The 60853-nt window shown below is 47.2% G+C and overlaps 3 protein-coding genes across 14 annotated transcripts; 1 reads left to right on the top strand and 2 right to left on the bottom strand.

Moving 5' to 3' along the window:
• Positions 1–5241: 5241 nt before the first annotated feature.
• CCDC30 (coiled-coil domain containing 30) lies at positions 5242–44350 on the bottom strand. 12 transcript variants are annotated; one of them, XM_030016539.2, is made up of 25 exons: positions 42472–44350; positions 41873–42040; positions 41289–41409; positions 35964–36154; positions 32194–32289; positions 31192–31345; positions 29416–29487; positions 28301–28416; positions 25526–25633; positions 24980–25086; positions 23935–24127; positions 19293–19391; positions 18514–18639; positions 15704–15861; positions 14411–14657; positions 12599–12772; positions 12075–12284; positions 11246–11403; positions 10556–10703; positions 9840–9958; positions 8594–8735; positions 7880–8016; positions 7468–7582; positions 6495–6562; positions 5242–5786 (listed from the first exon to the last, which is right to left on the bottom strand). In XM_030016539.2, exons 1-25 carry the CDS (start codon positions 42745–42747, stop codon positions 5573–5575), a joined length of 3717 nt encoding a protein of 1238 aa, XP_029872399.1. In that variant the 5' UTR covers positions 42748–44350; the 3' UTR covers positions 5242–5572. The 12 variants fall into 12 exon arrangements, with proteins under 12 accessions (XP_029872399.1, XP_040980399.1, XP_029872401.1 ...); XM_041124465.1 differs by having other exon boundaries at positions 9840–9961; positions 42586–44350; XM_030016541.1 differs by lacking the exon at positions 42472–44350 and adding an exon at positions 42129–42173 and having other exon boundaries at positions 9840–9961.
• A 210-nt stretch (positions 44351–44560) lies between these two features.
• On the bottom strand, positions 44561–47488 carry PPCS (phosphopantothenoylcysteine synthetase). The gene is made up of 3 exons (XM_030016550.2): positions 46981–47488; positions 46256–46359; positions 44561–45216 (listed from the first exon to the last, which is right to left on the bottom strand). Exons 1-3 carry the CDS (start codon positions 47471–47473, stop codon positions 44893–44895), a joined length of 921 nt encoding a protein of 306 aa, XP_029872410.1. The 5' UTR covers positions 47474–47488; the 3' UTR covers positions 44561–44892.
• Positions 47489–53549: 6061 nt separating this feature from the next.
• ZMYND12 (zinc finger MYND-type containing 12) lies at positions 53550–59949 on the top strand. The gene is made up of 5 exons (XM_041124469.1): positions 53550–53721; positions 56243–56365; positions 57235–57355; positions 58351–58496; positions 59658–59949. Exons 1-5 carry the CDS (start codon positions 53599–53601, stop codon positions 59775–59777), a joined length of 633 nt encoding a protein of 210 aa, XP_040980403.1. The 5' UTR covers positions 53550–53598; the 3' UTR covers positions 59778–59949.
• Positions 59950–60853: the final 904 nt, after the last annotated feature.

Genomic DNA, 60853 nt, shown 5'->3' with positions numbered 1-60853 from the left:
ATATTGCAAAAAAAGTGCTTCCAAGGTTGTCATGGACAACTTGGAAATGCTGTCAAATCAGGAGCACTAGGGACTTGCTTATATTCAAAGAAAAAGCCTTAAAATAAAAAGCCGTGTCAAGCCCCTGGAGGGAAGGTCCACCCCAACCCTTGGAGAACAAAAAGGAACAAGAGAACAGTTGGACCAGGACAAGAAGAAGAAGAAAAAGAACAGCAATTCAGGCTCCACCGTGCAAAAGAGACAAAAAAAACCTGATAAAGAGGACCCCTTATACTAGAAAAGGAAATATATTCTAAAAGGGATGGTTTTCATTCATGACTGCTCAGAAGAACGTACCAAATACGAGCTGGATTTGTTTGAAGTGTCCCCAACACAGACCAGCCTTGAAAAAGCCAGGTTACTGAGGTGCCTCCACTTTCCACTATTGCAGAGGCTGCACCTCTGGATTTTTCACAGCTGGGAATGGGGAAGGTTACATAGATCTGAACACCCTGCCATACCTTTACAAGACTGTAAAATCTGACGGGTCCAACCTCTGAGACGGTGAAGCCGTGGGTCTTGCGATTTATCCACTGATAAGCTTTTGTTGAATGGTGCAGAAATAAAAATCAAGCTAATGTGCACCAAAGACAGATTTGTGTGATGACCTTCCCGGCAGCAGGATCTTGCAAGCTGGTTATTACCTCTGTCTCACGTGTGTGTGAAGATGGCGGTGGTGCCTGGAGTGCATGTGGGGCACATCGAGGCATTACAGCCAATGCTAAATACCCCGTGGACCAGGTGTGCATAAAAGTATTCAGCACACTGCCTGGCAGTCCAAATTTGGCAGGAAAATTTGTTTCTGGGATAGCTACCCAAACTTGTTATTGTGTTTGTAGATAATGACACTTTTAGCATCACTTACACTAAGAACACTTCCAACTTTGAACATTATGATATAAAGTTTGTGTCCCTCAGTGTGCAAGATGATCATATGCTACTGAAACTGATGCAGCCTGATTTTGAGAATGGCTGCTGTGCGAGAGAACACATGCAGCTCATTCAGACAATGGACAGCCGTGTGAAGGACCATTCCCTGCTGCTTGAAGAGTTCACCTGTGGCTGTTAATTGTCTCCCTGTAATCTTTCTTCAGGCAGAGAATGTACTCATCACTGTTCTCCCATTAAAAGAGGAGACATAAGAGCAGAAGCATGCTTTGCAGGGACCGTGATCACCACCGTTAATATGATAGTGTAGGGTGCATTTAAAAAATGTGATAGAAATAAACTGGCTCTTCAACTATATGTGAGGATGGACACCGAACACCTCTCAGTTTCCTTCAGCAGACCCCCTACACCAAGGAAGCATTTATTTGCATTTACCTGAGCGGCTGGCTCCTTAGGGCCTGTGTTTCTCCAAGACTAGCAAAATGGCTTGTGATTATGCATTCACATAACCAGTCTGGAGAGCACTGGCTAGTTATTTTCCCCGCAGATCAGAACGGCACAGAGTTTTTTTGACAGGTGTGGTCAAAAAACTGTATGAGTGTGCTTTTTTGTGATCCCCAGACCCCTGGGTGTGCCTTTCAGTGCCCCCCAGTGCAATCTGCATGCACCCCACGAGTGCTCAGATGCTTCGCCTTCCCCTGCCAGCACTCAGAAAGCCTCGGCTGCCCTCCGAGGGCACTGCCGTGCCATTCATTCCCCTCTGGGAGCACTCAGAGCTCCTCTAATCCCCACAGCATCCATTCATGTCTCCTCTACGACCCTGGCTGCAAGCTTTGAGCCTCCTCTTTCCCCTTAGTCCATGGGCACATCCCCTTCAGTCCTATCCACAGCATTCAGGTGCCCTCCCTTCCCCTCCAGGCACGCTTAGATCTCCTCCTCAATTCCCATCCCCGGGTGCTCAGATGCCTTCCATCCACCTTGCTGGGCACTGCCCTCCCTTCCTCTCCCTTCCTGCACACCCACATCTCCTCACCTCCCCTCCAAGCTGCTCAGCTCCCACTTTGGGCAAGACTGGGCTGAGCTGCATATGCACGGTCACTCCGAGGGATGCTGGGGACAGACAGCACCGTGCATGCAGGTTGTTTTTGTGCAAGGATGAGCCAGCACACAGGATCGTTAACTGCCCGTCCTTCCCAAAGCCCTGCCAATGAATATCCTGCCAGGCATGTGTCGGTGATTCCAACTGGGAGCAGGCCCCCAGCATCTCTTAATTGGTATCTCCAAGAGGAATACAGCGCTGCCAGGATGTCCTTGTGCTTTTCTTTGAGGTCTCAGTGCTCCATCACACAAAGCTAAAGGAGAAACCAAAAGCTGTTCAGTTGGAGGTAGAGAGGGCAAGGCAGAGACCTCCTGCCCACCTCCTGCAGGGCCTGGTCCTGGAGGCTTTCTGTGGTCTCCAAGACACCCCATGCCCCACGGGGCCGAGACCTGGCAGCAGACAGGTAAGGCCCTCCAGGCAAGGTGTCTGGGTGTGGATGCCCTGGCAGAGGGCATGATAGGCTTTCAGCAGACTCACATCACCTTGCAGCACAACGACCCTTCAACCAACCCTCCTCCCCCACCACCAGCTCCCCATTCAGCAGCAAACAGCCTGCCCTTGGGGCACCCTGTCCCCACGCAAACTGCTGCCCCTGTCAAGGGGGAGATGGAGGCAAACCCCAGCTGTGACTCAAGGGGAAAGCACAAGTTTGAAGGTGTCTTCTTACCAGACTGTGACCTGGTCTCATAGCCAAGCTTGGTCCCCACCAGAACTGGCTTGTCCAGGTGGAACATGGGTCTCTGGAGCTTGAAACTCGCCTTGTTCCCATTACAGAAGTACTTGTCCCTGATGTACACAGTGACTGGCTGCAAATATGAGCGAGAAAAAAACCAGAAGTTGGAGTTTTTCCAATGAGAGAACAGTGTGAAGATTTGTCTGGGCGTGCTAAGGCTTAACTGTCGGCCTGTCCACCCCTGTGGTCCTCAGGGACTACATAGGGCATGTTGGAAAGCTTTGGAGAAGAGCCTTGCCCTCCAGATTGCTCCCTTCTCTCTCCTCTTCCCAGGGCATGCAAGGTGAAGGACAAGCAGGACACAGCACCTGGAACATGAGAAGGTCCAGGGAGGGACAACCCCTGGGAAAAGCCCTGAACACTGCCCCAGGGTCTCTGACTGGTCATTACACCCTGCCAGCAAGGCTAGGGAAGACTCCAAAGAAGAAAGCCCATGCTCTTCTTCATCTTCAGCTTTGCTTTTCCTCTCCATTCACGCAGAAGTTGCTCTCCAGCAAAGCTGTCCACTGCAGTATTCTGCTGGGGCGTTTTTTCTGCTTTCTAAGCTGGGGGAGGAATAAAGGGCAGGGAGAGGGGTCAGGACACATCAGAGTCTGAGGGAGGACAAGGAAAGCAGCCTCACCTTGTTCACCAGCAGCTCACGGTGACAGCACTCCAACACGCTATCCCAGATGTCTGTGATCTCTGGGGAAGAAGGACGGTCCATGCTCGCGGTCAGTAAGCTCCCCACCTCGCCAAGCCAGCAGATGCAGGCATCATCCTACACCACCACCTCCCCCCTGAAATCACCCGTGCAGGAATTGGCCTGCAGAGCTGAGTTTTAACCATGTCCCCATGAGAAGAATTCCCTGACGGGGACAGAGGTCTGCTTGAAATAGAGACGTGAGAAGGCTTTGCACAAGGATGTCCTCCTATCCACAACTGGAAGGCATCTCCGAATGCACAGTGGTCTGTCTTGAGCATGGGACCTTCTGGCAGCACTTACCCTTTGTGAAAGCCACCAGGTGTGGGGACAGCACATGGAGGAAGGCAGAGGAGAACCACTCCACGGTTGCAGCTTCTCCTGGCCGACCTCATTCACTCCTCCTCCATGCCTGGGCTCATCCCTGACTCACAGGGAAGTGCAGGTTGGGGTGCTGTGGGGACATAAGGTGTCCTGGTGAGGTGGGGTGTCCCACTGCAACCACAGCTCATGTCAGAGGGGCTGCAGGGACCACCTCCAGCCCCTCAGGCACCCTGCCAGGCTTCACCCTACAAGGGGAAGGGGGCATTTTGGGGGGCTTCCCCCATCCATCCACTGCCCTCTTCACAGGGAGACCCAAAGAGTCACGGACAACCACCATTGAACGTCACCTGAGCAGACACAAACGCGGTGCCAGAGAAACAAGATTAGAAGACTTGAAGGTTGAAAAAAGTCAAGTTGAAAATAAAAAAAAAAAAACTCTCGAAGATAATTTAAGTTTCAGGAGTCCTTGCTCAAAAGTTGCACAAGCAGAGAACCTCTAGATGAAGAGGACCACATGCCTTGGGAAAAGATTGCTCAAAATTGTTTTGAGATGGGTATGAAAAGTAGCCTGAGTGGAGAGCAAGAAGACAAATTCCAACCAAATATCTTTAACACTGGATCTCAGCACAGATACAAAACAGCATGGCAGATTGGAAAACAGTTTTTCTTGGAACTGCAGTTGGAGCCAAGTAGGCTTTGTATAAACCTTACCTGATGTGTGCTCAGATCCTCTTCATTCTCCTGAGAGATTCTCTGCTCCCTCACTTGCTCTCTTCCTGTTGGGGACCGCTCTTATCCCCACTGTGGCCCCCTGTGCCAGTTCAGATCCTCTCTGTCCCCCTCCAGGCACACTTGGATGGCCTCCAGGCTGATTCATTATTTTTCAGGACTTCTCCCATTCCTCCTCCAAGCACTCAGATTTCCTCAGTTCCCCCTCATGCAAACTGTGATTCCTCCCATGTCCTCCTGAGTATGCACAGATCTTCCATTCCCACTCACGTGCGTTCAGATCCCTTCTCTTCACCACAGCTCACACTCTGATCCTTTCTGATTCCCTCTTTGCATACACAGATTCCCCTCTACACCCCTGTTCTGCATGATCTGATGCCTTCCACTCCCATCCAAGCATCCTCCTAGACCCTCCATCACTGTCCATGAGCATTCACAAGATCTACCCTCTTTCCTTCTCTGGATGTTCAGATCCCCTCCTTTCTCCTGCTCCTATTCCATTTCCCTCGTCCCCTCCATCTCCATCTGCCTTCTGGTCCCTTTACCCATCATCCTCGCTCCCAGACCCCCTCCTTTTCTCCCCATCTTCCTTCTCTACATGTTCTCATCCCCTCCCCTCAGTACTCAGATACCCTCCGTTCCCCTCCACAGACTTGCATGAAGCAAAATGGAAGAACATGCAAAAAGGGGAACAACCGGCATCTGAGCACAGATCGAGAGGAATAGAGAAAAAGTGGGCACACGGTGGAAGGGAACACTTCTCCGAGTTTTATTTACAAAGCTTGTAGTTTTGGACTGGACAAGGAATTGGGGTTCAGGGGAAGATATGCTTCACCCCACCCCTCTTCCATTTTACTGAGTTCATCTACAAATTCCAGCCTCCAGGTGCATCTGGGATCACACACACACACACACATTTACAGTTGGGTAAGTTGAAAAAAAGCTGTTGAATAATTTAGTTTAGAAATGACCAGGTCAGTCCATTTGGCAATTCTCCCCCTGCAGTCCTTGTCATCCCACAGCAACAGGAGCCCAAACCCTGTAGTCCAGCTAATATTTTACAAACATCTCCCCCCATTTAGAAGTTCTCAGAGCTGATGCTCTGACTCTCCTCCTGCAACTGGGAGGCTGTGGTGTCTCCAGGTGAAGCTACATTTAAGTACCCGATCTCAGAAGGTTGAGAGGGGGATAAGCAAAAGGATGAGTCTTGGCTTTCAGCTTCTCCTTCAGGCTTCGTGTCTTGCGTGGCCTTCAGGGTGCTGAGAGAGTCTGGTGGTTCTCGTGATGGGAAGCTGAAAACAGATTTCCTCTCTTAAGTTATTCTGCAAACTCTATCTGACCCTCCACCACCTGCACAGCCCCAATGCTCCTCCCAACATCTCTGTGAGGCAGCGCAGGACAATGGTCAATGCCTTTTGCTGGGACTAAGGCTCCAATGCTCTTCCTCCAGCCAAGCAGCTGATGGCCCTCATCTACCCCAGAACCTACTCAGACTGTCACACTCCATAGCACCCAAAGCCTGTAACCAAGTCCGCTGTGCTGGGTCTCCAGCAAGCAGAGACCAGAGTTGCAGAGTCTCTCTGCCTTCCCCTTGCCTGTTTTGGCACAGATCGTGGTGCTCCTGGCTATACCAGTGGAGAAATAGCTCAAGCTCCCTCCTGCCCCATAGCCTGGGATGTGGGTCATACAGCTCTGGGCAGCAGTGGTCCTCTAAGCCTCATAACCTCTTTTGTAAAGACACTCCTCCAAAACCACTGGACACCAAGCCAATTTGTAAATCCCAGTGTTCCCTGACATATTTTGATAATTTTACTTCTCCACCCCATTAGTTTCAGAGTCTTTTTAATACCATTTTCCCTATAATTTGACCAAAAAAACCCCAACCCCCCAAAAAAGACCCTTGGAGGTGAAAGCACAGGGTGGAGCAGCCAAAACGCTCAACTTCTCCCTCACCACATGCACAGAGGCATTCCCTGCCTCCTCCTTTTACCCCACAGTACCTGGTACGGGGAGATGGCAACACCTTACTCTGTAGTTGGCGTTCAGAGAAGTTAACACTCTTCGAGTCCTGAAAGGAGGAACAGAGACTTTCAAAGGAGGAGGTGCATGTCAGACCCTGAATTTCAACATACAGTCTTGGTCTTCAAAGTGCCCCCAGCTCCACTGACAGTTCTCCCCATGAACTCCAGCCCCACAGAAGTACTAATCATAGATTTGTCCTTTGGGTCTGAATTTAAACTAAACAAAAAACAAACAACAACAACAAAAAAAAACCAACAAAAAAACCCCAAACCAAAAACCCTAACTAGCCCAGGTAAAACAAACAGAAAGAGATAAAACACAGTGGAACACACAAACAGCTCTTTCTGCCAGGCCCCAAACAGCACTTTCATCCTTAACAGCTCATTTCCAACCAAAATGGGTTCCCTCCAAATTTCAAAATGTACCAATAAACTTCCAAATCCACCTGTTTTCTTTGAAGAGTTGTTGAAACACAATCTTTTACTTTCCTGGATTTTTTTCCATTTCTCCCCACAAAGTTCATCCTTAACTTGGTCAATCCAAAACTGAATTTTTAGGTAAGGCATGTCTTCATTCAGTTCAATTTAGTCTGGGTTATTTCTTCTAATTTTAAAGCTAACTTTAAAACTAAGGTCTTTTAACAACTCTAAATCTGCAAAAGAGCCAAAGTGAAATTTCTGTCCTTGTGAAAAAGGCTCTCATCATGCAGCAGCTCGGCGGTGAAGTGATATGGCCAGTGCATTAAGCTTTCACCTGCCCACAAAGTCCCTCCTCACTGACAAAGCCATTGCAATCTACTTTGTGTTTGGTGTCCCCTTCCATCCCAACCAAAGGATCGATTCAGCTCTTCTCCAGCACCCTCAGCTGCAGGTACAAACACCAACCCGCACTCACAGAAGACATCAGCTCCTGCAACCCATCTGCTGATACCAAGCCCTCTCAGAGTCTCACCTCCATGTTGGGAGCATGGATGCTCCTCGGCGCGCGTTGTGAGGTGGGCACGTGACCGGAGAGCTGGAGTTTGCTCTCGTGCAGCCGCACATTCTCCTCATCCAGGATCTTCACTCTGAGCACGTCACACATACAAGGCACAAGTTATTTTCCTTCCAGCACGCTACATTTTCAAAGGGGCATTTTCTTTTTCAAACTCAGACCCTTTGGCCTCCACAGCCTTCAGCTGTATGCCAAGGGCTTTGCTGGGGAAAGGGGCTGATTACATCCCACAGCAATTAAAAGCCACAGCACTAGTGACTGGGGCGTAGTTCAGGCTTTCCTCTGGATTTCTTAAGAGAAACAGGCATAAAACCAGAGAAGCACTGGGAAGAGGCAGGGTCCCAGTGTATGACCATCATTATGTGCCCACCTGCTCTGCAGGGTGGCAATTGTAGACCGGTTGTTCCAAGGGGTCTCCTCTTGGTCAGTTATCTTCTGGAGGAGCCGTCTTCTTTCCTGGAGTAATTTCTCATTCTCAGCTGTGATCTGTGCAATCAGCACCTTCCCCTGAGCAGTGTTGCAGAAGGAAATAAGAACCAGCAATTACGCTTCACTCTTCTCTGTCCTCTGTAAACCTTAGAGAGCTTTACCAAAGCGGTCACCATCAAGCATTAACTCCTAGAAGTGATATGCTATTTCATGTAACATACCCCAAAAAGAGGCTTTTGAGTCACTTCCCAGCAGTAATATTTCTGAGGCAAACGAAGATGGAGCTTAGGTAGTTTCTGAAGGGGATTTGAGGACACGGGTTCGCCCGAGGGCAAACTTAAGCCAGGAATCTCCTTTTGGCTTTTTGTTCCTACAAGGACAGGCTGAAGCCCCTTGGCACTGCCAGCTGTTTCCCAGGGCAGTGTCAGTCCTGCGCACAGAGCAGGAGCAGCACATCAGGCAGAGCTCTCCGTGCTCTGACTGCCTGGCTGTTTAACAGTGCAATCCCACTGCATGCAAACCAGCTGTTCCTAAACCTCATTTCCTCTTTTCCGAAACTGCATTTCTATTTGGAAGAAGGAACACTCCTGCAGACACACTGTAGCCTACTCCCCTGCCTTCCCTTGCGGGAGAAACCCTTGGTGTCTTCTCTCACCTTTTCCACTTGGAGCTTTGACTCGCTGAGCTCATTTTCAAGCTGCTTAATTCTGCTGTCCCTTTGTTTCACCTCATGGATAAAGGTCTCCTTGGCTCTGCGGATCTTGTCTTTGTGGCGGAGCTGCATTTCGTTATATTTCCTTAGGAGGCAGAGAGACAAGCATCAGGCTATGAAATGCTTTTGTGTTCTGGGTCAAGAGCAAGGCAGAAGGTGTCCTGTATTTATTCAGGCTCTTCAAAGCCTGAACTGGGGGCCTCAGCCACCTACCCAACTCCTTTTGGCTGTGCAGCTAAAGGCAGAATGAGTACACTGACTTTCTGGACAATGTCTTTTCACTGATCAGTTTGGGTTTTTTTTTGTTGCAAAGGTTATATTGTTAAGTGTCAACCAAATGGAAATTGATTGAGGGAAAAGGACCCAAAGCATCCCCAAAACTGACTCCCATCTTTACAAATCCTTGTGCTCGTCCCTCTCAGCTCTTTATACCAAACAGGATTATAATATCACCAAAATTGGAAGTAACAGGGAGAGGGTAAGTTGTTTATTTGGGTGGGAATGTGGGTGGTTAAGGACAAGTACTTGTGTATGGGGGGGAAAAGGCTGAAAAAAAGAATTCTAAACAGCAAGGGTCAGGCAAACAGGTTGCAGAAAGAGCTACTTCAGTGGGAGCTTCTTAGAGCTTCGACACTGGGGTTAAATATTTGTCTCTACTGAGACATGTGATTGTTGCTCTTCCCTCAAACTTGTCCCATTTAGGCAGCGTTCTTGTTTATTTTTATCCAGTTGGGTGAGAAGGGAAAATAACGTCAAAAAAAAGAGAAATCTCTACTGTATAACAGATTATTTGCCTACGTTTGCTCAAAACTCATGACAAAAAGGCTACTATGCTTCAAAAATTAGATCAAAAGTGCTCTGGGGAGAAACGAGCAGCTCCATGGAGCATCTCTGCCAATGCCAGACCCTAAACAGCAGCACCTTCAGCCCTCTCTAGGCACCCCCTCATTTTCGGCGCTGCCTTCAGCTGCTGAAGAGAACATGACAGCAGACATGCAATACATAACATAATTGAATGCAGGGGTGTCAGGTTAAGGCAGATCTCTCAGTGCTAAATGCCTTGAACAGGAGAGACAAGAAAGGCTACAGAACAGTCAAATCCAGTGTCGCTGCCAAGCATGTAAAGGGCAATTCTTGGGTAGGTTTTTTTTGTGTCTGCACATCCCCTGCCTGCTGCTGCAGTCGTTACCTGACATACAGATCCTTCTGGTTCAGGAGACGGACTCCTTCCTCATACAGGGCTTTGTTTTCCTCCTTCAGCAATGAAAGCTGCTCTGAAAGCTTCTGGTTCTCCTTCTGACACTGGAGCTGCTGGAAAACATCTAATTTTTATTTGCGTGTGTGTCCTCAGCTGTAGGGGCCCCTCTGCCTCCTTTCAGTCTGGTCTCCAAAGCTTCTCTGTCATAAATCCTAGTGGTTCCCACTAGAGATAATATCCATCCATTCTGCCCCCCAAGGCCACTGCCTCCTCCCCTTAAAGAAGGGGGAGTGTGGATTTCTGTGCTGCTGGGGGGGGGCTGTAGGCTTCAACAGGGCAGAGAGGTAATGCTCCCAGGCAGCAGACTCTGCCAAAATTTTCCTGCAAAAATCTCCATGCTCTGCAAGAAAAGGGGAAGGGAAAGGGGAAGAAGCCATCAAGTCCTCCTTCTGTGCCCTCAGAGCTGCATCCCCAGGAAACCTACGTGAATAGGATGGTGATTTTCCTCCAGCTTCTGTTTAAATCAGTGGGATCTGCAAGGGCTCAGCACCTGGCTGGATTTGACACTATTTCAGCAGTTCCCAGGTACAGATTTCACACTGGGATGGTCCCATTTCCCTCTAGAGCTCAGTGGCCTGATCTGGAGTCAGCCACCAGCACAGCATCCCCTTGGGTGATGAGGAGGACCCATCCATGCTGCAGCTCACCTCGCTTGAATCAGTTTTCCTCTCATCTTCTAGGACATGCAGAGTCTTGGCCTGCAGCTCCACGTGCATCTTGGCCAGCGACGCCTCCGTCTCCCTCGAATGCCGGAGCTGCTGCCGCAGCTCCTCCACCTGCTGCTCCAGGAGCTTCCTAAAAGCATGTTGGTGTGACAGTGAGACACTCAGGTGGAGGCCAGCCCTTGATGTACCACCGTGAATTCAAGGCTGGCTGTGATCTAAAAAGAACATCACACTGCTCTGCACCTGCCCTGGGCAACACTGAGGGTAGAAAGAAATCAGTATATCCTGGCTGTCCCCATGTCCCAGTGGCACATGAAAGGGTATATGGCATATCTGGGATCATCAATCCCAGCTGCACAAGAAAGGGGACTGCTGGCATCTAGAGGGTAAACCAAATCACTGGGCTGGCAGGGGGGGCCACGCACCTTCTGAGGCAGCTGAAGTGTCCAAAAATCTTTTAAATCATAAAGAGGGGATCCTGTGAAGCTCTGCCAGGGACACTGGCAGGTCAAAAGGAGAGAGAAAATGTAAAACCAGTGGTGCAGTGACTCCTTGAGCCCACCTAGGGCCAGCCACTGAGCTGCAGGAGGTGGCTGCAGGCTGGCACAGCAGCATTTGCTGGCACACACCTCCCCTCTGCACACAGCACAGGCCTTATCCAGCTCTGGGTACCTTTTCAGCTGCTCCTCGTGAAGTTCTTGCTGCACACGAGCTTCATTTTCTCGGGCTTCCTTCAATTCCTCCTCCAGGAGTTTCTTGTCTGAAACACGGGCCTCTGCCAGCAAAAGCTGGTGTTGTGAATCTTTTAGCTTTTGCTGGAGTTTTGAAATCTTGGATTAAAATTGGACACAGATTAAACTTTCTGAATTTACAGGCCAGTATCCGAATCCAAGTGATTCAGATCCCTTTGATCGCTCAGTATCTGAATCATGGGAATGAAAGATTTGCTTGCTTCTACTCAAAAGTACTTCTGCATGTCTTTGTGTCAAAGTCCTTTAAAAGCAAAACCTTTCTAACAGCTACCAGATTTTGGATCAGACACTATCTCATAAATTAGCAACAATCCTTTTTGCACCTAATTTGATCCTGCACACTTCAAAACCAAATTCAATGATTAGTGCAGAAATAAGGCAGAATCAATGCCATGGAAAACACAAGCTTTTGCAATTTACCAGGTAGCAAACAGCAGCAAATCTCCTCAACAAGAACATGACCTGAGCTCCCTGCGCCTGCCAGCCCTACTACCAGTATTTTCAGAGATATTGAGCTTTAGAGACAGGAGTTGAACTGTCAGATTTGACTTCTATTATCTTGATTATGCTCCCACTAATAACAGACATTTTTCCTAAAATATTTAGCCAAGTGATCTCAAAATGGACTAGAAAAATGGACTTCAGGGAACCAATTCATGAGCTGCTAGTGGTTCTTTTTTCTGAACGACAGTTGCACAGAACTGCTAAAATCCTATGTCCTGTTAATTTAGCTCACGCTGATGAGTTACCTTTTTTTGTGCTTCGCATACTTTGGATTTCTCCTGTGCAAGTTTCTCTTGCAGACTGCTCTGCAGTTTATCAGCCGGGGAGCACTTCAAGAGCTCTTGTTCAAGTTCTTTGACCTTCTGCTGGCTTTTTTCCCACTGTGCTGAGAGAGAGGAGCATGTTTCAGTTGTGTCCGAGAGTTTTGCCCGGGCTTGCTTCAGCTCAGCTTTGACCTGAGTTTCAAAAGAAGAAATCAAGTTTGCATGTCAACATATATCACCTGAAATGTCTTGATTAGGAAAAGGGCAACAGGATTACCAGAGAGTGAACAAGAATAAAAGAGAAATGCAGGGAGCGAGTACAGTACGTTTTATTTGGAGGCAGTGCAATTTCCATGGAGCTGAGGAAGAGCACACTTGAGACCCCAGGAACTGTACAGTCAAACATAAATGAGGCTCAGTCTGTTGAAATCAGCACCTCAGACCTCCCATAGCTTGTAAAATGAAGTGATGCTCTCTTCAAGCAGTGCTCCCTGCTCTGTTCCTACCTTGGTGCATTCCTGTTGGAGCAAGAGATTTTGCTTTTGTAAGTCGACGTTCTTCTCCCTTTCGTATCTCAGCTCCCTCTCGGCTGAGCTGCACAAGTTCTGAACTCGACGCAAGTCCTGCCGTAGTTGCTGCATTTTTTCCTCCTGCTGCTGGAATCTCTCGTCAGGCAGACTCTGTAGGAACAGCAAAATGACAAAGGTTACATGGAAATTAACTTCAAGGAAAGATAAAGACTAGTAATTAAGAAGGGTAGAAGTATGCCACTAGGATTTAAGGGCATTTAAGTAGCAAGATGGGTGGTAAAGCCAGGCAGCATTTCTTCTGCCCCCACACTACATCCTGCTCCCTACCCTGTCCATCCCCTCAGAGAAGCCAATACAACTCTTGAGGTTGAGGGAGAAGATGCAATAACTTGGATGAGGGAACAAATCCCTCTTAAAATTAACCTGTCAAACAAAAGCAAAGCCATCCAGGTTTTTCTTAACTGTTGTGCCAGAGTCTCACTAAGGCAACTAAGCAGGAGCGGCACATCCAGCTGCAACTCCCAGAGGCAGCAGAAACAAGGGAAGTCCTGGCAGCAGTAAAGGAATGGACACACTGGCACAATGCAACAGCAGCCTGGACACCATGAGGTGATCACCAACGGTCTATGATGGCTTTCAGAAGATAATTGAGCTCTTTGGTTCACCCACTTTCTTGCAAGTGCCCTGTACACAGACTAAAAGCTCTTCCCATGTTTGGTGTACCAAAACGCTTCTTCCCAGCATCACTTTCAGCCACCTGCATTCCTGCTTTTCATCTTCATCCTCTGTTCTTGGGACCAGATGAAATCCACTGAACATCAAGCTTCCCTTCTCAGATAAATTCCCAAGCTGGGAAGTCTTGATCCAGCACTGTAGGCAATGTCATTTGTCCTCAAGATCAGTTAGGTTTCATGGGTTTTTTTCCCCCCACCTGCTTCAACTGGGATCCTTTTCAGCATCCCCTCTACACCTTGTATCTTGCTTTGGTCTGCTCTAACTGTACAGATTTGCTGCTTCTTGGTATCAGCATGACTCTGATCCTCTCCTTTCCACGCCCCCTCCTGCCTACAGGTCACCCTGTCCTCTCTTCTCTTCTAAACTCTTGCATATAATCCTTGCTCCCCATCCTTTCTTCCCCTTTTGGCAGGGCTAGCTGCTCTTCCCTTTCTTTTTTTTTAGATCACACAGTACAAAAGGTGAACAAATTGCATTTAAAACACAGCTAAACATAGTGACAAATAGGGGTCTTGCCTGCCAGCTGGTAAAACAATTAGAGAGAGTAACTGAGCCATGGGCACAGGGCTGCAGCAAAACCCAGCTGCTTGTGAACTGCCACTGCAGGGCAGCAGTTATGGGATGAGTTCAAGCACTGGAGCATAAAAGCAGAAAATCCCAAGGAGGAGCAGGGAAGATGAACAGCTTCTGCCTACACCAAGAGCAAGACCGCTGTGGGAATAGCAAGCCAGCTCTGTCACTCACACTCCAAAAAGGTGTTGAGAAAGAGCTCCAAAAAGGTTTAAAACATCATTTAAGGACTGTATGACTTATTTCTTTCACGTGTACTAAGGGGGCCATTCAGTTTATCCAAGTTCCCGCTACGTCCAAAAACACAACAGAAGGAAGTGATGACATTCCTAATTTCCAAATATTTTCCACAAGGAAATCAGTCAGCCTCATCTCCCTGCTGTGTGCTAACACTACAGGACTGGCTTCCAGTCCACTTTAATTAGGTTTTGCCACTAAATTAGTGAAAAGAAAGCACGGTGCAGATGGCAAAGCTGCCCATACCTGTTTAACGCTCCCATCTAAACTGCCTGCAGAGCTCTGCAACACGAGAAACCTGTTATCTCTATGCGCCATGCCTTGATTCATCCTCAAAGCCTCTTCAAGCGTGTTGTCACCCTGCTGCCGGGTAGTCAGGGTATCTTGTTTTAACTGGGCAATTTCTTCCAGTAACAACCGTTTCTCTTCATTGCTCTCTTTTAGCTGCTTTTCTAGCTCCTCCCTCTTCTTGTTGCTTTCTAGTAATTCAGAACTTGAAGGAGAAATAGTAAAGGAGAGAGATAACTATACACATCCAAGGAAAACTACCCTCTGAAGGGGAAAAACTTGGAATACAAGAGTCCAATGAAACACTCAAGGCAACGCCCAAGTGTCTCGGAAGGCTCCAAAGGGGATTTAATCCTGGGTCTAGCAGTTCCGGGCAAGGGTCACTCTCCCCTGGACACTGACCCACAAAAAAAACATGTGTCCAAAGGGTCAACTCTCAGTCATTCATGAGTAGGTTAACTGCTGGCTAAGGAAATATTCGTATGGGGCCACATGAGCAGGTCTGCACTCACAAGCAGCACGGAAGCACTCGCATAACACCTCGCTGTACAGAAGTATGGGCTCAGGTCTCCCAATCAAGCTGTCTCACTTATCTCAATCCAAACTGTATGTCCTCATAAGCCAACCTACCTGTCTTATCCTGGTTTTACTTTATCTCAGTACCTAGTTATCCAGGTAATCAAACTGACTGTAACTATACTGGATTTAATCCAAGCTTTTAGTTACTAATGAGAGCCTGAGCATGGATGCTCCAACTCCAAATTTGTATTGCTCTACTGAAGAAGGGGAGTCAGGGGACCTGTAAGAGCTTTATTTACAACCCTGATGCCTACTGACACCTGCCCTCCAAGGACAACTGAAATCCACAGCAGGATGTATATCAGCTGCTGGCAGCAGTTAGCCCCAAGGAGCCCAAGACCATGATGGGATCTTTTTGGGACCATGTTAGTCCAAATACTACCTCACCCCAAGAGAAAAAGCCTCATCCTAAGGACAGCTCTCATTTATGCCATTCAGAAACTAGAGTAGCTGCAGGAAAAAAGAGGTTTACTCCTGACTGATCATGATGCCACTAAGGGAAATGCTTATTCACCAAAATCTCTACAGAGAGATGATTACTCAAAAAGGAAGACACAAAGCTGCTGTGCCCATTTTTGCCAGAAGCAGCACTACGGGCATCTTTAAAAGACTAAAAAAATTAGTCAGCAGAGGTAAGGGGCAGAAAGTAGCACAGGCCTCGTTAAGGTTTACCAGAGCAGTTCTTGTTCATCCCTCAAGTTTTTGATCTGTTCTTCCAAAAATACTACTTTAGCCATCTGTTCTTCACACATCTTTTCATCAGTACATAGATCTTCATGTTTCTGCTCGAGTTTGTTAATCTGTTCTCTTTCTTGTAGGAGTTCAGAGACCTGTAAGGTCAGAAAACACCACGACTTTGATTTTCTTTGGTCTCATGGAAACCTTTTGAGCAGTATAAGGCAATCTGGGGAATTCAAGACATGGCTTGTGATTCTGTAGCTAAATTATTGTAGTTCTTCACCCTTGAAGATACAGATGCAAGTTCTTTTTTCTGCATGGGAAGTAGCTGCATGTGAACTATCATCAAATCACATTTCTTTATTTGATTTCATCCTTCTGTTGCCCATCTATAGTTCTCAGGGCTTTATATCATGTGCCATATCTCTTTACAAAACTAGCAACTCGTGGGAAAACAGGATGAGCACAAGGTGCACATTCAGCTGTCTCACGCAGAGAGCATCCTCCATCCAAGTCAACCCAAAATAACTTTCTACGGATAGCTGCTCTCCATGTCCAATGTTACCTCATGCCTCAACACCAGGCAATGGCAGACCCAAAACCTGAGACACGGAGAGAAGATGCCAAGAAAATAAAAGGGGCAAGAAAGGAAGGCACAAGGAGTGCATAAGGACACAGGAACTCCCAGACTGGATTAGAACCAGAATCTACCGAGACTAATATCTCCTGCTAAGCAGTGGTAAATCCAAATCCTTCAAAGAAAAATGCTTATCTACACCAAGATAAATTTACTTACATTTGAGCAACATACACAGCTTCTGTCTGCATCAGACACCAGAACGGGGATTTCTTTACATTTCTCACTCCTGTATCTAACAAAGCATTATCTTTTTGTAGCTTCTCATGGGATACATTAATAAGAGCCCTGCTTGCTGATGTTCTTTGGAGACTCGGGAAGTATTACAATGGCTCGTAAACTCCAATTTTGAGTCAGGCAACCCCAGTGTGAAAACCACAGCAGTTAGCAGACATAATATACTCCTAACTACAAGCTCAGAAAAAGCTTTCTCCTCTCAAATGTCCAAAAACCTCTTAAAAAACAAGAAGAGAGTTCCAAACAAATGCGAAGAGCTCTTTGCATAGCATCAGTTCATAGCACATCATTAAAATTTACAAGAACAAAAATACTATCCAATTTACTCGCCCATTCTATGCGTTGGACATCCTGACAACATTGAACAACCTCAAATCTTGACCTCTGGGTGTGTATCACCCATGAGAACCCAATGATTTCATGCCAAGCTAATTTCCAGCACTGTGTTGGTAAACAATTTGTCTCAACACAGCTGCTCTATCAAAAGGGAATGAACACATTTGTGAAGGCAGGAATCCCACCAAACACATGCAAAGTCCTCTATTTTAGAGACTGTTACAGTCTAATGCAGGCCACTGGATTTCATCTCGTGGTCCCTTTTATGGAAATATAGTCCTCTCCTTAGGCAAAACCACCAGGCAACTGGTAGCTGAATTACAACCAAACTTACAGGAATGTATGATTTTGATTAAAAGGTCCCCGGATTGTGAGTAGATTGAATTATTGGGGTGCAAAGGTTAAAGAGTGACTCTTCTTGTTTTCCCCATCATCCCCCAAATCAGATAATTCCTTTTCATGTGCGTATTCATAGACTGACCTATCCCCTTGCTAAACCACCCTTCAGCAAGGCTTGGTCTGCATCCCAAGCTTTTACAATGTGAATTTGTTGCCTAACAGCCCTACAAAAATCCTGTCCTCTAGATGCCACTGTTCCTCCAGTGAGACTCTTGTGTATGTGCAGTTGTGCCAACAGTTCAGGACTTTCAGAGTTTCAGGACTCACAGCTGGTTTAAGGCCTCTCAGAATGCTGAAAAATGGGGTTTGTAATAAATGTAACCCCCCCTTTGCCAGCCTCCCTCAGGTCCCCCTTGTCTGCCTGATCCAGGCCACAGATCTGCAGCTCTCCTGAATTTTCAGCCTAATTTTCAGCCTATATTCCTGCCTATGTCTGCACCAGTCCTTGTGCAATTTTGCTGGCATCATACGCTCTCTCTCCTCTATGGCCCAACTGGAAGACAAGAGCACCAGCAACTCTCCCAGCAGATATAAACCTCCAAGAAGTCTATCTAGCAGTGAAATTGCTTCAAGCAAAGTGTACTGAGGTCCTTAGGGCATGTAACAAAAGGCAGCGCTGGGATCCCCACAAGCTGTTCATGTAGACTTCTCTGACTCTTAGGTATTCTGACTTCTTATCACACCATATTCTGGTTAAGAAAGAATACTATTAATATTAAAGGGGACCCATGTTAAACAGCAGTCGTTGCTAACAGGTAACCATGATGTTGCTCTGCAGGGAGGTCTTGGCTCAAATCTACAAGTACCCTGCCATGTTGTGACACAGAGAGATGACAGTTCATGGTCATGAGTCTTATGGTCACAAATAACTCTGCAATAAATACCTAAGTCTGAAAACTTCCACTCTGCCCTCTAGAGAAGGGGGCTTTGGCTACAAAGTTTGAATTACTGTTTTGTTATTAGATTCACTGAAAGGAAAAATAAATTACAGAGTTAGACATGGTTCCATTAAAGCAGATGGATTTAAAACCATCTACCAAAGAAGCTTTGAAACTGGCTGGACTAGAGAAATGCATCAAGAGAAGTCAAAGAACACACTTGGGGGGCAACTGGGGCTGTTTTATGGAGTCACAAAAGGCAAGCCTCCTGCAGGGAGTCCCACTGTAGGAGCTATATGTACTTGGCTGCCCAATACCTTCTTCTCAGCCTTCAGATCTTCTCGTAACAGTTCAAGCTCAGATGCAAGTTGCTTTCTCCGTTGTCTCCGCTCTCCCAGCTGACTTCCCAACTTTTCTATTGTTTCCTGACAACTTTCCAGCATCTGAAACAAACAAAATTAAGAGTCACTTCCACAATGACATTTATTCTAGCAAAAGAGAAACAAATTGCAGAAAATGTGTCTTCTAGGAAAACAAGGCTGGGGAAAACGGTTCTCAAAAGTTGCCAGCAGGATTCCCATACCTTATATGCAGGGCTGGCTGGACATCTCTGAAGGCCTGGAGCCTCCACCTGACCCAACATACCTTGGGAAGGTCATCTCCCACATGTAATGAGCTCCGTCTGGCTTAGACAACTGGCAGATCCAACTGGCTGGCAAGGAACAAATCGACCGCAAAGTCAGCCCCAAACCAGCTGGGAAACAGCCTTGTAAATGTACCTACACACTGCCTAGGTTTCACTAAACCCTAAACAAGAGTCAAGCACCTTCACATGTGTAAACCCTTCATTCTCGCCAGGGAGAGAACAAGCTCCTCAGCTTGCAGTGCTGAAGGCAAGACAATCTCATAAGAGAGACGAGTTATCATGGAGATCATATTGGCATGTTAGCTACTTTCCTCCCAAGATATCCATCTGTCTTGCATGAGCTGATGGGCTACAAATATTCAAAAGATGGTGACAAAGTGCATTCACAGGAGATGCTCATTTGATATATTTCTAAACAAAACAATTTCTTTCCCAAGAAAAACCTCTTACCTCTTGCATCTCTTGTGCTCCAGACGATGCCTGCTCTTCCCCACTCATCTCAGTTTTGTTCTTCTGCACTTCAAGTAACTCTGTTTCTAAACTTGTGATCTTAACATAGACAAACCACAAATTAAAACCAAACCAGTACTCACAACTAGTACTAAATGCACAATTACTACTAAATTGCTCCTTGTGCTGCTATTACAGAATAAGCCCCATGTTTGGAAGCAAGGAGTAGGAGGAGATGTGGACAGTTGCCAGCATGGGCTAGCTCCAGCTCACATCTTTCATCCTGCTGCTTCAAAGGGTGAAGCAGCCATCCAAGGCCAAGTCAGAAAATGAAAGAACCCTACTCCACAAAAGGAGAGAAACGACCCAGACTTATGGTGAAAATTCAACGCCTCCACAGCTTGTGAGCCTTCTACATGCTGCTCTCCCAACACGGAGGACCCTACGAGACCCTGATTTGTATCACAGGCCATCCTCCTTTCCCATGCTGTTGCAGTACCCACTGCCCAGCAGCTGATCTCATCCAAGCAGATGTTGGACCTGGTCCACCAGGACTTGTCCTGGTCCCTCCACCACTCAAAGGAGGCTGTAACTCCCTCTTGCAAGGCTCTGAGGACTCTCAACTTAAGCCAGCAAAAAGCTGACCTCCGTGCTTCTGCTGGCAGGCAAGAGTTTGTCTGGACAAGTGCTCACTCTGCATCTGCACCATCCCCTCCCCCCCCACCCCAAGGCGTGTACCCTTGTGGAGGATCTCGTGGGAATGACTATTAGTCCTGCAGTTTTAAAGGGCTTAAAGGAGCTAGGAGCAGTCCAGCTTCTCCTCCCCATTACGGTTCCTGCAGACCCTTTTGCAAAATCCGAGTCTCGCCACTCACAGCCACTCTGCTCCACTGCCAGCCAGCGCAGCATTCAGCAGCCTTTCGTTTCAGCTCCTTATGCTTGGAAGAAAGTTTGTGCTGGTTTTCTTACTTCTAAACCACCAAGCTGGCCTCCCCAACTGCCTGAGCTGGGCTTTCAATGAACAAGGCTGCAGAGTGAGCAGGGACACTGGAAGGAGATGAAGTCCAGCTGCAGATGAATTACAGCTTAATCTGTACACAGCATACCCCCATACCCATTCAAGCCCCACTCAATACAGATGAGTGTATGGTGAAGCATTTAAGATGCCTTATGCCCTTCTCACCCTCCTTCCTTTGCACTCATTCGCAGATCATTTTTCATTCCTTTCCAATGGGAAGCCAAAGCCAAAGATGTGCCAAGTCTCTGCCAATCCCAGTCCGTTTAAAATTATTACAAAGCAGCACATCAAAGCCCAGGAGTTTTGCTTTCACTGCCAGGCTTCAGGCACAAGATGGCTCTCTTGAGGCTCCCAGCAAGGAATAATCTCTAACAGAGGAAAGCTGCTGTGATACTGCTTTCTAAAACAGATGATGTTACCCAACCTAGGTGTTAAAAGCAAATCGGTGGGGTGAAACACCCAGGCCTCTTGCAGAAGAGCTAGAGAGCAATAAACCCCCTTCCTCTTGCGTGACTAGATGATAGTTTGGGGTTCAACATGACTTTGGAGTTCTGGAAGGGCTTTCAAAGGCAAAATACACCTCCCTCCCCACCTCCCAGCCAACTTTTGGTCATGAAGTTGACACCCAGCTATGCATTTCCATCATTTTGCTTATTTTTCCTCCAAGCCGCTAACTTTTAAGCATTTAAGTTGCGCTCGTAAGTCTCATGCCAATGTCAGAACAATACTCACATTGTATCCCGGTGTCCTCGTTCCGAGTCAGTGGCCTAATCAGCCAAGATTTTTGTAGGCGTGCCAAACCAGAAAAGACTTCCAACTCTTTCTCACATGGGGCAGGCTGGCAAACACCCAGCAGCGCTGCTTTCTCCAGGCTCCAGCACACCTGTCTTCATGCAGTCCTTCCCTCATTACCTCCAAGGCACCCAAAAGCCCCTTGGAGATGAAGGATGCAGCTCTGCAGCCCTTCATCTGAGCAGATGCTGGATCTAACCAAGGGTTAACCCACCTCCTTTTCCATCCTGTAATCCGCCTGTCTCTCCTCCGCCCCGCCGCATTTCTGCCCCTTTTTCAGCTACAGCAGCTGCCAAGCTCATGCCAGCCAAAATGCCTTGCATCTCCCTGGCTACTCGGCACTCCCTGCTGTGCTCACCCTGCATCCCCCAAAGCAGCGCTCCCAGGGATCTGTTTAAGAACGCACTGAGCAAAAAAGGGATTTCTCCAACTTAAAGTGCATCTTCTTTGATTTGTGGAGGGTTGTGTTTATTCTACTTCAGTGAGAAAGTGGGAAACATTTTAGTGTGTGCTGAACAAACCCCGACTTAAACAAAAGCACAGTCATGGTGGACAGACCTTTTGCCATTCCCATCAGAGAGCCTGCCCTTGGCTTCTCAGCTACACACTTAGAAACATGATGTCTGCTGGCATCCTTCATTAAGGTATTTGAACATGCCTTCAGTCTGTTTCACTGTATTTAGAGACTTCTTTCTCACAGCCAGAGGCTACTGACAAGTAATTCATCTTTTCTTCCTTTGAACAATTCATCTTGGAGATGTGTGGCTGCTTCAGCATTCACATGGGATACGCCTTCACACTTGTACTATTTCCTACATCATGTTTTAACACAACAGCAAGCGTACGGACATATCCAAGCACCGCTTACTCCTGACTGAAAACCTCTACGTGCCTTTCCTTCTCACCTCAGAAACCCAAGGTCCTCTAGGGACACTGCAGACTGGCCCTGCTGCATGGCAGTCCAGGACCACGATCACTGCAGAGAGCATCTCAACCTCAGAGGGGAGAGGGCAACTCAGCCCAAGGAAGGAAGAGCTTTTGGCCAAGCTGCAGGGCTTCAGCCAAAGGAAAAGACCTCCTCAGCCAGCCTTTTGGGGGAGAAGCCCACCTACCCATCTAGCAAGACCAATTTCTGGCTTCCTTTGTTCCCTCTGGCTATAAATTCTTCAGCTGCCCTGTCTGCAAGGGATCATGTGCCCTGGTAGTGATGCTGCGCAAATGCTGCAAACGGTATGTTCCCTGGGGGCAAGCAGTGACAAACCAGTCTGTAAAGTGCAGGTGCTCCTCACAGAGCGACGTCCAGAGGGATGGAGAGTCCATGCAGTAAATTGAGGCCAAAGACCACTCTGACAAAGGCAGCATCAGGCTGAGAAGCTTCAGCAATAACTTAATCTTTGCTTAAAACATGGATGGAGATGGCTCTCCAGGTGTTGCAAGAAGACATCTAATGTTGCCACGGTTCTGGTAAACCAGATAATCAACATGGTGCTTCACATCTGCAATTTCCCAGAGGTTCCCTCACATGCAAATGAGCGGAAACAACAAAGACTTTCTATCAACCTCCTAAAGTCAAAGGATGATCTGAATGGTCTTGTCCTATTAACAGGAAAAGATTCAGACTGCCCTGGGTTGGGAGTGCCCAAAATCAAGCAGGACACAGGTTAGGAAGAGACTAGTGAGATCATATCTTGATCAAGATTGAGCAGAGCTTCTCCAGCTTCTCTTCTTGATCAGCTTATCACAGCTCTTCAGAAAGATGTGTCCAGCCATGCCTGCCCCATTCAACAGCAGATGCTGCAGCAAGAGACAGCAGGTGATGAGGGAAACTCACTGTCCCCCCAAATTCAGTATTTTCAGCAGGGATGTCCCCACACAGTGTAGATCCTGGCCCCCCACACCCAGAAGTGCCTTGGTGTTTGCCACACGGGCTGACAGGTCTCCAAGATGCTGTGCTTGGGGAAAAGCCAGAAGTGCAATCCTTTGTCACCAGCATGCTTAACTGGTGACCTTTCCTGGGATTAAGGAGCATCAGTGTTCCACATTGACCATTTTCATCCGTTGGACAGGTCTGGAGAGGGGTTAGGGATTCAAGTCAAAGCGTGGACTTCTATCATGGGTGCCAGGTTAAGGGACAACTCACGGGCTTCAGGAAAACCTCTTGCCTCTCTTCTGAGCCTCAGGAGGACTTGGGGCTTCCTGGAACTTGCTCTTCAGCAGGAACCACAGGCAGAAGAAACAACCATCCAACACGGAAAAGAAGTTCCTGCAGGAGACCAACGCTGAAGTCCGTCAGGAGCACTGATGCCATCTAAGACAGCCTCTCAGGGGAAATCAGAGCTTCTAAGCTACAAAAGCTTCAGAAGAAATAGCTCCAGAGAAAAAAGATGCAACTTGAATTTGAAACTAAAAGGCTTTGCTTCAGCTCAGCCAAGAAACTGAAGGGTGCACAGCCCACACATACAGAAAGGCTGTATGGGAGGAGAGCGTTGCCTGATCTCACTCCTGTGGATGCAGGAGGTACGTTAGCTAGTTAACTCTGCTTGCCCAAGCACCAAGGAGTGGGGACAGGAGCTGGAAAAGACAATGCTGCTGTGACACTGGGGAAATCTGTACCTCCAAGCAAGCATCATTTACTCACTGCTGGATTTTTTTCCTTCTTTTCCCCTTTTTTCTGAAGCTGGCAGGTTTTGCTAGTTGTATTTCTTGTCAAACTAAACAAAGCAGCATGCAGCTTTAGGTCAAACATCATTTTATTTTACTAATCAATATGCAGAGAGAAAAGCAGCTAGAATTAAACAAAACCAAACCATATTTCTTCCATTCCTTACTTACTTTCCACTGAAGTCCCTCCACCTCACTCTCAAACTGTTCCTTCTCCTGCTTGGTTTGGATCTGTGTCTCTCCCAGAATTGATTCCAGCTCTTCATTGCACTCAACCAAATCTTCGTGCTCCTGCTTCAGTTTTTGCAGCTTGTGAAGGAGCTGTGAATTCCTGCCCTCGATGTTTTCAATCGCCTCTCGGCACCTACACACCAAAGACCGACATCACCAAGGCTAGAACTGCTATGTAAATGCACTGACACACATCCAAACTGCTTACCACTGGTGAGGAAAAGCCATTGTGTTTTTCACTATGGAATATTTCTGTCCTGCTAATTTTGAGTCTCACATCCAGCATGACCTGTGCCTGCTCTTATTTAGGTGGCGATACACGGGAATTAGTGGTGACAGGCTCTACACAAGAAATGATGAAGGTCTGGGGAGAAAACTGGTCAGGCACAAGGATGCTAACAGCAGAGAGGCAATGGCAAATTCAACTGCTTGAGGTGGAAAAACAGGCTGGGGCATTTGAAGGGAAAGAGAGTCAGAGGGATGACATGGGATCAGACCTCCTTTCCTCCTTGAACCTGCTAGAAGAGGCACAGCAGCTTCCTGAGCAGGTCACAGGAGAACGAAGCTTTGACTTCCCTTAAAAATCACAGTTTACATATTTAAGTTTGAAAGCCAAGTGTTTTAGTACACCCCTGGACAGCAACCAAATCCAGAGAAATCTTGCCAGCAGCAAAACAGTTTTGAAAACAACACTGTTGTCTGCAGAGAGCCACAAAAGCCCAACCCTATTCTTCTAGGAAAGCCATAAACTGGAGAAAGTGTCAGAAAACAGCCCGCATTATTGATACCAAAGGCTACAGACCCACTCAGGACTGCATTACCTGCAAACTTTCTGATTTGGGAGCAGAGGAACAAAGGTAGTACCAAAGAGTATTCTAAAGAATCCAATACTTAAATCCACCCTGCAAGACAGAATACCAGCAACCAGAGTGCCAGATAAGCCACTGTGAAAATACAACAGGTGAAGGATTTCTACACTGCTCACCTTTTATGAAATGTTTCACTACCCTGATATCTGTCTTCTTGATCTGAGCCAGCTTTGCCTGAAACGCAGTCTCCTTCAATCCTCCCTTCATCCATTGTGCCTTGTGTCTCAAGAGAAAATGAAAAGTTAGCACATAATTAAGAGTGAAATCTTAGCACAATGTGATTCCAAAGCTACCGGAGTCTCTCATAAATAAACAGGACAACCAGAAAACATGAGCTACATCATCTACATCTATCTGCATTAGATGATCCACTGGCCATAGGAGCAAAACCCACCCAAGACCCATAATAATGTGAAGGCACTAGTGGGTATTGGCTTACGCCAAGAGACATGCTCTACACATTAGTGTATTTGTCAGGCCCAGCATAAATCCTACATCACACCTGCACAGGATGCACTCATGCATACATAGAAAGAAGAACACATGCGTTTCTGCACTACAAGCCACGCATCTTCAATTATGGCATGGGGCTGAAATGCAGAGGGGGGCCTGTTTGCTCAATTTGCTTTCTAGAATGGCAAACAAAAAGCCCTTGAAAATACCTGCAGCGAGGACGCAGCGACTTCTTCAGTCTCGGCTGGCGCAGGCAATGGAAGTCCTTGCTTCTCACTCTTCTGATACTCACAGATCTCCTCTTTGAGCTGTTCAACCTTCAAAAGGAAAACACTTGCTTTTATTTTTGGTGAACGTTCATCCTGCCGTCTTAGAGAATTAAAATTCCCCTCAAATTTGCTGTAGATAAACTGCAGATTTATTAATATTAACCACTCAGCTTGAGGGATTGTTTGACATCATGTGGCTATTCCAGCTGGGTGGCCTCAGACTATTTAGAGAGGTAAAGAGCAATAAAAGGGGGAATGTTGCACTGTATTAAAGGGTAAACGATTTTTCTTCATTTACTTCAGTTACTGATCATGCACATGTTGTACATCCCCTTTTACCAAACGGGATTGAAGGCAGAGGGCTGGACAGATCACAACCACTACTTCTGAAGACAACTTTTAGTCTTTGCTGTTATCGATAGGACCAATATAATATTATTATTAGCAGGCAACTGTTCACACCACACAGTCACTTACTCACTCGCACACTCACTCTTGGCTACTGGTTGGAGCAATAGCTGGGAGGCCAACCCCAGCCATTTACTCAGAGGTGGAGGGTTGTACCGCAGTGGCTTCTGGATGGGTGTTCATGAAATCCTGCAGACAGTGCTCACCTTCATCAGATGCAGATATAATCCTGTACTCTTCAAGCGTATCCAGCAGCACACGTGGATGCCATCTGAGCCTCACGCGGTCGATGCTAGGGACCTTGCACAGGTTCAGTGGACCATTAGTGTCCCAGCTTTATCTTTTTTTTTTTTTTTTTCCCGAATTTAACAGCACTGCTAGTCTCTGGAGCTCTCAGCCCTTGCAAAGCTTTCACACACCACCTTCTCAGCATGCATTTTTACTTTCTTCAGTCTCTTCAGCTTCCATCCACACCCACAGGCACCTGCAGAGCCCGCTCACACAGACTCACTCACACCACACAGACACCAACCGAATCCTGCACAGTTAAGGCTCAATACTCCAACTGGTGGAGCACATGGTAGGGATGAGGTCAGTCTCCCACAGACAACCAAACCAGAGTCAACTGGCCAGCCCGCTCCTCTTGCAGCCAGAAAAAAAGACTTCAGGATGCAGAATTTCTGTGGCTTGTAATAAAGTACATGTTCAGCTTCTACAAATTAAAAATCATGGTTTTCTAACTTCTATACCAACAGTTAAACCTCATTCCTAAGGAACAAAGGTAATTTGCTTTTAGCTTAACAACATGGTTGGTTGGAAATTATCTCAATCTGGCTATATTTTTTTTCTGTACAGAGAAAACAATACCTTATTTGTATCTGTGTATTTTTTGTGTATTTATAATTCTTTTTAATATAGATTTAGAAAAAAAATATATATACAGGTGTATGTATACATAGTGACTGAAAGAAGCAATGTCCTAAAGCAAAGAAAATGTTATTTGGAATAAAAAAAATGTAAACTGAGGAATGTGAACTAAATTACGTAATTTTTTTTGCAGACCCAGAAACAGACTGTCCTGTAAATACAAGGTTTGAGATTACAGATATGCTTAGATGCTGTGCTAAGGAAGAACCAGCAACTTTTTTAAATGCAAGGAACAGAACTACATACAAAAATTTTTAAATCCTCAAATGTGAATAAATTATATTCAATAGATATTATTGTAATGAGATGGGCATGGTATTTCTCAGAGATACTCGTATTACTTTAAAAATACTCATTTTAATCCAAGAGGCCCGCAAGGCAGCTGCTGAGCTATCTGTGCTGGGATGGTGTAAGTAATTATAGGCTGCTGGCAACCAATTATTGGCTGTTGAAGGACTGATATAAAGAATTTGAGAGTTAAGAACAGAAACAGAATTTGTGCCAAATGGCACATTTTAATGGGAAACAGACTGTTATATTCACTCACTATTGGCAATCTCAGTAAGGAACTATCTTGTTGATAAAAATTATTGCATTCAGAGAATCCTAAATGTAGTACCTCAAGTATTTAACTACTAGTAACATAACACTAAGCATTTAACTAATAGTAATGTAAGTAATTCACTTAAGAAAGCCCACACAAAATCAAAAGGATTAAGTCTATCTTCTACTGAGCAAATCAACGTAACCACATTTTAATGCAGCCAAGGAGGCTGAGAGGTATCAAAACATGAGCATAAATTTAAAATTGTTTTAAAAATAGCTAGTTTGGGGGTTTAGACTACACTTATTTGCTGTCTTTAATAACAGTCCTCAAGAAAAGGTAGAAATGTTGCTTATTCTGTTTACCCACTTGATTTTTTGCAAACGTTGGCTAGTGACAGAAAGCATCGACCTGATCCTGTACACTGGGCACAGAAAAACATGTATTTCAGGGCCCTACAACGCAATCCCTAAAGCACATGCTCAGTTTGAGCATGCACAGTCCCCTCCGTGTTCAGTGAAGCATCAAACTCCTCCTGCACTGAAGGATGCTATGAGAGCTGAATTTTTTCAGGGCTGCAGTAACAGCAGATGCTTTAAAACACTCTTTGGATATTTATTCTGCCTGTTTCCCAAAGTTTATTACTCCACAAGCCATGAAAGATCAGAACCACAGCTCTGAAAAGACTTGCTATAGAAAAGAGGGGAAAGAGAGAGGCAGGGCAGGTTAAGGAGTAGGACTGAATGTCAGGAGCCAGCCCAGCAGTGTTGGCCACGCAGAGGCTCGTTGGTGCCATGGCAGACCAGGAGATCCAGCAGCAGGAGATGGGTACTCACCAGATCAAGGAACGCTTTTCTCTCCAAGTCGAGTGTTTGGACCCGTGCTCGCAGCGCCAGAATTTCCTTGTCCAGTCTGCTGTTGTGCTCCATGGCCTTCTGTAGCTCAGTCCTGTCTGTACAGAACAGAAAAAACAGGTCACCAACACTGGTTTGGACCTTGACCTCCACCAAGCTCAGAGGGGAGCTAACACATGAATAAGGATTCTGAAATTGCATTGCCCTTATGCACAGGCGTATGTGTGCAACAGCACAGAGGGGAGTTCCCCGTACATACAGGAACACATTCTCTTACTCACATAGTAGAGGTTTATGTTTCTGGAGATCCAGATTCAACAGCAGTGCTATGTTTATTACAGGAGCACAGCAGTCTCTCCATAGTTATTCCAGGGATACAGTTTACCTCTAGATCATGGCAAATGCCTCACCTCAGATATTTAGGTATGGGTTTGACAGATAACTAGGGTAAGCTTTGAAAAACCCAAACAGCCAAATTTCTTATTTTCATCCTAAAATTCATTATTTGCTACGAGCAGAAGCACAATCACAGTTAATGTATCAGTGTTGTGCTAGCATTAATATTTATGAAATGGCCTGTACAGTAAAAATTATGGTTGCATACCAACCTTCAAGTCTGAATCAATAAACATATGCAACCGTCACACCAGTTAATGCAGACTACCTAGTATTTCAAGTGCAAGAAATAGGAAAAGATGTTTGTATTAAGAGCATATTAACATAAACATGTCCAAATATACAGTGGTATCCTAATAAAAACTAGTGAGAAGACAGTTTTTTCTTACAGAAAAGGTGAACAAAGATTTTTCCCTTTTCAGCTTAATGCTAGGCACGGGAAATTTCAGCTTAAATTTTACTTTTATTTAGGCAAAAATAAAAACATATCTTCTTTCTTGGTCCCAGTGTTGGGAGAGGGTGGGGAACCCAACCCTGTTTCAAACAAGGATTTTGATACTGGATTTTCAGTTTTGTAATTTAAAATAAAAGGCAAGGAACCCCTTCTACCAAACTGTTCATTTGCTGAAAAGCCCATTTACAACTACAGAAAGCCTTGATAAAATTCTGGATCTTCTCCGCTTGTAAACAGTGTGACTTACCACTCTCTCTCCATTCATTCACCCCTTCCTCCCGGCTCTCAGGTGCTTGCAGGGCTGACCATGAGGCTGATTCTACAAGGATAATAGAGACAGTTTTGCTGTGGCAGTCCATTTGTATGCTGAACGCTAAACTCTGCAACATTTTGCACTTTGTTAAATACAGAGTTGAAGGAAAATGAAACAAACAAAAAAAGCAGCAGCTAGCTAGACACACAATTTAAAATCTCTGATCACTGAAAACCCAATAACTGGGCTACAAACTGGCCAGGAGCAATCTTGTATTTTCTCTTCAATACAGGCAAGCAGCTGCAAGTTATCATTGAACAAAAATACACTGTTTAAGTGGAGTGTTACTAAAGATCAGAGATTTCATTTTAGGTTTGTATTAGAAAATCAATTTATTTATAGAGCACTTGCCTCTGAAGCTCATCAGGAGGAGAAGGCATGTAGATATACATCATCGAGGAAGCCAGTAAGATGTTATAACACTAATTTTGCACACTAATACTTGCGGCATAATAAACCACACAGACATAACAAGCATTAAACCCTTACTCACAGTTTGGAAAGCCTTATATTCATTTGATATTTAAGAAGATTATAAAACACGCAGGCTACAATCCACTGAGAAGAGTCGCACACTGCAGCCCGTCCATGATCTGGAGAAGCAGTACTGTTTGGAGGCTGCAGTACAATGCTCGCTCCATCCCCAGGGACGCACGTGTATCAATCGATACACAAAGCAGATGCCCACAGAGTGCTCATTTCCCTGCCTTTGATTAAAAGGCTGAAAACAATGATTTTGGAGGCTGACTAGAAGGTTTAGCTAGGTCTGAGTGTTGGGCATGAGCTGTGAGGTCAGCATCAGGACCTGCAATTCACACATAAACCCTACCCAGGTGGTACCAGTCTCCATAAGTAAGTCAGTCTCTGCAAAGGCACATGGGGCAGGAACATTATCTCATCACATTTTGCTGTTCTCCACTGAAATTCTGCATCACAGATTTGGGGACAACATAAGTAACCCAGAGAAAAAGCATCCAGAAATCAGTGTTTTGCTTGGGAAATGTCCTGTAGGAGGTAGCAGTGAAGCACCTGGCTTTAAGGACCACTCCAATAGGAGCTTTATCAAGTAGTTTGATTTCCCACCAGAAAACTGTTTATTTTTACAGTCAGTATTTAAAAATAAATGTAATATTTCAGGGCTGGTCAACAACAGTTATTTCAATAAGGAGGTTAAGCAAATATCAGCAGTGATAAGAATCTAACCAGTCACTTCAAGACTGCTGATAAGCTCCAGTTATGTGCACTTGTTAATGGCTCCTAACAAGGCAGCATCCCAAACATAGCATCTGAAGAACCTAGAGATGAGCGGTCCAGCTGTGCTACCATTGTGTACAATATACTTTAGCTACTCTGTTTCTGGACCAAGTCATCATTTCCTCTCCATCCCCTCCTAGGGCATGAATTTCTGCCTGCATATGAGCCAGGGAGAGGAAGTCAAGACCCTGCTGCTGTAATCACAGATCAGATAACCCCATGTCTCAGTTTTCCCCACTCAGAATTAATTGATTTGTGACTGTTAACGACTGCATTCTGATATCCTAGGTACAGGTAACATCTGACACTGATTTTTCCACATTACAAGCAGAGAGACACAGGACAGCCTGCCTCCAACTCCCCCGGGTGAGAAGTCCAAGGCTTACACTAACCAGGGGTGGTCTAAATGCAGGCCAGTAATTAGGAGTGGCACGCAGCCACAAAAGAAGCACTTACCGATTCTGCTCTGCTCCTTTCTTTGTGCATCCAGCTCATCTGTCAACCTCCGGATCTCCTCCTGGGCCATCAGCAGCCTCTGTGTGGCCTCATCCAGATCTCGTTCAACTCTTGCACGTGATGCTTGTTCCCTCTCCAGCTCCTCTCTGTAGGACTGAAACACAGGGGCTAATGCTCCAAAAGAAATGAGATAACCCTCCTGGCGATGCAACCACAAGGCAGTTCCCCCCTCTGCACTACTCCTGGCCCACCAGAACAGGGGCGGCAACACAAACAGAAAGCAGGTGAACTCGGGGAAGCCACTGCAGAGGCAAGAGACAGACACACAGTGAATAACCCTCTTCACCATGGACACATGCCAAAAAGCAGGTGCAGACCAGCATGCTGTGGCTGTTTTCCTACACAAGGCTCTGTTTTTCCCTGCTCAAGACAATGCCATTAATTACAATGCATTTTCAAACACATAATATATGAGGCTTTCCAATGAGAGGGCTCCACCACACCCCGTGACAGTTTGGTCCAAGGACAATTCAATTCTGCACATTTGTGGTCCCATGGCTAGCCCCAAGCCAGCCTCATGCTGCTAACCTCCTCTTCCAGTCTGCACTTGATCCTAGAGTGCAGGACAAAGACACTGCTCCCACTCACCTGTGATTCTGCAGAAAAGTCATTTCAGCTGATATAAAAAGAGCTATTTCTCACCCCCTTGACTTTGGTCCACTCATCTCCATACCATTAAAGGCAGGTGAGTGCTTACAAGCCAGCCCTGACCCAAAGCTGGGGAGATGTTAACCCTGACTCTCAGCAGAAGCAATTAACTCATGCTTAGCACCAGGCTCATGTGGTTGCACAGCCTGAAGTTCAGAGCTCACTCGCATCCCATCAGCTAAAAACAATAAAAAAAAAAACCAAAAAACTCACAGCATGCTCAAGAACAGACCCACTGCTTGAAATCTAAACTACATGCCATGTCATCAGCAAGAAACTGTGCATACATATTACCTTATTCATTGTCTCTCCAGTAAGCTGCGCGGATTCATGCTGTTGTTGGAGTTCATCTTTCAGTGACTGATGAACATGACCAAACTCATCCTTGCACTGAAAGATATTTTAATAAATCACCACCACCAGAAAGCATGCTGCCATGTATCCCTCAACACCAGTGTGTAGGATTTGCAGTTTCAACATATCTTGATTAGAAGGGGTTTTGTAATCATACCTTATATTTGAAGAGAACATTTCAACCAGACTTATCTCAAATCCTTGTGAAAATCCCTCAGTTGTCTCCGCTAGTACTGGGAACTCCATGGGTTCACTATTTTTTATTTTTTTTTAAACCTATGATCTCCTTGGCATCTTCCTTTTAGAGCCTGTAGGCTCAGCTTTGCCCAAAGAAATGTATTGGGGCTGAGCATGCTTGACTCACTTTATTAGAGTAACCCTGGGTTACTTCCCCATGTCCCTTTCTTTTGAACCACTTATCAAGATAATGGATTCCTGCTCCCCTGCAGCCTGCACATATAAACCAGCATCAAGGATTTGCTAATGCTCAGGAGGTTGGTTGTCATTATTTTGCACCTTGGCTCTAGAGAGGTGAGTGTGCTTGTACATGCCATGCCTTCTACCAGAGCTCAGAAAGCACTTCCCCACGTATATATTAGAGATGACTACACAAAGATGCATGTTTGTACCACGGCTTTTTGCATTAGCGAGGATGCATCAAAAAAAATCAATTATGCTTGAGCAGTCTAGCTAAAAGCTGCATTCATTTCTGTAACAGACAGGAACATATCTGGACCTCCAGTTTAAGAGTGAAACAAGTACGTAACAGGTCATTTGCGAATAAGAAAGGCTACATGTTCCAGTAAACAGAGTAACAAGAGCAATTAACCTATTAACCTGTAACACTGCTGTGACTCTAATGATTCTGTAAAACAAGTGTGATGCTACCCCAAACAATGGAGTGCTTAATCAACAGTTTCTAGTTCACAAGCATGGACAGCAATGACATCATCTGGGGAGAATAAACAGTCCGCTTTAGAGGAACTGTTTTCCTGAAAAATAGATCTCCAGTGTATCTTTCACCTGGTTTTAAAAATACAGAAAACAAGGTGCCCAGTATAAGAACTGCAGAGAAGTTGCATTTGATTAGAAATGAGGAGCATTAAGCTTATAATGTGTTTTGATCATGCAAGAATACATTTTCCTTTAATAAGTCTCATTCCTCTAAACAGCTGCAAGAAAAGTGGGTCAAAGTCAGGTATTTATAGGCCTGTCTACCTACTAGGGGACTCTGGCACCACGTACCAGGAGGAATTCAAGTAAACTCCACATTGTTCTTCACACATAGACAGCCTATATTATTTCCACGTACAAGACTTTGCCTTGGGGCTCTGTCCTTCACCCAGCCCAGGTGCAACAACACTCTCTCCATCCTTATCCAGCACTCAAGACCAGTCTTGTTACAGAAACATGTTAATTACAGGATCATTAGAAAGAACGGTCCTGAGAAGGGACTGCTAGGAGGTCAGCTGCATCCTCAGAAGGACAAGGTCCGTGCAAGAAGGTTTGGATTCAACACCAGACTTGCAGGCATCTGCATCCTTCATTTGCCCTGGACCTACTTCCCTTACTCAGCTGTGGCACTGAAGGAAGAGCAAATCCAGTCACACCCGGTAAATGCTCGGTAGCAGATACGGTTAACTGGCACTTAATTGGAAGGTTACAGCTCTGTCTCCCCTTTTTAACTACAGTGGGGTTTCTATTACGCTGGTCCGTAGGAAAAAATAACGTGTTTGCAGCAAACATTTGTACCAAGTGACAGGCATTCACGGGTAGATTATTCAGGATTCGTAGAGAGGCATTTTGTATCCAAGAGCAAGAGACAGCGCATTAGCGAAGTTCCTCTACCTCACTGCAAACAGATTCTTTGATTCCAAGGTGGATATTTACATCCGAAGGTGTTATTGTACCATGGATGAATCCTGAATGACACCCAGCCCTACAATAGTTAGGCAGACTAGGGCTCTCCAGCCAGAAAGGGATGCTCTTCAAGTCAGTAAAATCCCAAGTGGCACAGAAAAGGCAGATAAAAAGGCAATTGTTTCCTGCCTCTTAATACAAGAGCTGGAGAGCATCAAACAAAGCCAGGAGATGGTAGGTTGAAACAAAGGAACTTCATGTGACAGTAGCTGAACTGTGAAATTCCTCACTGTAAGATATTGAGGATATTAAGAAAACTGCATGGGTTTAACAAGCAACCAAATTCATGGAAGATAAAAATTAATCAAGGACTACTAGACACAACGATAGAACCTCTGGTTCAGACACTGCACGCCACTGGAGGCAAGGAGAGCATTTGTGATGACCTATCACAACATATTTGCCCTCCTATGACACTGTCTTCTGAGGTTTTGCATTTGCCTTCTGGTGAATGATGATGGCACAACACAGCCCAAACCAAGCTGAGCTTCGCAGCAGGTCTGCCAAGCCTTCCTCCTTCAGCAAGCTCACCCAAAAAAGGCCAATAAGCTTTCAAACTCCAAACCAGTTTTATCAGAATGAAAAACCAGAAACTTAAAACTGTAGAAAGTTCAAGATAGTGACAGAAGATGAGACGGCAATGAATTGGTCTGTCTGCAAGTCTTCCACCTGCTTGTGCCCCAGCCAACTCCAACTTCGAGGTCACCAAACCCTGCCAGTCCCCTCTGTCCCCAGGAGGGCTTTCCTATGAATCCTGGCTGGCTGTGCTTTGCAGGGGCTGCAGCTCCTGGCCCTCTTGTGTCCCCCTTGCAGCCTGGAGCCTTCTCCCCTAAGCTCACCCACTGGGTCCCCAGGCAGGAGCAACCCCTCTCCCTCCAGACGGGCAACCTGGCCTGGCGACTTCTGAAGCGGCAGGAGGAGACTGGGAAAAACAAGAAAAACTTAACACTGTATCACAAATACTGCAGGGCTAAACAGGCTCTGGACCTGGCCCAGTACAGCAATTTTTGTGCTCCTGTACATCTGACAGCCATTACTGTCAGAATTAAGTTATGGATGAGGCCAGTAAGCACAGCAATGTGGGAGAAACAGCTATGAGAACCAGCAGCTCCTGGGCTCCAGTTGCCTGAAATGGCCGTATTCAGGAGTAGATGGAAGTCGGGGGCCTTGGTGGGAGGGAGATCTCCCTAAGTGAAGTGATCGGTCACAAACTGTCTCTCCAACAGACAGTAGCTGCTGCTGCTCCTCCACCATTTGTCAGTGCTCTTCATCTCGACCTCAGAAAGCAAAAAATCAAGACATGGATGGTCCTCTCTAACCTGCCAATCATCAAGTCATGCTGTGAAATTTATTTACTGAACTCAGTTTGTAAGCAGAGGTTTGCTTAACTTCCATCCTCTAGCTCAGCAGCTAGAAGACAAGGGAAGAGATTTTTCTTAAATTAATGATTTTCAGGGGAACTCGGTCATCTGAAATTAAGTACTGGATCATCAGGAAATCTGGATTAATAGAAAGTCATTATTGCTCAATGAAGATCCTCAGACCAACTCTTCACATTCTTCAATGTTCTCTGTTAAAATTAATCCTGTTCACTATCCCTATGCAAGATGTGGGAGCAAATCAAGTGTAAAGACACAAGTGTGAAAACTAATAAAGAAATCAACTTCAGCATTAAGAATCTACAGTGTCCTCATAGATAGGAGAAATATTTTTACTTTAAAAAGTATCTCAGAGACATCCTTTTCCCCAGCACGCTTTCAGTGAGCCTGAGAAGCTAAAGCAGGAGGTACCTGAAGCTGTGCCGCACACAGCCTGTCTATGTAGCTGTGTGAATTCAACTTCTGATCTGCAATCTCCAGTTTCTCCAGCAGCGTCGTTCTTTCCACCAGTAAATAAGCAATCTGTTCGCTGGCATTACTGTGAGCTATTTCGGACAAGCCTTCCTGTTCCAGCATCTCCTCGACCTCCTTCAGCTGGGCTTCTGCAAGACAAGGCTTTCTGTGAGCAGAGGAACAAACGAAGCCCAATTCCTTCCAGATCTGCATCCTAGCTCCTCTAAACGCTCCCCACCACAACAGCCCTGGAGCTCACCAAGAGCTCGTAAAACATGTAGTCTCTTCTCCTGCTTCTCACTTCCCTTTCTGCCTCCTATCCCCTGTTCTTATCTCAGCCCCATTCCCACTGTCCCAATGTTTCTCCTGACATCCATTACCCTGCCTGCCAAGCAAGTGATAGGACCTGCTACGTCTAGACCAAGTTCTCCTGCCTTGTTTTAAGTAGGGGAGTTATTACGACCATTTTCTTCTACCCAGCAGCTAAGCTTCACCAACCTGGTTATCCTCGACCCTTTTAACCCTTAATACAGCTTGGTGGAAACAAAACAACAGATTAAATAGGCATTGAGAGAAACCAAACAGATGGACATGCAGTCACATAAACATTTTCTTTGGAAGAAGTCACATAAAATACCATATCACTCATATAAGCAGAGCATCACTATTTTCCTAAGGACTGTTTGGTAGGGAGGTAGATCTGAGTATCTTTTATTTTTCCCCATGCACAGCAGTGATGCACAGCAGCACCTGGTGCATTGTGCACAGCCCATGGGGGAGATCGGGGCGCTGTATGCCATGTGATATGGTAGGAAAGCATGGTGGAGAACCAACGAGGGTCTGAAGCGGAGTTAGAGAAACAGCACCCCATGGGCACAAAGGGACTCAGAGTACTTCTTAAAACATGACCTTAGAAATCACTCCCTGAACAGGGCTCCTGACCCATTCCTCCAAAACCAGCTATAAACACAGGCTAAGGACTGCTCCTGGTAACACAGACCTGTTATTTGAAGGTCTCCTGTAGGATTAAAGGAGCAAAAACATAATTTTAGAATTAGACTTCCAATTCTTCACCATTTATCCCAAAATTATAGCTGGGAAGCCTCTGTACTGGCCTCCAAGGCAAAGAGATGACAATGACCTTTGCAAGAGAAGTTGGTTTATGGCTAGGCATCATTGTGTTTGTGCAACAAACAGTTGTTAAAAAGAGCCCCTCGTTTGCATGGTTGGAAATTTATCTGCCAGGAGAATATGAGGAACCTTTGGTCTCCCACATGGTCAGGGCAGCAACACGTGCACTGGATCCAGTAGCTTGTTAAGCTAAGGAAGGGTTTTTCAAAACCTCCCTATGTAATTCATATTAAAAAGAAAACCAACAAAAGCTGCTCCCAATTTCGAGCCCAAACCAGATTATAAAGGTTTCCAAGTGCTGTAGGATAGGAACTGGGGGGACTTGTGGGTTTTGTATGGAGGAAAGAGGAATATTCATGCTCTTTCACTGCTTAGGGAGCTAGAGTTAGACATCTAAAGTTAAGCAGAGCAAATATTCCTCATACTGTTACACAGGATACACGCACAGCTCTGGACAAGTCTGTTCTTCATTTCCACACACTGGATTTAACAGAGGACCCAGTGCAATCACATCCTAAGGCTCAAATCAATCGCATGTTTCCACTCTGCATTTTGCAGTCAGCTCTGTCCAGCCCGTGGATGGAAAACAGCCTGCGGTTTCCCATTCGCCTTCCCCTCTGGTTATAAATTACAGCTTGTTCAATGAAGAGGTCAAACATGGCTGACTTGCAGCTTTCCTGCATGAAGCTGAGCAAAACATTGCATTTTGCAATTTAAAAGTAGCTGGCCACTTGCTCCATATGCATTATGAAGAGCCCATAGCTCATACTAAACTGAACTCCCCCTTGCCTCCAACCTACCTTGCAGTTTCCTCCCACAGTTTTGCCAAATCCCATCTAAAATAAGCCAAAAGCTGCTCTGCTTTATGGCCAGAAATGGGACAACCATCTCCCTTTAGGACAAATGGTCTGAACTCACATGGCTGGCTTCTGCATTGACAGTTTCGCTTGCAAGTACTTCCCTTACACCCAACCTGCAAAACAATATTAAGCAGTATAGTTTGGGGTAACGGAACCTAGAAATTTTCCACAGGCTGAAGAGGAAAAAAGATTTGTGAGGATGAAGGGAGTCTGCCATACACAGCACAGATTACCTGCTTGTAAAAGCCCACTAATTTCTTACAAGTATCTCAAACACCTTCCCTACCACATCTAACATGTCCTACTTGAGAACAGCAAATGCCTCGTACAAGCAACATTATACCAGTGCACTGATGTGTTCCCGCTAGCAAGTATCTCCTGCGCCACCTCTGCAGTTGCTTCTTTGGAAGCGAGTTTTATATTTGCAAAGGTGTCTTACCCCCAGAAGTTTCTCAGAAATAAGCAGTTCACCGGTATCCTCACACCCACCACAGAAGCTGCATCCTCTGGTCCATGCTGGGTACATTTAAGCAGTACAGCTGTTACAATAAACAAGCTCAGGCCACAACTATTTATTCTTTTTGTTTCACTTTTTAAACAAATTGAGGCAAGCCCCCAACAGCATTGTGTTTTACTGCCATTACATTTGTTTTTCAGAAAGGCTTTTGGTAATGCAGCACATGAGTTATCGATCTGCCCTCCAAAAACACTGAGGCATATTCGACAAGAACCATCGGAAACGGATTGTTAACTGCCTCGAGGAAAGGAAAAATTTCACTCTGGGCAGAGGTACCAAATGAGGTGAAGCTCAGATCAATAGCTCAACATAAAACCAGAAGTGGCTGCTCTCTGCAGTAACCCTTTGAGCCTGTTCCAGCCAAGAAGTAAACGTGTAAGTAGAAACTTACTTTTTATCATCAGAAACAGGTTTTAGCAGATCGAATTGCTCCCAGCAATCCTCAGACCAAGCAGATCTTCTGATCTGTTTGGCTGCTTTTAGAAGAGGGAGCACGCTCAGCCCCAAGAGCCTACCCAAGTGATCTCCTGCATTTACCCAAGTGTTTGCCCCTTCCCTTCCTGAGCTCTCAGCTCCCCAAAGCTACGACTCCCAGCTGCCACTACAAGCAAGATCAGGACAGATCCTGTCCGTTCACAGGTCAGGCCCCTCCTTTGTACCACAGGCTTGAACAAGCCTCTGTCCTCAACTGCCCTTTCCCATCTGAACTCGTTATCATTTCAAGCCTCCCAAAAGCTCCTTACCACCATCCTCTGTTCTTGCCTTGCCCACATTTTTGTTTAACAATCCCAGTAGACCGGGGTCTGCCTTTCCACAAGAGCCTTCTCCAGCCCCGTTTCCAACCTCATCTGCAGTATCATCTTGTCCCTGCTAAAGACAACCAGCTGCCCTGCAAAAATAAGAAGGGGGGTAAAGACCCAGAGGACAACCAACTTCTAGTTCAAGACCTTCGGCCTGTCCTACACCCCACCAGGGCTCAGGAGGCATCTCTGGGTTGGTTTGCACAAACTCTGCTGAGAAGCAGAGGCCCAGGGAATAGACACAGCGACGCAGCATCGAACCCTGCAGCAGAGGTACATTAGAGACCTGGAGCAGGCAAAGGCCTGACAGAAGTCTTTGAGAAAGTGCAGTAGCTAAAGCACAAGCACATCCATGTGCTCTGTGCCAGAGATGGCCAGTGGGTTTTTTTGTGAAGCAGCTGACCTGCGAAGCAAAAAGCCAGTCCCTCAAGAAAACAATCTACAAGGATCCCAAAACACACCAGTGCTGGCATCCCTCACTGCAGAGGACAGCCTGGTGGAAGGCAAGGCTTCATCCACTGCCCAGATCACTAAATTATCAATGCATATTGCAGGACTGCAGCTAATGCCATCAGTAAGGTAATAACAAGTCTTAAAAACCAAAGTCTGACAGCAATATCCCAAAGCACATTCCTCCAGAAAGCTGCACAGAAACACCGTATGACACCAAAGCACCGCAGAACCACAAAAACCCCTCAGGGATGGCTTGATTGCAATTAGCAACCCACTAGGGTAATAGACATGGATCTCTGTTTCCATTCGAGTGTTAACCATTGCTCAACAGCTACAAGAATCCCTAAAAAATGGGAAAAGTCCAAAGCAGCAGAGCCACTACGAGGAAATAAATGGAAACCCAGCTTTTGGGACATTTTTGTCATTCGCCTGCCACCTCGTGGGGAAGATGAGAGAAGAACCAGTAATGAAGTTCTCTGCCACAGCTATGCTCGCAAAGGCTCATTAGTCATTTAAACCCTTGCATACCAGCATTTTCAACACTAAACGATGGCTTTACATGCCCAGAGGAACCAGATTTTCAGGCAGTGCTTAAGCACACCCATCTTTGAAAAGTCTCTCCCATCAGATGTGCAACCTGAAACCCACAGGCTGGCCAAAACTGAACAGAGACTCAAAACTGCAATTGATTTCCCCAGACTCCTACATTTGCTGCCCCAAGTAAAGCATGCGTAACAAAGAAACTGTTCAAGCTGTACTATCACCCCCAACTTTACCTTAGGCCCGGGATAATATGCACCACAAAAGGAGGAGTTAATGAGAATGGTGTGCTACTAGCAGTACTCAAAGCACAACAGAAGACTAGGAAGACTGAAGAAAATCAAGAACTAAACTCAGTAAAATATATCTGCCCTTACTGGAAGGGACCCCAGGGTTTGAGAGGAAAGCAAATTACCTGAAGTGAAATATAAGTGAAATACCTTCTTTTAAACAAAATGACTATACTAAAATAAGCACACACAAGTTTTGAATCACCATCACAAACACGCCGCTGTCCTTCAAAGTTGTTTTAAAAACCGTGGACTTTGTCTAAACCAAAGCCAACAGCAAATTCACTGACTTCAGTGGGAACACAGCTCAACGCTCCATTACCCAGGGAGTCACTGTCAAATAATTCAGAGTTTGAAAACAAACAGCACCATCAACTCTGTTCTTCAAACACCCTCTGGAAGATGATTAGTGCAACAACGGAGCCACATGAAGTGAGAAACTGTCCGATTCACTGAATAAAGGCAGTAAAAGCAGACAAGAACCTCTAAGTCAATTACAAATCAGTTCTAGTATTTCATTAACACTTCTGCCAACCTCCCAAACAACATACCACGCACACTGGTCTAGCAGAACTCACTGAGAAAGGCTGCTCTCCTCTCAAAGAAGCTTTAAACCAGCTCTGCTGAAAGACCTGTACACCACTACCTGTCAATGCATCTCCTTGGACTGTGTTTTGGAGGGAAAGGATTACCCCGCTGCAGCTGCAGCTGTGTCAGCTCAAGCCTGAGCTGTTCATTTTCTTTTTCATATTCGGTGGTGATCGCATCCCGTTCCTCCGTCAGGTTACGGACGTGACCCACATAGCTTTCCACCTAGAAATAAAAGAAGACATGGCTATACCTGAGCGCGTTTACCAACACCTCGCCAGCAAGTTGTTGGCACAAATAGCTCTCCATCCCCCTACGTTTACAGGATAAACTCACACATTTGTAGGACGCTACTTCTTTATGCCTTGGTAACATCTGGGGATGTTAAAAACTTGACTGAAAGTTCTGGAAGGCGGGAGGGGATGGAGGTACAAAGGTGCTGGGATGTGGGGGACTCTCAACCCCGGCTCTGTGGGAGACACTGGGCTCTCTAGGTGCTTGTTGGTACCCCAACACGAGGAACTGGGCTGCACACCCATGAGTTCTTGAGGGCAAGAGAAAGCAGCTTTTGGCTGGGAACACCCATGAACTTGCTGCTGCCGCAAAAAAAGAGGGGGAAACGGGAGTGTTTGGGCCCGGAGGGGTTAAAAACCGAAGGGTAACTCTGGCGCCTTCTCCCGGCCCTTACGTCTCTCATCTCCTCGGCCCGCCGCCGCTCCAGGTCGCCGAGCCGGGCCTCGGCGCGTCGCAGCAGCCGCCAGGCCAGGCCCAGCTGCTCCTCGGCCGGGGCGGCGGGGTCGGCGCCCTCCGCCCGCAGCCAGCGGCGGACGGTCTCTGCCGGTACCGGGGCCTCCGCCTGCGGGGGAACCGAGAGGAACCGTGAGCGACGGGGACGCACCGGACCAACCCGCCCCCCCCCCTCCTCCCCGAGCCCGGGCACCCACCGGGGCGGCGGCGGCGGCCGCCTCCATGGGCGGCGGGCCTGGGCCGCCGCCCGTCCCCTCCCGTCCCCATGGCAACGGGGGGCGGGCTCCGGACGGCCCGGCCCTCCGGCGGCCGCGAAGCCACGCCCCGCACGCCTAAGCCACGCCCCTCCTCTCGTCGGGACACGCCCCCTCGCGGCAGGCGCGGGGCGGTGGCAGCCAGGGTTCCTCTTCTCCTTCGGGTGACCAAGGAAGGAGACATGTCCCACTCCTGGCCACCACACCGGTGGCGTTTAGAGCCTCCCTGTCTCCACCCACCCTTCAAGTCCACCGCACGATCAAAGGGATCTACTGAAACGCTTACGGCTAGCACCAAAAACCAAGCAAAAGGGGCTGACGGTTTTTCTGATTTTCTTCGGAACCCCACGTGAAGCTGCGGGAGATGACTGGCTTCCCCTGAGGTAAAGCGAGCACCTACATGAAACTGAGATGGAGAAACTGCCAGGGACAAAGCCGGCTTCGTCCTGCAGAGCTGACTCACCAGCTGAAGGCGCTGCGCAAGAGGACGGTAGACAAAGACCAAGACATGGAGAGGAGGCACAGTGAGGACCTTTGACAGAGCAGAGCCTGGGATCCTCATAAAGCGATGTAGAGATGGTCCTGGACCTGCAGGAGCCGCTTCCTCCTCATGGTACCACACCAGACATCCCCAAAGGGAAGGGCTGGTGCCCAAACACTGCCAGCACTAGAGATGTTGGTGGGATGGGAGCTCCCATCCTCCCGAACAGGACCATCACCAACACCGGATCGGGATGGCTGTGGCTTAGTTTGAGCTTTGAAAGTCTCCCCAGCCTGGGCTTCAGCACCCTCCTGAAGACGGAGGGGCAGACGTTACGCAGGGAAGCCCGCAGCCCTGTTCCCAAGTCACACGGTGCAGCCCCTTGAGACTCCTGCAGGGTCCGATGCCCGAGTCTTCTCCATGAAAAGTTCAGATTATTTCTCTCCTTCACAATTACCTGACAGAGGAAGTCCCAAATACTCCAGACAGCAGTTTTTGCACTTCTCCCACCCCTTCTGCCAACACTCCTGCAAGGGCACGTTCAATTTACACAAGTTTTTATATTCTCATCTTTGCTGGCCCACCCCTGGTTGGAAGTGCAAGATTCCAAATAAAGACAAGGGAAACCCCTAAACTAGCAGGACTCGGCGTACACATCGATTACGTCCTGGAAGACGAAGACAGGCAGCTCTCAGAGCCCGTGAGCGCATCAAACATGCACAGGACATTCCACCATCTTCTCCTTCCCTTATTTGCACATCTCCGATGGGCACTTCCCACATCTACGGACAACAGTCTCCACTGCACTTCTCTCTCCACCTTCTGCAGGTGTCAGTCCCAGCCACGTAGAAGTCGTTAGCTCCTTCTCCCGATTCAGTTACTAGCTGGATCTCAGCCCTCCTGACTCATCTGGACTGTTTCTCCCATCACTAAACATATCATACTCCTTTAGTGTTCCAATGCTCCCTCCTGATCCGCTGAGCCCATCCTCGTGCTCTTTTCTTGCTCTGCTGGGTTTCTCTTCCTCATTTTATGAGCATACCTCATTTTCAGGTGATCGTAGTCACTACAAAAGTACCGCTGCCTTCTTGAATGGTCGGTGGTTTTAAATAGAGCACAGTCTCACCTCTGGAGAGGCTTCAAGTGCAAGAACAGCATTCTTGTGTCTGTTACTGTCTGTCTTTACAGACTTTCAGCAAATTTATTTCAAAGAAAGTGTGTAAATAGACACACAATGGACAGCGGGAGAGCTGCAGTTAAGTTTTTTTACCAGAAAATTACACACTTTGCTTCCTGCAAGCACGAGAATATATGCTTAGAAGTTAGTAATCTTATGGAAGCAGGCTTTAGAGAAAACCAGGAACATCCCGGTTCTAACTCCATGCAAACAGCCAAGAGGCAGTTCTCCTCCCAAGGCTGATCACCACTACCCCATCCGCTTTCACCTCCCCACCCTCATCGCCTACTCCTTTTCTCCAACCTCTTGTCCTCAAGCCACGCTCAGAGACCACCCACCGCTTGTGCTCCGTGCCACACACCTCCTTGCCTTTATCCCGCACCAGCAACATACGAACACCCAAGATGGAAGGAAAACCTTTGTGAAACAGCTGCTTTAGGGACACTGCTACAATACCTATTTTTTGAACCACGTTTCTGAGCAGAGTTCCTGAAGCGTAGGTCCACTGGATCTCCCCCTGGAGCAACAGAAGCTCTCCAAAGTTGTTACCACCTCATTCGCCTTCATCTTTTGCCACACTTGTTTCACCATCCACTTTCAATACCAGATGATTGCCAGCTTTGTCGCTCCACTCCAGTCACAAAAACACATCTTATTTTCTGCAAAGTGCCATTCCTTCCGTCCAACAATTCAAAAAGAAACTTCGAAGAGGCAGACTCAAGAAAATCTTTTATATACAGACATATATACCATTTCTCCACCTCCCGGTTCTCCCAGCCCACGGGACAGAAATAAAGCAACATATCTTTTCCCTCCTTAGACACCAGAACAAATATCATCCTTTGGAATGTTTTCACTTCAGTGTATTTTTCTTTTTCAAAGCAAGCAACAATAACCATTACTGAGCTGTAGAAAAGTTACACTGTTTTGGACGGCAGCCTTTCCCACAGTGTTTCACTGAGGATTGTTTTATTTACCTGGGATAGAGAATGGCTCCAGTTCCACTCCCTCTCTAGTACAATTTCACTTGTTTCTTTCAGAGCCGGTCCTCAGACTTTCTTCTCTATAAATGCAGTATGTTGGCCCTGAAGATAGCTCACTATCTTCTCCTCTATCTCCATGCCTTGCGCTATTTCCTCATCAGAAAGAGACAATGGAGTCTGTGAGTCTTTGGTTACAATAATAACAGAGGTTCTCCGCGACTCCAGGATATTTGCTACCACCACCTGGTGACGATATTTCTCCAGAGCCTGCCGTGATTTATCGATTAAGATCAAGGGATCCGTCTCCAGTTTAAAGGAAATAACAAATGCCTCTGGGGCCCATTCTTTGACCAGAGGAGACAGCATTTTTGGCACCATCTTCATTGTGATCTACATTGGGGAAAGACAGTAGAGAAAAGTTTCAGTAAAAACATTACTCTTCCTAATTACAACATTAGGAAGAGATGGGGGAGGAGGGATAGGGACATTCCAGCTTCAGTTCATATTATATTTACACTGGGAAGTTTTCCAAGGCAGTACTTGGTCAGATCTCACCAAACAAGGTTAAAATGTCACTGGCATGCACTGTAAAACTAAATTAAGTTATCGGTCTGGTATTAACAATAAGCAGGGTGTTCTTAAGCAATGAAGCAGGCCCACAGTAACTGCATAAATGTTTTGTTATTTAAGTGCTAAAACCACTCTGGGAATATAAACCTAAGCAGAGGAAGATTAAAAAAAGAATTACAACTGCAGAAGTCCGAGTTTTCAGCTCTCCAAAATCCAAGCAGCTTATCAAATCTTAACCCTTCTTTCCATCAACTCTTTAGGGCACATAAAGCATAAATATGCCAAAGCATGGAGAACAAAGTAGGAGTCTCTCTTCTCCGGCTTCTTAACCTCTGGGTCTGCCACTGGAAATCGGGAGGGTCTCATTCTTCCTACGCTAAGGATAAAGAATTAAGGCTAGCAACTTGTTAAAAGCTAACTAAACTAAACAAATTTATATTTGTTATATACAGAGCTGTAGATCCACCTGCTCCCATAGCTGAAAGGGACCTGGGCACCAGAGACACACGCTACACCTTCGGGCTGTTGCCAGCATTAAGCAGAAAGAAGGCAAGGCAAGTACTCCAGCAGCAACTATTCTTCCGCTGAGACCCACCATCTACTCATCTCCACGTTGTCAGCATATACAGCTTTAAAAGGATATTTCCATGGGATTCTGCTCCCGTGGAAATTCTCCCTCCCATTGCCAGTGAAAACACACGCTTCTTTGGCCAGCGAGCCGCTGCTTTGCAACTTTTCCCAGGTCTTATTCACAGCCAGTCCCCAGGCAGCCGTGACCCCAGCAGGACACTGGGACAGCCCAGATGTCAGGAGGGGAGGAAGGGGCGGTGGAGGGGGCCGGTGCCCACGGGAGCCTCACCTGCAGGGGCCCCTCCGAGGACTGGATCTTGTGCTCAGGCATCTCCGAGGCGGGGATGTAGAAATCCGACACGGCAGCTGCCAGGTAAAACATGACACTGGAGCCTGTGAGAAACACAACTGCGGTCACCCACCACTGCCGGCCTGTTCCTCTCACCCCAGGGACCCCCAGAACAGACCAGAGCCGGTTCGGCTGCCAACCCCAACAACAACAACAACAACTAGGGAGCCCAGGGCCCCCCCTCAGAGACCCCCCATCACCTACCAGCACTGTCCTGAGCAGAGCAGTGCTGACCCCCCCCCCCACCGGGGTCCCCTCAGACACACTGTCACCCACCGGAGCCACCTCATCCCCTCACACCAAGCCCCCACGGCCTCCAGGGATGACTCAGACCCTCATACCGGGGTGCTGGAGCCCCACTTGTCCCCTCACGCCAGAGCCCCACGGGCTCTGGGACTGCCTGGACCCCGGAGCTGCCCCATCCCCTCACACAGGGGGACACCCCGGGGCGGGGGTGGGGGAAGGCGGCCACCCCTCCCCGGGGCCACCCTGTCCCCTCACGGCCCCCAACCCCCTCTCCGGGGCCGCCCCGTCCCCTCACGGATCCCCCCCCGCTCCCCTTCCCAGGGCCGCCTCGTCCCCTCATGGATCCGCCTCACAGATCCCCCCCCTCCCCGGGGCCGCCCCGTCCCCTCACGGATCCCCCTCCGGTCCCGTCCCCGTACCGAAGGGCGCCAGGGCGCGGGCGGCGGCCCGCAGCAGCGCCAGGTACTCGGCCAGGCCGGTGAACTCGATGGCCAGCAGCGCCCCGGCCTCGGTAGCGCGGCGGTAGTCGCGGAGGGCGGGAAGGAAGGCGGGGAGAGCGGCGGGTTCGGCGGCCACGCCGGGCGGCGGCCCGGGAGTGAGGCGGAGGGCGTCGAGCAGGGCGGGCCCGGGCGGCGGGAGGGCTCTCGCCCAGGGGAAGGCGGAGCGGGCCCGGTGCAGGAAGCAGACGCCGTAACCGGCCGCCACCAGCCGCTCGGCCGAGGCGGCGCCGCGCCGCCCGCTGCTGAAGTTCTCCAGGAAGCGGACGGCGCGCGCCTCCAGCGGCACCTGCGTCCCCCCCGACGTCACCAGCGCCACGCGCCGCCCGCGCGCCGCCTGCCCCGCCGCCCAGGCCCGCACGCGCGCCTCCGCCGCCGCCTCATCCCCGCCGCCCGCCGCCGCCGCCGCCGCCATGCCCGCCCCGCCCCTTCCGCCGGAAGCGCGGCGCCCCGCCCTCCCGCCGCCACCATTACCCGGAAGTGTCGCCTTGGCAACGCGGTGGCGCGGCGAGGGCGGGCTGGGCGGGCGCTGGAGGGGTCCCGCCGCTGCGAGCTGCGCGGGGCGGCGGGGCGGCTCCGCTGCCGCCGCTGCCGCCTCACGCACTACTGGTGAGAGCCCCGCTGGCTGCGGGGGGAGCAGGGGCCAGGCCCCGGGTGTAGGGCCGGGAGGCAGGGACGGGGTGCAGGGCGCCCGGGAGGAGAGCCGGGACAAGGCAAGAGGCAGGGGGGAAGGCCCGGGACAAGGCTCGGGACGCACGGGTACGGAGGAGGCCCGGGGTGAGCCGCAGGAGGCAGGAACGGGCGCGGGATGGGGCGCAGGAAGCAGGAACGTGCCCGGGGCAAGGCTCGGGGCGCAGGGAGGAGGCCCGGGGCGAGGCCCAGGAGGCAGTGCCAGGCCTAGGACACAGGGGTGGGCCCAGGGCAAGGGCTGAGAGACAGGGACAGAGCCTGGGAAGCGGGCTGGGACGCGGGGACAGGGCAAGAGGCAGGGAGTAGCCCCGGGATGAGGCTCAGGACACAGGGGCAAGCCCCCAGGGTAAGGCTTAGGACACAGGGATGATGCCTAGGAGGAAGCCCAGTTGGCAGGGACGAGGCCTGGGACAAAGCTCAGCAAGCAGGGATGAGGGCCAGGGTGGAGACTGGGAGAAGGCCTAGGGCAAAGCTCAGCAGGCAGGGTAGCGGGAACTGGAGCTGGCGCGGACACGCTTGGCAATTGCTCAGCCAGAGCGTTCCTCCTCACTTCCAACGGTGCCCACATCAAATAGAGCGCAGTGCAGTGAGCTTTCTAGATGTTTATACAAATACCTTCACGTACACGGGGGGGGCCTCAGTGAAGTCTTATGTTAACGATAAGTTTCACTGGTTTCACCCTGACTGGGGGTTTGTTTGGCTTTGGGGCTTTTTTTTTTTGTGTACCGCAGTGTTGAAAGCCGGGCATTTGCTCAAACCCAACTGTATCAGGAGTTTTGTGAGTGATTTAAATAAGGTTTTAACATACAGAATCATGGTGACTTGCCAGGACAGCGCTGTGTTCCCCTCTGGCGATATCAAGTATGTACTTGATTGGGTGCTCTGTGAGCAGCCTAAGGACTGGTGGCTGTTGTGGGTAATTCTTGCAATGAAAGTCCAGAGGACACAACAGGCAATAATATTCCCTTACATCATGTCCAAGCAAACAAAAATATTGTTCTTCCTTTATTTTGTTAGTAATGTAGATCACCAAAAAGCTGACTGGGTTAGTATCCACGAGCAAATATGCCCGCTGCTGATTCCAATCCGTACATCCCTCCCTTGTCTCCTTTCTGAAAAGGAAAGAAAACACGGCATGGAACAGCTGGTGAAGAGACAGGTATGTACAAGAAAAACGAATACCACTTCAAAGTGCTGCCAGTGAAATTCAATTAGATCTATTCTTCCTATACTTTGATGTATGTAGTGTTGGGAGGGCACCCTTTTAGTTGATTGGTACTCAGTTGCAGAGCTTTAATTTTTTTTTTAAGACAAAACCTCTATAATAAGGGCAGTGGGAACATCCTCTCTCTGATTCTATGAGTCACTTGCCTTTTTTGCCATCCTTACTTGAAGTCCTGAGCTTCCTCGGGCAGTGGCAATCCTGGATCTCCCGCCTTGGCAGGTAGTTAGTCCATCTCCCCAGTTAGTCTGGGATCCAGCTGAGTTTTGCTTCTTACGGGCTGTCTTCATCCTTCGCTGATGAGAGGGATTCCCCTTTCTCAAAGCAAGAGGGCAAAGAAATAAAGTCCCTTCCCTTTGTTTACCTGGCCAACTTTAAACGCCCTTTCCCACTAAGTACGGTCTTTTATCTCCACTTTTTGGCCTCGTGGGTGGTGCAGATGTGCAGCTCCTTTCCAGCCTGAGTGGTTTTCAACTCTTTTGTTGTTGTTGTTGTTTGTTTGTGGAGTGGCAGGATCTGCTTTTCCACAATGTTGATAAAATAAAAAATAACCCACCCAAATGCATCTGCTACTTAAAATCTTGCCCGTAAAAATAAATTATCCTTCTGTCGTTGCATAACTCCTAATCACAGAATAATAGGACAACAGAACAGCTGAAAGTGAGCTGGTAACAATCAAACGGTGCCACTGAGAAGAATATCATTAATTGTCTGGATTTTACATCATGTATTATTTTTAAGGTTGTTTCTGGGCCAGGCGCTAGTGCTTTCGTGACTGGCTCGTTGCTGCGGTCTTTCCTGGGAGCATCCAGAAAAAGAAAGTCTAAAAGGGGCAGGACCTGCGTAGCCAAAAGTCCTGCTTGGTGAAAGCTTGCGACAGGATTTAGGCAGCAGATTCCTTTAGGCTTTGTAGGAACTGGGCACTGACAACCCAGTTTGGTTTTGAAAATCCCATCTGTTTGAAAATCACAGGCAAGATTGTTGACCAGAGTCCGAAGAAGGTCTGTTGGAACAATATGTCCCAGAAGCATCAGGAAAAATGCAGAAGCTCCTTTGTTCCAGGTTACGTTTAAGTTGATCTTCTACAAAGTCTGCAAAGAAGCAAAGTTAAAATTGGTCTCATTGGGGGTGGTGGCGGCAGGGGTTTTTTTGCATCCTTAACTGCTTAAAGCTTTTCCAAGAAACTTCACCTACATATTGAACACTGATGTTGAAAACATCTGTTATTGCATCATTGATTTCATAGCAGCTAAAATTATGGTATATACATTACAAAAGACCACGTGACCGCCAGATCAAGGAAGTACTCCTTGATTAGCTGGAAGGTAATCATTTGTTTTTATTGGATTCCGGGAGAAGACAGCAGGAGGACGGGGCTGGTGGAGAAGGGCGAGTCACTCCTCTTGATTGGAGTGCACACCTAGGTTAGAGACGGCAACTGCAAACCTGCAGCTTGACCCGAGGCTTGGAGTAACCTCATGTGAAAAGTCATAGAGAGCAGACTCCAATTTTTTTTTTTTTTTAAGTAGAGATTTTTATAGGATCTTTAACAACCCTATTGCATTTGTTCTTTGACCTTTGTCTCCAGACTATTTAAATATAAAATAGATTCTGGGAACGGTATGTGCTGGGACACTTTGTCTTCCTTCTCTCCTAAGAAAGGAGTGAAAAAGCAGAAACATCTTGTTGGTTACCTGCTTGCTTTCACTGCAAGACTAGCCACAAATGAAGTCTGCCTTTATGTACAGCAAGGTATAGGGTAGACAGCATCGGGCCTAGACTGGCTGACAAGCGTTGGAAGAGCAGCGTGGAGAGGGTGAGATTATTTACTGCCCCGTCTTGGTGGCTTCATTGTTTTCCTAGCCACAGAGCCAACAAAAATGCTTTAAAGAAGGCCTTTGGAGCTCAGGGAAAAGCTACATAGTCTCATGACGATCAGAGAAAAAACCTTCTGCTCAAAGCCTGCCCATAGGTTTATTATTTTTTTAACATTTCTGCTTTACTTCACAAACTCCTGCATGGTGTTTGTTTAGAAAACACACAGCTCGAGCCTTAGTCAGGACGCAGGAAAGCTTGTGCACATCAAAATGCCCTGTGGCTTAAGGGAAAGTGCATGAAGCTGAGAGCCAGGAGGTTATGAGTTTCATACCTCGTCTGTGCTCCAAAGCTTTGTTGATAGAAATCTGCTTTTGTCAACATAGCCGGGGGGGTGCCTGCAGACAGTACCTCCAAACTGACAAAACTCCAAGTTTCTGTTTGTAGAATAGCCTCACCTGCCTGCGTGATGTCAGCTTACTGCAGCCCCTGGGTACGGGAAAAGATCCATGCCTCAGTCAGCTACAGCAGTCCTCCAGCACCAATGCTAGCCCCACCGACTGCAGGTTTCAACTCAAACTAACTGGAAGCCTGCCTTCCTCTTTAAATCATCATTTCTTCAAGCGCGCCATCAGTTTTGGTGCCTGTGAGTGAGTAAATGAACATGGCACCAAACCCCAAGTGGGTTCCCCACCCCCTGCTCCCACCTGGAGCAGAGCTGGGGTCCTCAGCCTTCTCAAACCCCAACTGGGGGAAAACTGCGTGGGGGCATCTTCAGAGAAACCTCTGTAATTACAACACACATGAAAAGAGCCCAAAGTGTGCGGGTCCGGGGGCGTGGGGCTACGGGCAAGATGAAAAACAGTGCAGGGCCAAAGCTAACGATCCCCCCAAGGCTTGTAACTGCGCAGTCTTAAATATTCAGTGCTGCAGGGCTTCTGTTGTCTCCTGCCCTTTATTCTCCTGGGAGCTCTGCAAGAGTGTAACCTGTAGCTTGTCCTCACTGCAGATGTTTTAAGATAGCTTACATCATGGGAAGCAGCGATGATCCTATAGACAAGGAGTAAAAAAAGAATGATGCTGATCTCCACCACCTCCCCAGATGACAATCTGCTTGATACCCACGCACCAAAACCAGTGCCGGTTGCAACAGAGAAAGAGTGGCGTGGTCAGAAAAGACAGCCTGATAAATAACAGCTTTTCTTGCTCCTTGCCCTGACCGTGTGCTGACTTTCTCCTGGGCACCACATGGTCCCCCAACACGGCTTGGTTTTGGTGCGTCCCTTTTTCACTCACTCACTATATGGGGGTAGCTCAGGGGCTAGAGAGGGGATGACCGCTGTGTTTTCTAGCTCTTGGCTCTCCTTGCTGTAGCAGGGTGCTATCACTCTGGGGTGTGTTCTTCGAAGCTCTCGTTTATCCAGAAAGGATGTCCCTTTATCTCAGCCAGGATCTCCAGGAAAAGCAGGTTGTCCTTAAGGTTCCCTGTCCCTGAGCTATTCCTTCACCCACAGCATGACTCTCTCTGCCTCTCTCTAAGCACTTAAAGCTCAACAAAATGCCAAAGCCTGGCCTCCAAAAGCGCTGGGATTTGTTTTTTCAGCCCTCTGCTCAGCCACAGCTGGAAAACAGAAGGCAATAAAGAGGTAAAACGGTATTTTCTGGCGGCGCTCACTGCACAGGCCTGCCCATGCCTCCTAGCAAGAGAAGAGCAAGCGCCTTGCTGACTTACCATGGCAGCACTGCTAGGCACACCAGCAACAAGATTTCTTTCCAGGAAGCTTTCCCGCTGCACCGCGTGTGCAAAAAGCAGATGCAGAAGCATTGGGAGTTGGCAACAATTACACTGAAAGCAAAGAGAAATAGGTAAATAAGCACGCTGGCTCCTTTTTACTGGCATCCCTCAGCGCATTGTAAGGGCGCAGCATCTACAGTTGCTGTAGAGCTCTTGGCAATGAACAGGCATTCAAACGGGGACGCGTTTGTGGAGCTGGTGAATAGATCAGATGCTGCAAAGGGTGAAAAGACCAAATGTGGTGTGGACTGCTAGGAGTAGTAAAAGGCAGGGAGCAACTATAGGTACAGGAAACATTATGGATTCTGACAACAAACAGCAATGCTGCAGAAGCTGCTTGACCACCAAACTGGGCTTGGGTGATGGATATACAGAAGTGTAATGCAGCGCATTAGGGTGTTCTGATTTTGACCGGCTTTCCAGACTCTGCACCCAAAATACCAGGCCCAGAACTGGCCGGGAGAGGGTGGGAGGAAGCTGCAGCTCCATGTAAGGAGCGCTCCCCTTGCTTCCAGACCGCGTCTCCTGCAGCTGGAGGTGTGCCATGCTGGCACCAGCTTGGCAAACCATACGCTCCACTGCCTGCTATGAGTCACCGTTATTACCGTCAGCAAAACCCCGCCGTAGCCTCTTTGTCTAATCTTTTCTACGGTCTTGTGATGATCATTTTCTGTGCTTCACAGCTTTTATTGCTGCAGCCTTATTAGCCCTTTTTCGTAGGCGTAAAGGATTCTTCGTCTCATAAGACACCACATGACCTAAGAGGATGTCCAAAGCTGTTCCTGCTAGAAGTAGGAATGAAAGGCAGGCTCTAATATGACAGCTTTAATTTCCATCCATTAATTACAGACACGAAGAACATTACAATCACTGTTTTACAGTTTGCAAACTTGAATGTAAAAAGAGACTGTGCATTTCATTTCTTCTTACCCTTTGCTCGCTCTGTCCCATTACTATGTTTCCCTGCAGAAATACATCATTGATCTTGCATACAACACGGCCCAGGAGTTTGTTTTGGATGGAAAGCATAAAGAAGCGATACCTGCAGCTTTGCAGGCACTGCGTTTCAGTACTGAAGTGTACGGCTCAAGTTCTGTGCAATTGGTGCCTGCTTATCTCCTCTTGGCTGAAGCCTCCACCGGTAAGTATTGTCTAAATAGTAACACTGGCAAGGGCAAGACCTCCCTTGGGTCAGGTTTCTGGTTTCTTTTTACCATTTATCAGGGAAGGACCAGCTCTTCGTTTCAACGTTGTGCCATGTCTCTGCCCTGCCTCAAGGGCATTTCAGAGAGATTTGAGAAGTCACACACGCCCCCCTTTTCTGCGTGGGTCTGGGGAAAAAGAATCGCTCATCGGTGATGAGAGATCAATGAAAGCAAATGAAATGTTTTCTCCATCTCCACCGATTCCCACAAGAGAAGCAGTATGAAGATCCATTCTTTACCTCTGTGGCTTCATATGACTCTCAAAAGCATTAAATTCCCAAGGGTGGTTGGTTGCGCTCTTATCTCAGGGAACCAGCAAACATTTCCGAGGCCATTGCATCAGAGGAATGCCTCAGTTCATTCACAAAAGCGCACTCTGCCTGAAGCAGAGCTTTTTCTCATTGACTGTATGCTTTATAAAAACTGTCAAATTAGGACTCTGCATGTGGAGAACTGCTCTCCTCAGCTGCAGACGTAAAGGACTGAAAAATCATTGTAAATCATTGCCTTTACTGGAGTACACACAGTGCTCTGCTGGCAGAATTGAGCTATCTCAAGGATTGTCGTAAATAGTGTGGCAAGAGAAGGGAAAAAAAATCCTATGAGTAATTCTAGTGTGATAATACACGAGTCATTAGTGGCTGCCTGTAGCTAACCTGTTTTGAACACGTGTTTCAGAGATACTGAATGCAATAGACAGTTTCTGGCTTCTCTTGTAGCTCTAGACATTCAGCCTGTCTGTAAATTAGATTTCGAACACCTGCTTGACTAAGGAGCACTTGGGAGAGAAGTGAGGAATCCACAGGCTGGGTCTCCGTATCAAACTACTGCAAAGGGATAGCAGGCAGTATTGTCTAAATTTCTAAATAAAAAAATGGTCTTTATCCTGCTTATTTCTACGTGTCATTTCAGGTGTTGGCCATCTTCTGCAGGCATCTAAGTATCTCTCCCAAGCCCAGTGGATTGTCCTCAGAACTCCAGACTGCAGCATTGCTGTGCAGTGTAAATTACATCGTAGTCTGGGGCTTTTCTGTGCCGCTGAAGGAAACTTTGAACAGGCTTTATATCACCTGGCAAATGACGTAAGCCAACTCAAATACAGAAACACTTCAATTTTTCTTCCTTCTCTGACACTTACAGATCGATACGAAAACCCCAGCAGACAGATTTGTAATCCTGATTTGAGGTACCGAGGATACATGTTATGAACACCTGAACTGTCTAGGTCTAAGACACCTGTGTATCCATGTGTTAGCCAAAGTTGTGTTTTACCAGTTATCCTTATTCCCTTGAAGTGACGCATACCTTGTCTTTACTGCATCTGCTTATAAATTTATCTGTCAGCTTGGTTACAGTCCTGAGATAAACAGACATTTCTATCCCAAATTGGTGTAGTTGCCTTTTATTCAACAGATAAGTTACTTTATATTTTGGCTGTCATTTTACTCCATACTTTTCTGTTAGACATCAGTTCTCTGTCAGCCGTTATTTAGTGAATGCCTTATTTAACTCTTTAAATGTCTGGTTCAATAGCGTTTTCCCCGATTCAATCTGTTTAGCCACAAGAGCAGTTTGTCAGATTTGAAGTGGTTATTGCCAGCTGTGTTCCTGAGGATGCTTTGCCCGTCATTTGATCCCCCAAAGGCAGATGAACTCCGCGACATCCTATTTATGTCCCACATAGACTAAATTTATCCAGTGCAGAGTGATGTATGCCCACCACTGTTGAATTTGATAGTAGCTTTGTGTGGGTGTAAATGATGACATACAGTTGAGGAGAATTAGATCCTTTCTATTATAATATATACAGCCCTGTCTTTGCTTAGTCTGTAAACCTTTCAGGAGATTCCCTGCTGTGCAATTGGTTTTTTAGGTACCTTAAATCTGATGCCTGAAAGGGCGTCAGGTAATAGGTTTTTTGCTATTAGCAAGTCACTGGTCTACGTCAGAGCAGCCCAAGACCTGCCTGAACTTTGGCTGCGTGTCTGAGATCTGCTGAGAGTCACACGCCGGCTCAGAATAGCTGGAATGCTCCACTGCCTTCCCACTCCCCTGGCTTTGGCTGGGGCCTCGGGGGGAGAAACAGGCGCCACGGGCAGGACTGGAGAGCTGAAAAGTGGCAGCAGGTTGTGCTTTTGAAGACATGAAACATACAGGTTGCACAGTGAGAGGAGGAGATGTGGGAAACCTACCCCATGCTTCAGTGGGGTAACACGCTGTGATAAGGGTTCCACTGCCCCAGTGAGCAGGGGATTTAGGGGCAATTGCATTCCTCTGCATAAAACACCAAATACAGCTTTTTTAGGACCACATTTTACAGTCATAATCAGGTATAACTAAAGCTGTAGTTACATAGGAAAAAAAGAAGGGAATACTTGCAATATTATTAATCCATAATGAAAAATTTCCCAGGTTTGATATGAGCATTAAACTTTTTTTTTTAAATCTTGGTTTCAGATTTACCTTGCTAGTTCTACGTTTGGACTAAAATCTATTGAGACCTCTGGAGGGTATTTCCACATGGCTAATGTTTTCTTTCGCCAGAACAAAATGGACATAGCAAACTCACTCTATGCTGAGGTTGGTAAAACCAATGGCCATCCTCTCTATATTTCTCAGGTTTTTTTCTGTGCTCTTTCCAATGTTTTTCCCGCTTCTGACTGCCTTTAATATGATGGCGATCATATCAAGTGCCAGCATTGCCTTTTAGGATCAATCTCAGAAACCCTTTTCATACTTAAATATTTCTCTGAGTTAAGACCAGGAGAGAAATTCTGTACTCGGTTACAAATTGTTATTCAAGTTGTCTTCAACTTGGGCAGCCAAACCTTGTTAAAAAAATAGCTTTGCTACCAAATACCCTGTGCCAGAGGTTAAAGAGAGTCCCACAAGTAGAGAGGGTTGCCAAGGAGTTTCCATGGCCAGGGAAGAGTTGCTGAGCAGCAGTGGGATACAAACGAGCCATGGAAAATTGATGCTGAGCATCAATGAAAAGTCACCCTGATAAAAGACTGTCAGAACAGAACGATCAAGCAAGGGAGGTAACAATTACCTAATCCCTCCAATAACTGAAAAAATGAGCTTTCATTTGTTTAGCTTGATTTTCTGTTGAAAGGAGGCTTTGTGGCAGAGCTGCAGTCTGCCTCCATTCCCCTTGCAAACTTCAACCAAATCTGCTTTTGGTTAACAATTTAGTTAGATTTGTTGAATTTTGATGAAAATTAATAGTCAGATAGAGAAGTGAGCTTCCAACTAGGGCCGCCACTGGGAGAGGAGCGGTCAGATCTCTACGTAAAACATCCAGCTTGGCAGCAGTCAGCTCACAAACCAGCAGGCACTCCGGTTATTGTGGTAGGGACGTGCATTGCAGGGCACATTGTTTATAGAACAACTAGTTGCTAAATCCCATGTATTCATACAAGTGAAATAATTCATTTGCTTCCTGATAGGTAACCGATATCTGGCATGCCTTTCTTCTGAAGTCAGTTCACGCACAGGAGCAAATTCTCAAGTCACAACCGGAAATGTCTCCATTCACGGAGGACAAGGAAGTCAGCAGAGATCGTATGAGTAAGCACCACTATTGCGCAGAATCATTTGGAAGACGGGGTTTTAAAGAATCCATACATCCTACGGTTCATGTTTACAGCATTGGGTTTTGCGTGGCATTTCCATAGACCAAATTTAGTTGGAATCGCAGGTATTTCTGACGTTCATGCTCAGCGGATCGCACTGGATGAAACAAACGGGGCCGCTTTAGGAATGAGGGTGTTCAAGTGGAAACACAGCTTTGCCCTTTTTGATTACGTGCTCCTTTTCACAGCGCCCTTGGCAGTGACTTTAACACTATAATATTTTGCCTTTCAGGATTCAATTCCACTTCAACGTTCTCATTTCTCTGCAGCTTCTTTGTCTCCATTTAATTATGTGAAAGTGACATTTCATCTCACTTAGGCAGGTTTACAACTCTATCTTCTGAAGCAGTAGGATACAGTGGAATAGCATATACTGATAATTGGATGTATTAATCTGGAGAATACTCTCGGGAGAGAAGCTGAGGAATCTCTCATTGGGACATAAAGGTGCATAAAGCATTAGGAAATAGGCTCGTGTGCATGGTACTACCCTATGCTGCCCTGAAGGCAGACTGGACTCTGGTCCTTGTCTTCTTTCTACCATCTCTGCTAATGAGAATATTGTCGGAGAAGAGAAACATTTCTGTAAATGCCATTACCTGGCATCGTCTCCACCAGCAGTTGCTGCAGTAGGAACCACACCAAGACAGGGCTGCATGATACCATCTTCAGTTATGACAGGAGTATGAAAGTTGCCCTTTTCATGCAGCTGTTATGACTCCACATCCCTACTAAAGGCTAATCAACACAATTACTGACTGGATGAAAAGATATCTGTTAATGGGTATGGAATTTGCATGGAGCTGGGATACCGCGTTGATGCTTGTAGTAGAAATGCTTTGATGTCTAGAAGAGATAATTGGACAGTTTTGAATATATTATCTTGCATGCATGCATACATCCAACAAGATTATTTCATTCTTGGTGCAGCTGAAGCCCAGCAAGCAGAAGCAATCCGAGTACTGAATGCAGTGTTAGATGTCAGAGAACAGGCACCAAAGCAACGACCTGGGGAAACTGCCAGAGTTTTGCATGCTCTTGCCATGCTTTATTACCTGATCACGGACTTAGCAAAGGTAGGTTTTGTCCAGTGAAAGGGTCCAGGAGAGTTGCCTAAATCTGTTTCAGTGCTCACCCCATCCCGTGAGGCCAGTTGCCTCTGTTCACCTGGCACCTCTCCTGAATCCGCAACAGCCTCGCAGCACTGGATGAGCAAGGACAAAGCTGCCTCAGTAGCTCTGCAGCTCGCAATCTGCGCTCTGTCAAGGCAAATAAAGACCCCTGGATCTGTTTTGGTCTCTGCCAGGCTGTCCACAGTGGATCCTGTAGTTATCCACGTTTTCTGGGCTCATCCTTTATCTGGGATACGCTGGCAGTGGAGCTGCCTGTCACAAGCTGTATTTAGACATGGCGTCAGATGTTACGCAGTGAGCAAGATGTGGGCCTCGCACGTGTCTCTCTGTGAGCCAGACTCCCTGTAATGACCATGATGTTAATGTAGATTCACTCTATTGGGGCCTGTAATTCAGTTTTGAATTTGCACCCCTGTATTTTTAAGGCTAAAAATTTCAGATGAGACTGCTAACTTCAGAGCGCCCCATTCTCTGCCTTAAAAATCATTGATTTTGAGGAAGTGCTGAGCAGTAGCCATCTGGAAATCAGGCCTCTTTGTCTGGGCTAAGTGCTCAAAAGCCCGAGTTTCTTCTGCCTGTGTTTTGGAGGGTGAAAATACAGATTACTAATGGTCTCTTCATTGGATCAGAGAAAGCCATAATGATGTGAGTCAGTGTTTGGAAGACACAAAGAAACAAATTCAAATTAGAAAAAAAGCAAAGCTTTATAATTGTGAGAATGTCTAATCCCTGGAAGAGCTACCAAGGGAAATGAGGGATTTAGTTCAGACTGAGTCAATACAGCTGGTTTGTTTTTCCTGAAATAGCTTTGGGAATGTTCAGATGAGCTGCTGTATTAGACGGGAGGCAATGATCTCCAGCGCGGGGGGCTGGGGTTAGTAATCTCTTGTCTGCACCAATGGATCTTGAACACGATACCTGGCAGCTTTACTCTCTCCTGTAAAGCAGCTTGTACAGGTCACCCTCTGAAGCAGGCAGCTGAGTGGCTGCAGCCTGGATCTGCTCGGGTGCAGCTATTCCAGTGAGCCTCTGCAGGTATTTTAACTACCCCTTGAGAAAAGGTAACTTCCTGACAATTAGTTGGTCTTTTCTGTTTCATTCTAGGCTCGTGAGGTGGGGATGAAAGCCTTTGAGCTGTTAACACAACTGTCCCAACAAGAGTCTCTAGAAGCCATCGGTCGTTTGTTAAAGTTGATTAACTCCAAGCCTTCCTACACAACATAAAGAACTCTTTCTACCAGAGCCAGGTGTTTGGCTAGGTTATCTGTTTAATTAGGTTGCTGAAAACAAAAAGCGTTACAAGCCGTAGGTCCTTCCCGCTGCTGCCATCTTTCCAGATGTGTTCCTTTCTGTCTCAAGGTGTTTGAAAATTAAACGTTTTGGTATACTGAGTTAATTTTGATGTGCTGCTCAACCTCTGTAGCCTGTTACAGAATAACAGCGTGAGGGTGGGAAACAAAAGCACAACCAACACATGATGCATAAGTCCTTATCTAATGATTTATGAATAAGCAAACAGCCTCTTACGTCCTCACATTGTCTGTCCAGAAGCTAAGACCAGCTGAGGTGTGTTTGTTACTTGTTTCCTCTATTTGCCTTTCAGTTTGATGAGGGAGATACCAGGGAGGGATACAGGAGGGGCATGGAGAAGGTCTTCACTGTGTACCTAACTTGGGTGGTTGTTGTCTCCTCCTCAGGACCTGGTTGGGCTCGATCAGGTGCCGCACCTCCCTGCAGTGCCCCTCCATCTCCAAATCTGTTCTCTCTGCAGAGCTTTAGAGGAGTCTTGTAGCTCTGGGCACCGAGGGACTCATTTGTTCCACTTACGGAAGAACTTGCATCCAGGAGGGACCGCGAGAACAGCATGAGGGACTAGAGGCAGTCTGGGGGGAAAGGATTAAAAGGCCAGCTAGCTCCAGTCAGAGCTTCCAACCCAAAGGAGATGTGGTTTCCTCACAGCTGAGAGCTCGCCAGCACGTAGGCATCCCGCTAACTCTGATGCCAACCTCAAGAGGAGGAAGTCCCTTGTGTCACCATGCGCTTCTGTCCGTGGACCTCCACCGAGCGCACCCCCCAACCTGCAGCTCTCACGGGCTTCTGCCCTGGAGAGCAAAGACTGGCAGGGCAGAGGGTACACGTGACCCTCGGTGTGAAGGTAAAGGGACGTTGGAGAAGGGCTAGAGGAGACCCTGGGAGAGCGACACAGGACACAGTCAGTGCGGTGAGCTCTGTTCAGAGGCCACAGCATGTGACAGCCTCGCACATCTGGGAAAGAGGTTAAGGGAAACTTGCCCTGCTGC

Source organism: Aquila chrysaetos, chromosome 6, assembly GCF_900496995.4.
Source record: "Aquila chrysaetos chrysaetos chromosome 6, bAquChr1.4, whole genome shotgun sequence".
In the NCBI taxonomy this organism is placed as follows: Eukaryota; Metazoa; Chordata; class Aves; order Accipitriformes; family Accipitridae; genus Aquila; species Aquila chrysaetos.
Note: the sequence above shows the minus strand (reverse complement) of the source record. Positions and strands in the feature narration are given on the sequence as shown.

Coding starts and splice junctions, on each gene's coding strand:
- CCDC30 (XM_030016539.2), bottom strand. CDS start 42,747: ATGAGGATCCCAGGCTCTGCTCTGTCAAAGGTCCTCACTGTGCCTCCT. Junction 36,155..41,288: donor ACAGCTGCAGCTGCAGCGGG/GTAATCCTTTCC, acceptor CTTGTCTTGCAG/AAGCCCAGCTGAAGGAGGTC. Junction 8,736..9,839: donor CAGAAGGATCTGTATGTCAG/GTAACGACTGCA, acceptor CTGCCTCCTAAG/GAAATATAACGAAATGCAGC.
- ZMYND12 (XM_041124469.1), top strand. CDS start 53,599: ATGGAAAGCATAAAGAAGCGATACCTGCAGCTTTGCAGGCACTGCGTT. Junction 53,722..56,242: donor CTTGGCTGAAGCCTCCACCG/GTAAGTATTGTC, acceptor TCTTGGTTTCAG/ATTTACCTTGCTAGTTCTAC. Junction 57,356..58,350: donor AGTCAGCAGAGATCGTATGA/GTAAGCACCACT, acceptor TTCTTGGTGCAG/CTGAAGCCCAGCAAGCAGAA.
- PPCS (XM_030016550.2), bottom strand. CDS start 47,473: ATGGCGGCGGCGGCGGCGGCGGGCGGCGGGGATGAGGCGGCGGCGGAG. Junction 46,360..46,980: donor CCGCGCCCTGGCGCCCTTCG/GTACGGGGACGG, acceptor TGTTTCTCACAG/GCTCCAGTGTCATGTTTTAC. Junction 45,217..46,255: donor CCTCGGAGGGGCCCCTGCAG/GTGAGGCTCCCG, acceptor TCCCCAATGTAG/ATCACAATGAAGATGGTGCC.